The sequence below is a fragment of the Lathyrus oleraceus genome, chromosome 2, assembly GCF_024323335.1.
Source record: "Lathyrus oleraceus cultivar Zhongwan6 chromosome 2, CAAS_Psat_ZW6_1.0, whole genome shotgun sequence".
NCBI classification, from domain to species: domain Eukaryota; kingdom Viridiplantae; phylum Streptophyta; class Magnoliopsida; order Fabales; family Fabaceae; genus Lathyrus; species Lathyrus oleraceus.
The window spans coordinates 162,279,056-162,351,144 of NC_066580.1; the positions used below are offsets into that span (position 1 = coordinate 162,279,056).

Sequence of the window (72,089 nt, forward strand, 5' to 3'; positions counted from 1 at the left end):
ATTGAATTGTTTTCATGTTTTCTTTGCATGCTTGATATTTTTGTCTTTATCGCTTTGTAATAAATAAATTTCTTATTTTATAATATTCAATTTTGTTTGCTTATATGTTATATATAAATTCTATATGTTTTTTATATTTTCTTTTCCTCATTATTTTTACTATTTTTTTATAACGGCAAAGAGGGAGAAGTATACTTTCAAAGACGGTAAAATATAGTCTATTAATTTGCGATGGGGACTTAATCACCCAAAATATTTTATCTATCTTTTCATGTTTCACTACCTCTCTAAAAAATGCATTGTCATCGTCAAAAATAGGAATAATGTGGTTTTATTTGTTATGTAAGTAATATTGTCAAAGTTTTTTTATGATGAGAATTGTCAAATGGTGGTGTTGATGACAACTTTCAAATGGTGTTGACGAGGGCATTTGTCAAATGGTTGTGTTGATTATAACTGTCAAATGATGTTGATCATGACAATTCTTCCAAAGGATTATGATGATGACATCTCAACATGAATGAGATATCATAAGCCTCATCATTCAAATGTGTCAAGTTCTAGTTGAAGGTGTTAGAAAATGTTGAATCAAGTAAATGAACTTGACGTTAAAGATGTGAAAGTATGAAAGCTCGTCTGATCATGTGCTTATAGGTTTACCTAGTTTTGACTAATCAATCGTAAAAGAAACAAAATTAAGTTTTGAGGTACTAAGGCAAAACACACACACAATGTCATACCCCAAAATTTGCCCATTAATATTTTAAGACATTTTTCAGGGCACTCCGACTCATTTTTATGACACTGATCTTAAAGGAACAAAGGTCCAGCCCACGAATGGCCCAATCCAGAAAATGACCCAAACTGGCCTGTTCGCTACACGTTCGCTACACGCTCGCCTAGCGAACGTTCGCTACACGCTCGCCTAGCGAAGCTGACAGACAACAGAAAATTTTGGGCTTCATTCTGAGCCCATTAGGTCATCAAAGGAGTATTATAAATACCCCAACTCCAGAACGAAAAGGGGAGAACGAAAAACCGAGACGGAGACGGCCGGAAATCCTGGCATAGCAACCCCGGAGAGTAGCCCGGAGAAGTCGGAGTGAAGAAACCCTAACGGCCGCTCATCCGCACCGAAGTTACCGCCGCCCAACTCAACCCGATACCAAAAGTGACTTGCCAATTCAGCATTACCACTCCATTGCAAACAGGTTTGTGTATCATTATTGTTTTATGCTTCCAATTTGTAAATCTCTAAATACATAATGCATCATGATTGAATTTTTGGATATGTAATTAGACTTTGCATGTGAATTCCAGTACGCCTGAATATCCTGAGTGTTTGACCATATTATTTCTGTAATTGAATGCAATAAGGCATGCAGCATGCTGAGATCATACTGTTCTGAAATTCAAAACCCGCAGCCGCTCGCTAGCACATCGCTAAGCGAGCATGTAGCGAGCATTCGCTAGGACCTCGCTAGGCGAGGCAGAGGCGAACGGGACCGCCGTTGATATTTGTTATGTCCTATGCGTAACCTGATCTATTCTATGTTAATTATGCACTGTTTTGCCCGACATTCATGCTGTTGTGTTTTCTTTTGCGGTGTAATCCTCGATTGCACCCTGATTGGTATTCTAACCCGTTTGTTGAATTTTGTAAAGGTTCACATATCCCAGGAAAAGAGTGCTGTTTAGGCCTTCCACTTTATTTGTGGGATACCCTTATGAAGATCCACCCTAAATTGCTTAATTAATTTTAATGTATTAATTTTAATGTATTAATTTTAATGTATTGATTTTAATGTGGAGATTCATCCTAATCACCTAATTGACTTTAAAATATGACCTTTAAACATGTGATTTTGGACCTCTCTTTGCTGCCCTACGGTATTATGGTATAACGGTCATGTCCCGCGAATGTAGGGATACACTTAGCAAAGACCCTTCGGTTAAATCATCATAAAATAAATCATGGTCCCTCGGATGTTGCTTTTGAAATTACGATTTTGTCCCTCGATGACCCTTCGGTGTAGCCTACGGTTAAAGGATGATCGTCCCTTCGAATGCTAAGGTATCCTTACAACTGTTGCCTTCAATGACCTATCGATGACCCTACAATGACCCTTTTACATCCAAAGGATAAAATTACTTACTTCTCAATAGTAAGGACAGTTTTACCCTCATAAGGATAGGAAACGTTCATAACGACCTTAGTGTTAGATGCCCAAAAGTGCTTATTTGAGCTATCATATGTGGGCATCTTTCACTCTTTTGCCTTGCTCAAATTGCCAAAATCACATTTATTTTACATGGAATGCGTACATTGATAAACAAGCTTGGTGCCTTTGATGTGTTTGTTATTGTGCAGGAAAGGCATGAATTAATTGATAATAAAGACACAAGAGAATTGGCAAAGGAACCAAAGCAAAGGAGCATTTCATCTGCCAGCTCGCTAGGCGAGGATGTGGCGAAGCAAAACCTTTGCTAGGCGAGCTCCTGGCGAAAGGCTCCAGTAAATTGGTTAATTAATTCGCTAGGCGAACTGAAGGCGAAGTGGCAGCGAATTCAGTCTGTTTTGGTGAAATGAGCATCCAGCACTAGCTCGCTAGGCGAGGCTCTAGCGAGTCCCCAGCGAGCATTCCAGTAGCAAAACCTCTCAACCTCGCTGGGGCGAAGGTTGAAGCGAGTTCTTCGCTAGGCGAAGGTCTGTTCGCTAGGCGAACATGACAGTTCCACAGGCCCAGTTTTCTCTGGGCGCAGGGGCATTTTGTGCCCATTTTTGGCCTTCGCTAGGCGAGCCATTCTGCTCGCCTAGCGAACGTGACAGTTCTGCACTTGTCTATAAGTAGCAGGTGCCACTTTTTGTGAATATACCACTTTTTACCAACTTTTCCATTTTTTGTACTTTCTCTTAGATATTTTACAGCATTGTTTGGAGGGATTTTTGATGCCCTAATTTCATTTCTCTTCATCTAGCAACCATCTTCCACAAAAAGAAGGTGGATTCCCATCCAACTTCGATCATTCGACTTGGATGTTGATCAACCCTCTTTTCTTACTTGCCGACCAAGCTACCATGAAAATGAGTAGCTAAGTCTCCATTTGTCAAGGTTAGATGTAGGTGATTTCCAAGCTTTGTGTGTAAATGTAAGGATCCTCATTTGTAAACTCTTTAACGGTAAATATATGATGAAAACTTTGTTTCTATTTAAAACTCTTTGTGTTGGTATTTGATCGAGAGATGTTTATCGATTCTTGACCTAGGTTTTCATCCAAACTTGTTTGTTAGCTAGAGATAGTAACGAATGATTTTGTTCACCATAAGGTTGAACCAAAACGTTGTCTTTTTGATAGATTGTGTTCGAGAGAAACAATGGATCAAAATGACAAAACTCACAATGGGTGTTCGAGAGAAACGCATTGAGAGGACTTTGTGAAATTATTTATCATCTAAAGGAGTTTATAATATTGTTGACCGTGCAAAAACATGCAAAGCAAATGTAATCATTGAAACCTAACTCTGACAATATTTCTCATATTAATCAAAACGTAACTTTTACCGCAATTAATTACTTTGTATGCAAGATAACTTGATTAAAACCCAAAACCCTAGTGTTACTTTAAGTTAAGATTAATTCAACCATTGAACGGCAGCGATATCTTACAATCTCTGTGGATACGATAACAAAACCCGACACTTAAAAACTGTCTTCAACAAAATGGCGCCAAGAGCAAGGAGAAAGTTCTTCAACCACCAATCCACACACATTCGTACCAAACATGGAGCCACAACCACCACCACCGATTTCTACTCCATGTATCAACAGTCCAAGGAACACCGCTCAGTTTGCCAACCAAACTGGAAGGCAAGCTGAGATGAAGACGGGAACTCTGAATTTATTGTATGGGAGTCCATTCACCGGAATGGACCATGAAGACCCATTTGCTTTTCTCACAAAATTCTATGAGATAGCATTGGCTGCCGGAGTGGATCAGGCTCAGGAGCTTCCGTTGTTCAGACGTTTATTTCCTCACGCTTTGCTCGGTAAAGCAAAGGATTGGTATCTCGATCAAACACCTGCCGTAATGACAGATTGGAATGTGTTAGAGGAGAAATTCATTGAAAGATTTTTCTCTCATAACCGATTCATGGAATCAAAGACGGCCATCTCGGTGTTTTCTCAAGGAACCAGTGAATCGTTGAATGAAGCGTGGGAGAGATTCAAGTCCATGCTAAGGAAATGTAAAGGGCATGGATTTGATGAATTAACTCAAATCCATATCTTCCGAAATGGACTTCAACCAAACTGTAAGACGTTGTTGGATGCCACCTCGGGTGGCTCGTTGATGTCAAAGAGTGCCGAAGAAGCCACCAACATTATCAACCGTATGGCTTTGAATGATCTTCAAAGTCAAAGTCGTGGAAATTCTTTGAAGAAGGCGAGAGTGCTTGAGTTAGGGACGAATGATGCCATACTTGCCCAAAACAAGCTCATCTCACAACAAGTGGAACTTTTAACGCAACAAATCAAAGAGTTAAGAGAACCGTCAAAAGCTAAACAAATAGCTTGTTGTGAACTTTGTAAAGGTGAACATGACACCGGATTTTGTCCACCTCCCGGTTTTGACGAAGTAAATTACATGGCAAATCAACGGGACTATCAACCAAGACAACAACAACCTTATCAACCGCACCCTCAACAACAACAACAACAACAACAATTCCAAGGGAACCAAGGGTTCCAACCTAGAAGCAACTATTATCATAACCAAGGTTATGGAGGTGGTTCTTCTAGCCGTCAAAATCCTCCCCAAAATCCGTATCAATCTCAACAACCGCCGGTAGTCAATTCTAAATTGGAAGAGACATTGACGCAATTCATGCAAATGTCAATGGCCAATCAAAAGAGTAATGACGCGGCCATAAAAAATCTTGAAACTCAAGTGGGGCAACTTGCCAAGCAACTAGCTGAACAACAAACCGGTCCTTCTTTCTCGGCCAATACGCAAACAAATCCTAAGGAGCATTGTAAGGCGATTGTGACGAGAAGTGGAAGGGAGTTGGGTAGTGAAAACGAAAAAAGAATGGCGAGTGAAAAAAGAGAGAAAGAGAAGGAGATTGAGGAGGAAATAGTGGAAGAAAATGTTGATGGTGAAGTAGGAGTGTGGAGTGATGAGGAAGTAGTTGAAAAGAATAAAAATAATGGTGAAGTTGAAAATGAAAAAATGTGGAGATTGAGGAGAATAAAAATGATGAGGTAATAAGGGAGGTAGTGAAGAAGCCGAGATGGAAAAGCGCTAGAATAGCGAAAGGGAAGGAGGTAGTGAGCGCTACTCCTGTCCAAAACCTTCCTTACCCTCACGCCCCGTCAAAAAGGGAGAATGAACGGCATTACGCCCGGTTCATGGATATTTTTAAGCAATTACAAATAAACATTCCGTTTGCTGAAGCTTTGGAACAAATGCCAAAGTATGCCAAGTTCATGAAGGACATACTAACCAAAAAGCGGAGGTATACGGAACCGGAGACCATCGTCCTTGATGCGAGCTGTAGTGCCATCATTCAAAGGACGCTTCCTAAGAAAGAGGTTGATCCGGGAAGAGTTACATTGCCGATTAAAATTGGTGATGTGTATGTCGGAAAGGGACTTATTGACTTGGGGTCGAGCATAAATCTTATACCTTTGTCAATTATCAAGAGGCTTGGCAACATCGAGATTAAGTCTATCCGAATGACATTACAATTGGCGGATAAGTCGACGACCCATCCTCATGGCGTAGCCCAAGATGTGTTGGTAAAGGTCGACAAATTCTTCTTCCCGGTGGATTTCATTGTAATTGATATGGAGGAAGATGATGATGCTCCGCTCATATTGGGCCGACCATTCATGAAGACCGCAAGAATGATGATTGATGTTGATGACGGTTTAATGAAGGTGCGTGTTCAAAATGAGGAGGTCACCTTTGATCTATTCGAGGCGATGAAGCATTCCAAAGATAGACATGATGGCTTTCGAATCGATGTGATCGAAGACGCTATTATGGAAGTTTCAAAGCATATTCACGAGATATCTCCTATGGAGTTAGCTCTCGACGACTCATTGGAGGTTTTCACTGTTGAAGAGGAGCTAGCTCTTGAGGAATGCTTGAAGGAACTTGATAGCTTGGAAGACCTACAACCGTGGGAAATAGAGGAAGAAAATTTGAAGAAGGAGGTAATTGATGAGAAAGCGCCAATTGAATTAAAAGAGTTACCTTCGACTTTGAAATATGTGTTTTTAGATGAGACCGAGGCAAAGCCGGTCATCATAAGCAACCTCTTGACAAAAGAAGAAGAAGCCCGTCTAATCATTGTGCTCAAAACCAATCAAGAAGCTATGGGTTGGACTCTTTCCGATCTTAAAGGAATTAGTCCATCCTATTGTATGCACAAGATTTTGATGGAGGAGGATTTCAAGCCGGTGGCTCAACCACAACGCCGCTTAAATCCTACGATGAAAGAGGTTGTAAGAAAGGAAGTGGTGAAGCTTTTGGATGCGGGAATGATTTACCCGATCTCGGATAGTCCGTGGGTTAGTCCCGTGCACGTGGTTCCGAAGAAGGGTGGAATGACCGTAATCCGTAATGACAAAGACGAATTGATCCCGACTAAAGTTGCCACGGGATGGAGAATGTGTATAGATTATAGACGGTTGAATACCGCGACTCGTAAGGACCATTTTCCACTCCCATTTATGGATCAAATGCTTGAAAGACTATCGGGCCAACAATACTACTGTTTTTTAGACGGCTACTCCGGGTACAACCAAATTGCGGTTGACCCGGTTGATCATGAGAAGACGGCTTTCACGTGTCCGTTTGGAGTGTTCGCATACAGAAAAATGCCTTTTGGGCTTTGCAATGCGCCGGCGACATTTCAACGATGTGTCCAAGCTATTTTTGCCGATCTAATAGAGAAAACAATGGAAGTCTTCATGGATGACTTCTCGGTGTTTGGTGGGACGTTTAGTCTATGCTTGGCAAATTTGAAGACGGTGTTGGAAAGGTGTGTGAAGACTAATTTGGTGCTGAATTGGGAAAAGTGTCACTTTATGGTGACCGAGGGGATTGTGCTAGGCCACAAAGTCTCTAAAAGGGGGCTTGAAGTGGATAGAGCTAAAGTTGACGTAATTGAAAAATTACCCCCTTCGGTCAATGTGAAGGGCATCCGTAGTTTTTTGGGGCACGCGGGGTTCTACCGGCGCTTCATCAAGGACTTCTCAAAGGTGGCTAAACCTTTGAGCAATTTACTCGCCAAAGATCAGGTATTTCTCTTCACCGACGATTGTTTGCAAGCTTTCGAGGTTTTAAAAGAAAAATTGGTTACCGCTCCAATAATAGTCGCTCCCAATTGGAATGAAAATTTTGAACTAATGTGTGACGCGAGTGACTATGCCGTTGGAGCGGTACTTGGCCAAAGAAAGGACAAAACTTTTCATGCTATACATTATGCGAGTAAGGTTCTTAACGAGGCTCAAATAAATTATGCCACAACGGAAAAAGAACTACTCGCAATAGTGTATGCGCTAGAAAAGTTTAGGTCCTATCTTATAGGGTCTAAAGTCGTGGTGTACACCGACCACGCGGCGATTAAATATCTGCTGACCAAGCCGGATTCGAAGCAAAGGCTCATCCGTTGGATCCTCTTGTTACAAGAATTCGATGTCGAAATTAAAGACAAGAAGGGGTCGGAAAACTTGGTAGCGGATCATTTATCCCGCTTGGTGAATGTCGAGGTTACCGCATCTGAAAAGGAAATCCGGGAAGAATTTCCTGATGAAAAATTGTTTAAGGTTCAAGTTAGGCCGTGGTTTGCAGACTTTGCAAACCACAAGGCTAGTGGTTGTGTGCCGGCCGATCTAACTTCGAACCAAAAGAGGAAGTTCCTTTCGGATGCGAAGTATTATGTTTGGGATGACCCATACTTGTTTAAGTTGGGTAGCGATAACCTGTTAAGGAGATGCGTAACTGGTGATGAAGCCCAGAGCATCCTTTGGCATTGTCACAACTCGCCTTATGGCGGTCATTATAATGGGGTTAGAACGGCCACTAAAATTCTTCAATCGGGATTTTATTGGCCAACTATTTTTAAAGACGCACATACCCATGCGCAAAGTTGTGACAGTTGCCAAAGAAGTGGTGGGATAGGTAAGAGAGATGAGATGCCTCTCCAAAATATCCAAGAAGTGGAAGTGTTCGATTGTTGGGGCATAGATTTTGTTGGACCTTTCCCACCCTCTTACGGGAATGAGTACATGCTTGTAGCTGTTGATTATGTCTCTAAGTGGGTTGAGGCGATTGCCTCACCTCGGGCGGATGCCAAAACGGTGATAAAATTTTTAAAGAAAAACATCTTTTCTCGTTTTGGAACACCCCGAGTGTTGATAAGTGACGGAGGGTCACACTTTTGCAATGCACCTTTGGAAACAATTCTAAAACATTATGGTGTGTCGCATAGGGTGACAACTCCGTACCACCCTCAGGCTAACGGGCAAGCGGAGGTCTCTAATCGAGAGATTAAGAGAATCCTAGAAAAAACCGTGTCGAATTCTAAAAAAGAGTGGTCCCAAAAATTGGACGAAGCATTATGGGCCTACCGTACGGCCTTTAAAGCTCCAATTGGCCTAACTCCGTTTCAATTGGTATTTGGTAAAACTTGCCATTTGCCGGTTGAATTGGAGCACAAGGCCTTGTGGGCCCTCAAATTTTTAAATTTTGAGAATGAGTCGGCCGGTGAAAAAAGGAAAGTACAACTACTTGAGTTGGAGGAGATGCGCAATGCCGCATACCACTCAAGTTGGTTGTACAAGGAAAAAGCCAAGAAATATCATGACAAGAAGATCCGAACCAAAGAATTCGTGCCCGGACAATTGGTCTTATTGTTCAACTCCCGGTTGAAGTTGTTTCCCGGGAAGTTGAAATCAAAATGGTCCGGGCCATTTCGGGTGAAAGAAGTAAAAGAATACGGGGCCGTTATCATTGAAGACATGGACGAGAAAGACAGTTGGACCGTGAACGGCCAACGATTGAAAGTGTATCTCGGCGGTCATGTGGATCGCGAGAGTTGTGCTCAGCCGCTCGATGCTCCTCTGTGAGCATCGCACCGTCGAGCTTAGCCGACGTTAAACAAGCGCTAGTTGGGAGGCACCCCAACATTGTAAGTATTTCCTGTTTTATGTTTGATCTTGTATGAGTATTGTGTGCTTAATCAGGCTGGATGACTTGCAAGTGCTGCATTTGCAAATGCACTTGCTGTCATGCTCGCTTGCAGCTCGCTAGGCGAGGCTGCAGCGAGCGCGCTCGCTACCTGCTCGCTAGGCGAGGCAGCAGCGAGCGCTGCAGTACTGTTTTCTATTTAAACACTTCAGCAGAGCCAATTTGCCCTACCTTCAAAAATTGTCTGAACGGCTCTGCTGAGGATTTCGTGCGTGGCCTCTCAAATTCTCTACCGTGCATCCATATCAACAACATTTGTGTGTCGGTCAATTGCAAACACTTCCCACTTCTCCTTTCCAAATCCGTTTACCTCAAGGTTTGCCCTATTGCATGTTTCTTTTGTTGCATTATTTATTTCCAAATTTGAATGGTAAATAGGATAGGTGTGATAGGAACCTTGAGGTTGCATGAAATTTTGGGAGTTTGCAATGTTGTGCATTTAGGTTTTTAAATTGGGGATTTACTCTTACTTAGGTTTTCCATGAAATTAGGTATCCCCAATAGCATAGAACAATTCATAGTCATGAGAAATCATTGGGTTTTGCTGTGGAAACCTTGTATGTACAGGTTTTGGGGGAAACAATTTTGAAAATGCAGAAAACCCCAAAACCCGTAAGGTTCGCTAGCACTCGCTAGGCGAACCTGGGGCGAGCATTCGCTGCCACTTCGCTAGGCGAAGCAGCAGCGAGCAAACCAGTCCCTTATAAAAACTGTTTTGGTTCTAATCTGTTTGTTTCGTGTTTGTTGCTTTATCTCTTGTTTTGCAGAATGGAGTCAAGAGCTAGTGCTGGCAAGAAAAGAAAGGGAGCGGCAACTACTTCACGAACCGTGCCGATCCAATTCGACCACGACAAGTTTGTGGGCCCGAAACAAGCGGCACGGTACATCGCTTTGGAGAAGCGAAACATTTTGCCTGAGAAGCGGTTTCTGATCAACCCACAGGGCACGTATCGGAGTTTTGCCGGGTTGATCGATACAAAGAAATGGGATAGGTTGATAAATCCTTTGGAACACTATGACATCGCTACAGTGCGGGAGTTCTACGCTAACGCATTGCCTGATGATGATGAGCCCTTCACTTGGGTCTCTAGAGTGGCCGGTCGGCCAGTTCCTTTTGACAGGGATACAATCAACCAAATCCTCGGGGAGCCGCTTCAGCTGGGTGCTGATGAGAGAGACCAGTACCATATTGACCTCCGGCTGCACAAGGATATCCCAGCAATTACAGCCGCCCTGCTTTTACCAGGGAAATCAGTAGAGCCGAACCCATCTGGGGTTCCTATGAGATATCATCGGGAGGATATGACTCCCATGGCTCAGCTGATTCTTCTTCTGGTTTTGACCAACATACAACCCAAATCCCACACATCTACTGTGCCGATCCCAGTGGCACATTTAGTACATTCCATCCTCGCCAATGTTGAGATTGATGTGGCGAGGATCATTGCCAATGAGCTGAAGACGGTAATAGAGAGCGGACTGAAGTCGGGGGCTCGGGTGAATTGCCCCCTTGCATTCCCTTGTTTGATTATGAGTCTGTGCATTAAGGCACGAGTGCGACTTCCGTCTCGGGGTCAGGTTAGGATCCCGGCTCCTATTGATGACCGGTATGTGGCAAAATACTGCAAAGCTAAGGCCACCGGCAGCAGTGCAGCCTCAGGTAGCACTAGGGTTTCTGATGGTCCTAGTGCTTCTACTCCCAGGGTCGATCCATACCTGCGGGCTGCGTGTGAATTCAATTTCGAGTGGATGGCAGCATCGCAGAGGGCTATGATTGACATGCACGACTCGATGCAGCGTTTGCAGCTGCAGGGTAGTGGTGCACATGCTTTGATGACACGGGAGCAGTTTCTGACTAATGCAAATTGGCCCGTGGACGTGCCAGTCTATTCTGAGGGGGTGGGAGCTGATGATGATGATGAGGATGATGATGAGGCGACCGGTTCTGAGGCCGGTAGTGAGGAGGAGTCTTGAGCCCTTTGTGGGTTAAGTTTTTGTTTTTTGTATTTCAGTTTTTTTTATTATGGCATTTTTATTTGTACTTTTGAATTTTGTATTTTGACCATGGGTTGTACTATTGGGGTGTTTTGTCCCCCACGAACAAAATTTTATTTTTCAGTTAATGATATTTATGTTTGTTGTTAATTTTGTGTGTTTAATAAATTTTTGGTTGAATGAGTGGCAAACCCTTCTAGATTGGTTGCTCCTCAAGAAGTACCCAATGAAGGTGCATCCGAGCTTGGATGGCAATGATAAGAATAACAAGTGAATGAAGCTAAGGTACATGGTTACCGTCGGCTAGAATTTTAGAATGCATTAGGAACTTTACTCTTTTTGGTAAATTGAATATTGTCTTTGTGCAACATAATTGAATGAATGTTTCATCTAGAACCTAAACCACAAAGTGTGAGGAAACCTCCATTGTTCACTTAAATGCTGGATTCTAATAAGTTTTGTTGATTCATGTGATTCATTATTTGTCTGTTATTATTGTGAAATTGTGGAAGCAATTAGAAATGATCAAGGCACTTGTTTTCTTTCGAGCACAACTACATCCAAAAACAACTTACCTGTGAGTAGAGAGAGTATTTGTTAACCCCTTTGAGCCTAAACAGTTGAATCTCGGCTTGAAATAAAGCGAGATCTCAAAAATCTTTTTTTTACAACCCGGAAAATATTGATTATTGTTCTTTTGCCGTAAGAAGTTAAGAGCATTCACTTAGGTTGTGGAAGAAATAAGTTGGGGAGAACGAAAAAGAATCGGTAAATTCCATAACTCTTGAAAAAGAAAAGAAAAACCGAGCAAGCATAGAAAAATATATGTATAGAAAATGTAGAAAATAAACATCTATTTTGTACATTTGATGTGAAAGAAAAGAACAAAAATATAAAGAATGAAAATGAATGCTTGCTTGGAAGAAAAATAGTGAAAAATAAGAGTTGAGTTGTGGAATATGTGTTGTGAAGGTTACAAATAAGAAACAGATGAAACAAGTCGAGTAGTGTGAATAATACTGTGAATGTCTCTTTTGCATCGGCACTTTCGTTTCAATGGCCTTAGAAATGACCCTTGTTTGTTAACCTGACCAAGCTTCAACCGAAAAGCCCTTAGTGATCTTTATGCTTCCACAGTACCATTTATGATTGATTAGGCATTGTATGAATCTGTTTGATTTCTTCATTATTTGTTAGAGAGTGAGATTAGTCCCGCGGTTGCAAACGCGCAAAATCTTCATTCCTTATTCGAAGAGGAGAGATAGGATGATGCATTCAGAATAGCATTGTTGTAGATAGATAAATATGTTGCATTGCTATTTAAGTTTAAGTTCCTAGGTATTATTTTATTCGAACCGTTGGGAACTTGTATATGCGAATTTCGCTTGTGTTTGAGCCGTTTATCCAACTTCGGAGAAACTGTTTCTTTATGCAAATCCTCTTGTCTTTCAAGAGGCATACTTTGCTTGAGGACAAGCAAGAATCTAGTTGGGGAGAGTTGTTAGATGCCCAAAAGTGCTTATTTGAGCTATCATATGTGGGCATCTTTCACTCTTTTGCCTTGCTCAAATTGCCAAAATCACATTTATTTTACATGGAATGCGTACATTGATAAACAAGCTTGGTGCCTTTGATGTGTTTGTTATTGTGCAGGAAAGGCATGAATTAATTGATAATAAAGACACAAGAGAATTGGCAAAGGAACCAAAGCAAAGGAGCATTTCATCTGCCAGCTCGCTAGGCGAGGATGTGGCGAAGCAAAACCTTCGCTAGGCGAGCTCCTGGCGAAAGGCTCCAGTAAATTGGTTAATTAATTCGCTAGGCGAACTGAAGGCGAAGTGGCAGCGAATTCAGTCTGTTTTGGTGAAATGAGCAGCCAGCACTAGCTCGCTAGGCGAGGCTCTAGCGAGTCCCCAGCGAGCATTCCAGTAGCAAAACCTCTCAACCTCGCTGGGGCGAAGGTTGAAGCGAGTTCTTCGCTAGGCGAAGGTCTGTTCGCTAGGCGAACATGACAGTTCCACAGGCCCAGTTTTCTCTGGGCGCAGGGGCATTTTGTGCCCATTTTTGGCCTTCGCTAGGCGAGCCATTCTGCTCGCCTAGCGAACGTGACAGTTCTGCACTTGTCTATAAGTAGCAGGTGCCACTTTTTGTGAATATACCACTTTTTACCAACTTTTCCATTTTTTGTACTTTCTCTTAGATATTTTACAGCATTGTTTGGAGGGATTTTTGATGCCCTAATTTCATTTCTCTTCATCTAGCAACCATCTTCCACAAAAAGAAGGTGGATTCCCATCCAACTTCGATCATTCGACTTGGATGTTGATCAACCCTCTTTTCTTACTTGCCGACCAAGCTACCATGAAAATGAGTAGCTAAGTCTCCATTTGTCAAGGTTAGATGTAGGTGATTTCCAAGCTTTGTGTGTAAATGTAAGGATCCTCATTTGTAAACTCTTTAACGGTAAATATATGATGAAAACTTTGTTTCTATTTAAAACTCTTTGTGTTGGTATTTGATCGAGAGATGTTTATCGATTCTTGACCTAGGTTTTCATCCAAACTTGTTTGTTAGCTAGAGATAGTAACGAATGATTTTGTTCACCATAAGGTTGAACCAAAACGTTGTCTTTTTGATAGATTGTGTTCGAGAGAAACAATGGATCAAAATGACAAAACTCACAATGGGTGTTCGAGAGAAACGCATTGAGAGGACTTTGTGAAATTATTTATCATCTAAAGGAGTTTATAATATTGTTGACCGTGCAAAAACATGCAAAGCAAATGTAATCATTGAAACCTAACTCTGACAATATTTCTCATATTAATCAAAACGTAACTTTTACCGCAATTAATTACTTTGTATGCAAGATAACTTGATTAAAACCCAAAACCCTAGTGTTACTTTAAGTTAAGATTAATTCAACCATTGAACGGCAGCGATATCTTACAATCTCTGTGGATACGATAACAAAACCCGACACTTAAAAACTGTCTTCAACACTTAGGAAGGTATAACTCTCAATTGCTGGATCATAACCTAAAACATTTCCCACCCCTCACACTTTGCAAATCCTAGAACATCACCACTTGGTATACATTCATACTAGAATCATTACCAAGTTACATTCTTCTAAACCGTTTTCAAAATCAAACGAGATAAATACTTTGTATACATTCATACGAGAATCATTACAAAGTTAAACTCTCTTTTCGAAACATTTTTTTAAACAATTCACGAACACTTTTCAGACAAAAATATAAGTGATCCAGCAATTAAGAGCCCATGGATAACCATGGATACAAAGGGTGCTAACACCTTCCCTTTGTATAATGTACCTCCCGAACCCAAAATCTATTGAGGTCTTTCCTGTTCTTTTCCACCTTTCCTTATTGGATAAAAGAAAAGTCGGTGGCGACTCTTGCTATCCGCGACATTGCGATAAAAAGCAAAATACCCCAAGTCAGTTCACCGTATGACAGAACTGGCGACTCTGCTGGGGACGATTACAAGAGAGGTTACCTTAAAAAACAAGATCACTTATTTAAAATTGTCTGATTTACTTTTAAGGGATTGCTTGGGTATTCTTGAGTGAAAGATCCTACACCCGGATCTAGTGTACCTTAGGTAAGTAGCAATAGATCATCGCGACTATCCGGCGTATACTGGAATGGTTAAAATGATGGCTACGGTTAATGTGACACTTTGGATGTCCTGATGTTCCTCATGTTTACTTGAGGAAAAATTTGGCATCTGCGTGGTGTCATTAAAGCATTAACCAGACCTTTAGAACCCTAATTGACTCATCCTGGCCATTAGAAAGTAGTGAGATAACTGACTTCGGTTCCGACTGGGGTTGGTTGAGACTCGATACTACACTCTTTGAGATTGGACTTTAGGGAAGCTTCGGTCAACCACTTGGTGTTGCACTGAAGTGGACTTAAAGGAAGGTCGGTGATTTGAGATCCTTCTAGAACCCGGTTACTATTCTAGGACAGGTTGAACCAACTAAACTTCAGTGGGGAGGGTACTTACCTATGGAACTCATGCAAGCCTTAAAACCTAGGAATGATGGTTGTGTGACTTGCTTGTGCTTGTTATTTATTTAACCTCATAACATCATAACATCTTAACATCATAACATCATAACATCATGACATCATAACATTGTACTAACCATTTCAAGGACTTAGGGATTTAACTTTGCTCTGTTTTGTAAGGCTATGGCTCCCAGGAAGACCATCTGGATCAATTTTGTAGCAATCTCTCCTCAACTGAAGAATTTAGTGTCAGAGCTCCCCGATCATGCCCAGTTCATCAAGAAACACGGTTCTCTCCTCAATTTGATTACCACTGGTTTCAAAGAAGATATGATGAGAGTTTTATTCCAGTTCTTCGACCCTAAACATCATTGCTTCACATTCCCAGATTATCAGTTGGTACCTACACTGGAAGAATTCTCCAGACTGCTTGGGATACCTATCCTTGATCAAATACCTTTCAGTGGTTTAGAAAAGGTTCCGAAGTCTGAAGAAGTTGTCGTAGCTTTACACATGACGAAGTCCGACATTGAAGCTAATTGGGTAACAAGGAGTGGAGTTAAGGGTTTACTTGCCAAATTCCTGACAAATAAGGCCCGAGAATTCTTAAAAGTTATGAATGTCCGTGCTTTCGAAGACATCCTGGCATTGCTAATCTATGGCTTGGTGTTATTCCCTAATCCAGACCAATTCATAGACATGAATGCTATTAAGATATTTCTCACTCATAACCCTGTACCTACCTTGATGGGAGACATTTTGCATTCCCTTCACACTCGTACCATGAAGAAGCAAGGGACTCTCATGTGTTGCATACCTTTGTTGTCTAGGTGGTTTATTTCGCACCTTCCTCAATCAGTCTTGAAGAACGAGCAGAATTTAACATGGTCTCAAAGGATAACGTCGCTCTCCCACCCAGACATCTGTTGGTGTCCTCAGTTCAAGGAAAATGTTACCATCATTGACCGTTGTGGCGAGTTCTCTAATGTACCACTCCTAGGAATAAGAGGAGGTATTACTTATAATCATGCTTTAGCTCTGCGACAGTTTGGTTGTGCTCGAAGAGATGGTCCACATGAAATGATCATTGAAGGCATTGTGTTCGACTATGACAACGATTCCCAAGGCCTCCGTCAAAGATTTGTACGAGCTTGGGGCATGGTGAAGAGAGGTACGTTAGGACAGAAAAATTCTATTCCTATGGAACCTTATCTCAGATGGGTACGCGCCAGAGCTCGTGAACTTGTCATGCCATATCTTGCAATCGGACCTCAGATTGTCGAACCTGAAGCTGAAGGAGGTGCTCCTCAGATCATTCCTTATCCAGATATGCCTACCAATGTTGAGGAACTAAAGAGATCCTGGATCCAGTTGAGAGAAGAAAGGGATACTTTCGAGACTCAGTTCGTCGCAGAAAGGAAGAAAGTGTTAGAACTTACCAGTCAGCTTAATGAGGAACGAAGACTCAATGCGTATCTTCGCCCAAAAAGAAGCCGCCCCTGGGAGACTTGAGCTTTCATTGTATTTTTATTATTATTCCTTTTGTAATGAACATTGGTCAAAGAAATTAGCAATAAACATTTCTCTCTTGTTGGTGATTTACGCAAAGTTAAATTCCAAAAGTCCTTGAAAACATTTCATACATTGCATAGCATAACATAACACTGCATAACAGGTATTCTACAAGTTCAATGTTCTCACGGTCTTCCTTCTAAACAGAAAAATGGATCTCGAACAAACTGTCAAAGATCTCCAGACTCAGAATGCTCAATTCAAGGAGATGATGCTAAGCTTATCCAAGGGGCAGGAGGAACTGAAGGCTCTTTTGCTCGAAAAGAAGAAAGACAAGAAAGCTGTGAGTTTCATTAACCCGGGAAGAAGGCGTAAAGGACAGGCCGCAGGAGTCAAGTTTGGGATCCCGAATGGTCCAGAAGAGGAGACAGAGAATGATTCAGAAGAGGAGAATGTCGATCTCTTCAACCCTGAGGACGACGATGAAGATTATGAAAATGAACAGTACTCTCCAAGAGATGATAAGTACAAGTTGCTGGAAGAACGTATGCTAGCTATGGAGGGTCAGAAGGCGCCCGGTCTGGATTTCGAAAGTTTGGGTTTGGTCTCCGATGTGACCATTCCTCGCAAATTCAAAATCCCCACTTTCACTAAGTACGATGGTGCGTCCTGTCCTCAGATGCATCTGAGAGCTTATGTGAGAAAGATTCAGCCGCATACCACTGACAGGAAGCTATGGATCCATTTCTTCCAAGAGAGCTTGTCTGGCACACAGTTGGAATGGTATTATCAGCTCGAGAGCTCTGACATCCGCACCTGGACTGATTTAGCAACAACTTTCTATAAACAGTACCAGTATAACTCTGAACTAGCGCCTACCCGGCTACAGCTGCAGAATATGACTATGGGATCTAAAGAAAGCTTTAAAGAATATGCTCAAAAGTGGAGAGATTTGGCTGGCAGAGTCAAACCCCCTATGACTGACAGAGAATTGGTGGACATGTTCATGGGCACACTGACCGGCCCATTCTACAGCCATCTACTGGGAAGTTCTTCATCAGGTTTCACTGAACTTATATTGACAGGTGAACGTGTTGAAAGCGACATCCGAAGTGGAAAGATACAGGCGGCTGCCTCTGCAAGCACCAAAAGGTCCTATCAGGGGAGGAATGAATCAAATGCTGTGTACGGTCAAAAGGGTCGTAACAAGAAAAACCGTGACCATGACATCGGAGCAGTTACGATTGCAGCACCACCATCTCAAAACTTCCAGCCCAAACAAGACAGGCCAAGAAGGCAGTTCACCAGGATCAATATGACCTTGGCACAGGCACTGCAAGGAATGCTAAAGGCAAATTTGATCACCCTTAGAGATCCTCCTACAAATCCCAACACTACCTCTTCTCGTTATAATCCCAATGCCAGGTGTGCATATCACTCCGATAGCCCCGGGCATGATACAAACGATTGCTGGTCATTGAAGAATAAGATTCAGGATATGATCGAAGCTGGAGAAATTGAGTTTGAGCCTCCGGAGACTCCTAATGTCATCACTGCTCCTATGCCTAACCATGACAAGACTGTTAATGCTATGGATGACGATTCTCACATTTCCAATGTGGCGGACTTAACATCTCCTCTCCCGATCATAAAGAGGAATTTATTGCAAGCTGGTTTATTTCCAGGTTGTGCTGAAGATTGCAATCTCTGCATACTCCGGCCCGAGGACTGTTTGAAATTGAAGAATGGTATTCAACGGCTGATGGACGATCGTACAGTTCTCTTCGAAAGGATTCCTAAGGCGGAAAACCCTGTTGAAGAAATATCTGTGATTGCTAGGTCCAAAGTTCCAGTGAAGATTACCGCTACTAGAGTGCCTGTGAAGATTACTGCTGAGCCCAGGGTTGCTCCCCTAATCATCACTGCACCTGGCCCGATCCCGTATTCCTCAAGCAAAGCTATTCCGTGGAATTATGGCGGTGATGTTTACGTCCATGGCGTGAAGCAAGTGGATAATGCTGCTGATACTAGTGGCATTGTTGGGACTAGTAAAATTACTCGAAGCGGAAGGATCTTCTCTCCAGAAATCTCACCTCCTGTCCTTGAAACTCGAGGAAAGGAACCAGTCAATCCTTCTCAGTCAGAGACACCGGTCGAAGTTACTCCCGAAGATGTTGCCAAACAAGAAATGGAAGAAGTGCTGAAAATCATTCGCAAGAGTGATTTTGATGTTGTAGAACAGTTGGGGCATACCCCGTCTAAGATCTCAATGTTATCCTTGCTGTTATCTTCTGAACCTCATGCCAATGCATTGATAAAATTCTTGAAGACCGCTCATGTACCTCAGGAGACATTTGTCGATCAGTTCGAACATTATGTTGCTCACTTGGTTGTTGACAATGGCCTAGGCTTTTCCGACGCTGATCTGACACCAGCAGGAAAGAATCACAATAAAGCCCTGCATATCTCCATTGAGTGTAGGGGAATCACTTTGTCTCATGTGTTGATCGATAATGGCTCTTCCTTGAATGTGCTGCCGACAGCTGTGCTGGATAAGCTGGATTGTAAAAGCATTGAACTGAAACCTAGTGACATTGTGGTACGTGCTTACGATGGTGCGAAGAGTGTTGTCCATGGCGAAGTAGTCCTGCCTATCAAGATAGGACCTCAAGTCTTCAACACTACCTTCCATGTAATGAACATTCGTCCTGCCTATTCCTGCTTACTGGGACGCCCTTGGATTCATGGGGCAGGCGCTGTAGCCTCGTCTCTCCATCAAAAGTTGAGGTATCCCACAAAGGGCAAAATTGTCACCGTGTGTGGAGAAGAAGAGTACATTGTCAGTAGTGTGCATACCTTCAGATACGTCGAGATGGATGGTGAATTCATTGAGACTCCTTGTCAGTCATTTGAAGTAGTTCCTCCGACCAATCCTGTCCTTAAGCCAACTTCCTGTGTACCCAAGGTTATTCGTGCTCCTCCTGCTATGATTTCTCTGAAGGACGCTCAAGTCGTGGTTGAAGATGGTGGTCGTACTGGCTGGGGTCAATTGATCGACGTACCGTACAAGTCTGACAAATTTGGCCTGGGGTTCAGCTCTGACAAGAGTCAAATTAATGCTGTAGAAGATGCTGACAGCGATTGCAACCTGGATAGCTGGATTTTCCCAACAATTGGTGACGGACTCAATAATTGGAAGGCTGAAGACACTATCCCGATTTCCTTTAGTCAGGAATCCATACCCACTCTGGATCCTGTTGACAATAGTTCTACTACTGTTCATTATGACTTTGAAAATCCGATCTACCAAGCCGAGGATGGAAGTGTGGAAGATTGTGAAGTACCTGGAGAACTTGCCAGACTGTTACTGCAGGAAGAGAGGACTATACAGCCGCACGAGGAGTCAGTTGAGATTGTAAATCTGGGTACCGAAGTAGACAAGAAAGAAGTCAAAATAGGAGCAGGCTTGGAAAACAGTGTCAAAAGAAGGTTGACTCAGATGTTACATGACTATGTAGAGATTTTTGCTTGGTCTTATGACGACATGCCAGGATTGGATACTGATATAGTAGTACATCGGCTGCCAACGAGGGAAGATTGTCGTCCTGTTAAGCAAAAGGTTCGTCGCATGCGTCCTGAAATATCTGAGAAAATCAAAGTCGAGGTTATGAAACAATTTGATGCAGGTTTTCTGGCTGTTACTTCTTATCCTCAATGGGTTGCTAATGTGGTACCAGTGCCGAAGAAGGATGGCAAGGTGCGAATGTGTGTAGACTACAGAGATTTGAATAAAGTGAGTCCCAAAGACGACTTTCCACTTCCGCACATTGATGTTCTGGTAGATAACACCGCTCAACACAAGGTGTTCTCATTCATGGATGGATTCTCAGGTTACAACCAGATTAAGATGGCGCCTGAGGACATGGAGAAAACTACGTTTGTGACGCAATGGGGCACGTTCTGTTATAAAGTAATGCCATTTGGTTTAAAGAATGCAGGGGCAACGTACCAGCGTGCTATGGTGGTTTTGTTCCATGATATGATCCATCATGAAATAGAAGTGTATGTGGATGACATGATAGCCATATCTCATACTGAGGGAGAGCATCTCGATCATTTACACAAACTGTTCGAGAGGTTGAAGAAATACAAGTTGAGGTTGAACCCGAACAAATGCACCTTTGGGGTAAGGTCCGGCAAACTCCTGGGCTTTATTGTCAGTGGTAAAGGGATTGAGGTTGACCCGGCCAAAGTGAGAGCTATTCAAGAAATGCCAGTTCCCAGTACAGATAAAGAAGTCAGAGGTTTCTTGGGACGCTTGAATTACATTGCCCGATTTATCTCCCACTTGACTGCTACCTGCAAACCCCTCTTCAAACTACTGAGGAAAAATCAAGAGATGAGATGGAATGATGAATGTCAAGAAGCTTTCGACAAAATCAAGGAGTATCTTCAAAAACCTCCCATTCTGATGCCACCAGTTGAAGGAAGACCTTTAATCATGTACTTGACCGTGTTAGAAAATTCAATGGGGTGTGTGTTGGGACAACATGACGAGTCTGGCCGAAAAGAGCATGCCATATACTACCTTAGCAAAAAGTTTACCGACTGTGAAACAAGATACTCACTGCTCGAGAAAACTTGTTGTGCTTTGGCCTGGGCTGCTCGCCGACTGAGACAGTATATGTTGAATCACACCACTTTATTGATTTCTAAGATGGATCCTATCAAATACATATTTGAGAAACCCGCTCTCTCCGGAAGAATAGTAAGATGGCAGATGATCTTAACAGAGTACGACATCCAGTATACTACCCAGAAAGCAATCAAAGGAAGCGTACTAGCCGATCATTTGGCTCATCAAGCAGTGGATGATTACCAATCTATGAATTTTGAGTTCCCAGATGAGGATGTCATGCTTGTTACTGATTATGAAGAACCTGGACCGGATGAAGGACCCGAACTAGGATCCCGATGGACTATGGTTTTCGATGGGTCTTCTAATGCATTGGGCAATGGTGTTGGTGTGGTAATCATTTCTCCCGAGGGTTACCATACGCCTTTCACTGCTAGACTATGTTTTCATTGTACCAATAATATGGCTGAGTATGAAGCATGTATTTTGGGACTCAAGGCTGCTATAGACCGGCGGGTCAAGTTTTTGAGTGTGTACGGAGACTCAGCATTAGTAATCAGTCAGATCAAAGGAGAATGGGACACTAAACATCCGAATCTCATCCCTTATCGAGAGCGGGTGTTGACATTAATCCCATACTTTGAAAAGATTACATTCGAACACATTCCACGAGAAGAGAATCAGTTGGCAGACGCATTGGCTACCATGTCATCTATGTTCAGAGTCAGATGGGGCAGCGAAGCTCCCATGATCACCATTGAACAGTTAGATGAACCAGCGTATTGTTATGAACTTAACGCTGATGGAGTAGAGGAGAAACCTTGGTTCCACGAAGTAAAAAGATATTTGGAAACTCAGGAATACCCTGAAGAGGCATCTATCAATGACAGAAAATTTCTGAGGAAGTTCTCCGCTAAATTCTTTTTGAGTAATGGATTATTATACAAACGTAATCATGATTCGACTTTGCTTCGCTGTGTGGATAAAAAGGAAGCAGAAAAGATTATGGGAGATATGCACGACGGTATTTTTGGGACTCATTCTAGTGGACATACGATGGCCAAGAAGATTCTGAGATCAGGGTATTATTGGTCTACCATGGAAGCTGATTGCCACCATCACTCCAGAACCTGTCACAAGTGCCAGATATATGCGGATAAAGTACATGTGCCTCCTGCTCCATTGAACGTGTTGACAGCACCTTGGCCCTTTGCAATGTGGGGCATTGATATGATTGGAGAGATTAAACCTACTACTTCTAACGGGCATCGTTTCATCCTTGTTGCTATTGATTACTTTACAAAGTGGGTAGAGGCCGCCTCATTCGCTTCTGTCACCAAGAATGTGGTGGCACGATTCATCAAGAATAATCTCATTTGTCGATATGGCATCCCTGAAAGAATTATTACTGACAATGGTACTAATTTGAACAACAAGGTGATTACTGAACTCTGCACGCAGTTCAACGTAAAACACCATAACTCTTCTCCGTACCGACCAAAGATGAATGGCGTTGTAGAAGCCGCTAATAAGAATATCAAGAAGATCATACAAAAGATGACGGTGACGTACAAAGACTGGCATGAGATGTTACTGTTTGCTCTTCACGGTTATCGCACTTCAGTACGCACTTCGACAGGAGCAACTCCTTTCTCTTTAGTCTACGGAATGGAAGTCGTTTTACCAGTGGAAGTTCAGATTCCCTCTCTAAGAATCATGAAAGAGGCGGGCTTAGATGAAGATGAATGGATTCAGACTCGACTCGATCAGATAAACTTGATTGATGAGAAGAGACTTGCGGCTGTTTGTCATGGACAGATATATCAGAAACGCATGACCCAGGCATTTAACAAAAGAGTCAGGAGACAGGTGTACCATATTGGCGATTTGGTGGTAAAGCGCATCACTCTACCACAAGGTGATCCCAGAGGCAAATGGACTCCCACATACGAAGGGCCATTTGTAGTTAAGAAAGCATTCTCTAGTGGAGCCATGATGCTTACTACAATGGACGGCGAAGACTTCCCGCATCCCGTGAACGCAGACATAGTCAAAAAAATACTACGCATAAAAGAGACCTGCTAGGTCGACGTACCTAGGCAAAAGTAAGGGCATCCCGGCGAACCAAAAAGGTTCAGGCAAAAATTAGGGATAAACATAAAAAAATGGGCACCCGGCAAGTCGAAAACCTGAAAAGGCGGCTTGGGCAAAAAGGGGTATCCTGGTGGATTGAAAACCTGAAAAGGCGGTCCAGGCAAAAATTAGGGATTAAAGCGTATGACTATGTCCCGTTCTCAGACAGCTTCATCCAAGTTCAAAGGACTGAACAAACTAATCACTTCTATCCGACAGCAGGAGATGAGAGGCTTGAAGACATAATGGCAGTAGTGGAATTAAAGTCAATAGGACGTTTTCGGCATAGCTTTCTCTTTGTTTTCTTGACAATTTCCTCTTACTAGGATTTTTGTCTCCTTGTACACAAATTGCCTGTTTATAGGCCCTCTTTCGAAATCAATATAATTTTAGTTTCAAAAAAAAATGCTCTTGTTTTACTTTCTCTGTTTTGTTTGCATAAACGTCCATTGATTTAATTCGAATTAATATATGCATTTGGATATGATCGATGTTTACCAAAAATGCGTGCATAAAATAGAAATAGCGATTACTACTAGGCTTCAGGATCGAGGAGAAGGTCTAATCATGCTTTCCAATGAATCCGTTGCTAATCCTATTCCCCAGCAAAAAGCCAGTCATTCCCAGAAGAGAGTGGCATTACTAGACAAATGGGTCATCTCTTCCACACCCAGCCAGGCTTCTGTTGAACATTTCTACCATCAGACAGAAATCAAGCATCCCCGGCTAAGAAAGGGTCATCGATACCAGTATCTCCCAACCAGAAGATTGAGATTTGTTTTCCCCATTAGAGTCCTCAGGAAGAACTTTTCAGATGCATAATTCATTCATTACATCATTTCACAGCATACGCATGCATACATCGTTTGCAGTTATTTTTGAAAGCATAAAACATCTCATGCATCATGACATGGCATGAAGCTAACTTTATTTTTCAGGTTAATTATCTTCCTGATACAGTCAAAATAGAGAGCCATTCAGACGGACATCTTCATCGATTACGTTCAGGTTCAAATACATCTTTCAGATACACTCCATGTCAACATTCATTCTGACATCCTCCTAACGATGGCATCTATAAGCTCATCCCAGACATTTATTGCAAATACAACATATACAAATACTATCAGATATAGCCTAGCGTACGGTTCATTCTGATTCAGCTCAACATATGATTCCTTCAACTCAGATACGATCTAGCGTACGATCCATTCTGACCTTCAATAACTCAAATACGGTTTAATGTACGATCCAGTTAGACCTTCATATCCTCAGATGCTACCTAGTGTGCGGTACATTTCTGAAGTGTAGTCTAGCATATGACTACCCCCTTTTATGATCAGATTCAGCCTAATGGACGGCTCATTCTGCTCAGATGCGGTTTAATGTACGACCCAATTAGACCTTCATCTCCTCAGATGCTACCTAGTGTACGGTATATTTCTGAAGTGTAGTCTGGCGTATGACTACCCCCTTCATCATCAGGTACAGCCTAACGGACGGCTCGTTCCGCAACTCAGATACGATCTAGCGTACGATCCATTCTGATCCTTTATCCCCAGCAGTGTATGACTCATTCGGATTCTTATCTCATTTTGATTCGGCACAACATATTACTCCTCCAACAATACGGTCTAGCGTACGACCCATTCGGATCTTCATTCCTCAGATACTACCTAGCGTACGGTACATCCCGAGGTGTAGTCTAGCGTACGACTACTTTTCGTCAGATACAGCCTAACAGGCGGCCCATTCTGCAACTCAGATACGATCTAGCGTATGATCCATTCTGATCTGTTATCCCCAGCGGCGTATGACCCATTCTAAATCCCCAGTGAAGTCGACGGCTTAATGAATGACTCACTATACGGGCTGGCGTATGACCCAGTGACACCCATGACTTCAGATATCTTCTAACGTACGACGCACTCTGAAGCTCTCATCATCAAACTTCCTAGATGGCATCTTTAAGCCCATCTCCATCCAGACTAACTAATTGACAAGTGCAAATTTTTTGGGCGTTCTAAGTGTTCAATAATCTCCCACCTCCAGACCACGAATGGCGTACATACCATTCTGACTCTCTCGGTTCAAGAATATTGAACAGGGGCAGCTGTCATACCCCAAAATTTGCCCATTAATATTTTAAGACATTTTTCAGGGCACTCCGACTCATTTTTATGACACTGATCTTAAAGGAACAAAGGTCCAGCCCACGAATGGCCCAATCTAGAAAATGGCCCAAACTGGCCTGTTCGCTACACGTTCGCTACACGCTCGCCTAGCGAACGTTCGCTACACGTTCGCTACACGCTTGCCTAGCGAAGCTGACAGACAACAGAAAATTTCGGGCTTCATTCTGAGCCCATTAGGTCATCAAAGGAGTATTATAAATACCCCAACTCCAGAACGAAAAGGGGAGAACGAAAAACCGAGACGGAGACGGCCGGAAACCTTGGCATAGCAACCCCGGAGAGTAGCTCGGAGAAGTCGGAGTGAAGAAACCCTGACGGCCGCTCATCCGCACCGAAGTTACCGCCGCCCAACTCAACCCGATACCAAAAGTGACTTGCCAATTCAGCATTACCACTCCATTGCAAACAGGTTTGTGTATCATTATTGTTTTATGCTTCCAATTTGTAAATCTCTAAATACATAATGCATCATGATTGAATTTTTGGATATGTAATTAGACTTTGCATGTGAATTCCAGTACGCCTGAATATCTTGAGTGTTTGACCATATTATTTCTGTAATTGAATGCAATAAGGCATGCAGCATGTTGAGATCATACTGTTCTGAAATTCAAAACCCGCAGCCGCTCGCTAGCACATCGCTAAGCGAGCATGTAGCGAGCATTCGCTAGGACCTCGCTAGGCGAGGCAGAGGCGAACGGGACCGCCGTTGATATTTGTTATGTCCTATGCGTAACCTGATCTATTCTATGTTAATTATGCACTGTTTTGCCTGACATTCATGCTGCTGTGTTTTCTTTTGCGGTGTAATCCTCGATTGCACCCTGATTGGTATTCTAACCCGTTTGTTGAATTTTGTAAAGGTTCACATATCCCAGGAAAAGAGTGTTGTTTAGGCCTTCCACTTTATTTGTGGGATACCCTTATGAAGATCCACCCTAAATTGCTTAATTAATTTTAATGTATTAATTTTAATGTATTGATTTTAATGTGGAGATTCATCCTAATCACCTAATTGACTTTAAAATATGACCTTTAAACATGTGATTTTGGACCTCTCTTTGCTGCCCTACGGTATTATGGTATAACGGTCATGTCCCGCGAATGTAGGGATACACTTAGCAAAGACCCTTCGGTTAAATCATCATAAAATAAATCATGGTCCCTCGGATGTTGCTTTCGAAATTACGATTTTGTCCCTCGATGACCCTTCGGTGTAGCCTACGGTTAAATGATGATCGTCCCTTCGAATGCTAAGGTATCCTTACAACTGTTGCCTTCAATGACCTATCGATGACCCTTTTACATCCAAAGGATAAAATTACTTACTTCTCAATAGTAAGGACAGTTTTACCCTCATAAGGATAGGAAACGTTCATAACGACCTTAGGAAGGTATAACTCTCAATTGCTGGATCATAACCTAAAACATTTCCCACCCCTCACACTTTGCAAATCCTAGAACATCACCACTTGGTATACATTCATACTAGAATCATTACCAAGTTACATTCTTCTAAACCGTTTTCAAAATCAAACGAGATAAATACTTTGTATACATTCATACGAGAATCATTACAAAGTTAAACTCTCTTTTCGAAACATTTTTTTAAACAATTCACGAACACTTTTCAGACAAAAATATAAGTGATCCAGCAATTAAGAGCCCATGGATAACCATGGATACAAAGGGTGCTAACACCTTCCCTTTGTATAATGTACCTCCCGAACCCAAAATCTATTGAGGTCTTTCCTGTTCTTTTCCACCTTTCCTTATTGGATAAAAGAAAAGTCGGTGGCGACTCTTGCTATCCGCGACATTGCGATAAAAAGAAAAATACCCCAAGTCAGTTCACCGTATGACACACACGAACATTTTTTTTAAAACTTCTCTTTTCTTTTGTTAAAATCTTTTTAAAACCAATACAAAAAAGTGCTTGATTGGTTAGAAGTTTGTTTAATCAATTATGAGGATAAAATACATTGGCTAATCGATTATGAGGTCCTTCTAATTAATTAAATCAGAGTGAAATGCCTCATAATCGATCAAGGAAGTTGGTAATCACTTAAGTTACTTAGAAAGTCAAACTTTCCCATTTTTATTGATTAATTGATTAATACACATTGATGATTGATTAAAACATTAAAAATGTTGATGTATTATTTTCTTTTTAAGCCATGTTATTTTCCTATATAAGAAAGGTTTATTCTCATTTCAAAATACATCAGTTTTTTCAATAAAGACTTTCTTATAGCTTTATTTCTCCAATTCTTTTGTAAAAGTTTTTTTTCACTAGACCTATCTTAATGACAAAAGAGTGAAAAGCTTCATATGAGAGTTGTGTTGAAAGTGTTTATTCGATAACGTAGTCCTCTTATGATATTTTGAAAAAATATTGGGTGAAGTTTTTTGAGTTGAGTTTATGTAAAATCGCTTGTTAAGAGGTTTTTAGGTTTATCATGTGCAAAATCTCAAGTTTTTTTGAAAGGTTATTTGGGTTGATCTTTTGAAAAGTTCAAGATTATTTTTGTGCAAATTTCAAGGAGAAACTATTAGGGGTTGGAGTAGGCAATTTGGTTTAGGTTGAACCTAGATAAATTCTCTAGTGTGATCTTTATATTACTTATCTCTTTTAATTTCTGATATTTATTTTAATTCCGCTACTTATTTCTTTGTCTCTTCTCTTATCTATTATTCATTTTCTCCTTATGCATTTTGAACAAGGTCCTTGAAAAACACACATTGAGAAGTTTGATGACCTAGGAAGTTATGAAATTTACAAAAACTATTTTTCATTCTCTGTTATAATGGTGGTGTCTTAAGCCCTTTAGGGATTACTATTTGACCATCAGAGACTAAGATATCGACAATTTCATCACATTTAGTTACATTAAACATATAAGTTTTGTGATAAATTTCTCGTTTTTTGGTTCAATGGGATTTTCCCATTTGAAGGTTTAATTTACATGCATAGGGAGGTTCTTTCTTTAATTCAGCCACATTGACCTCGTTTTCCTCAACAAAGTCATTGTCTAGGTCGGATAAGTTTTCTATTTTGTCTATCTCGGTGTAGCCTACTTTTTCCTTTTTACAATACTTACTCAACCTGATCTTTTCATCTTTCAAACATTCGACATGTCGAACCCTATCTGCTATTTGGACCATATCACTTAAATACTGGTGTATAACTTTTTTCTAATGGAATAATCAAGACCCTCTACAACCAACTTGACTTATTCATGGCCAGGCACCTGGGTGAAGCACCTTGATTTCATTATCCTGAACCTATTTAGGTAATCATCTATGATTTCAACAACCTTTCGCCTCACACTAGCTAATTCCTTTAGGTTAATCTTAGATTGGCCCATACATAATTGTTCATGAAACACCCCTACTTGTTGATTCCAATTAAATATGGAACGCGGAGGCAGTATGGTAAACCGCATAAAAGCGTTCTTTTCCAAATAATTAGGAAAATATTTCATTTTCAAATTCTCACTATTGGCTAGATCGTTGGCCTCAATTTGATACCTAGCAACATGCTCGATCGTGGACTCATTAGTGTCATCAGCAAACTTGGTGAATTTGGGGACTTTCCATCCCCTTGGAAGTTTGGTCTGTCGGACATATTCCGACATAAGTGACACATAATTAGGCTTATGAAGGCCAACGTTAAATCCATTGAGGGCCAAGATTTGTTCGACTATGTTAGTTATATTATTTTGCCCCCTAAAGTTGTTTTGTTGGACATTTCTAAGTACTTGATCGACGCCCTGGTCTCTTGGCACCATAACTATTTCATGGCCATTTTTGGCTTGGTTTCCTTAGACTATCCTTAATGGAGGTTGTTCGATAGAATTTAGTTATTATGTGTGCCACAACTGGTGCTGGAGGTGCCCCAAAAAATCAACAATTTTACCCATCTAATGGGTTAACTGCTGGTAACTTTGGGTGGTGTTATATTAGAGGATGTAACATAACACCTACTTGTTATGTTAATATATTCACCATATTATGGTTACTAACATCAATTTGTTGGCTCATGGATGCTAAAGAATAAGTAGTTAGTGTTAGCATTCCTGGAGGAACATAGAGAATTCCTCGTATTGGTTATGTCATCCGACCAGGGTTTCTTATGGCAAATCTTGACGCCAAATATGGATTGAGGGGTGACGCTATTGTTGCAGCATTATTTGCAAACGTCGAAGTGTCACTCTGTAACTCTGCCATCATGGCAGTTGGCATGCCATATGGATAATCCCTATTAACTAAGGATATGGTAAACGTTTGGACATAAGGGGGATTAGGGTCCCCTATAACTATAGAAGTAGAACTAGGTGTAGTTTGAATGTTTATTACTTGGAGTAAGAAAATATTACTATTGGCGTTGATGTTGAAGTCGCTAATGGAGTTAAGATTGGGCATGTGACTCCTACATGGTTCGATGTCCCTGTTATACCAACTATCAAAGTGACTGTTAATTCAGGGTTTGGAGTACCATTTCGGGTACGAGAAGTATTTTTTGGGTTAACCATCTATGCTAAAGAAAGGAAACAAAATGTTTTGAAAAGATTTATGAGATAAAAGAAAAGGAAAAAGTTGATTGAATTGAATAAAAATTAAGGAAACTTGTTGGTAGTGTAGAAGAAATGCTTGAATTGCAACAAAGTTGCTTGAATAGAGAAAGTGGTGTTGAAGTATGGTGAACATATTTTTTTGAACTAAGATTGTGTTGTTTGAATCCATAGGTTAAGTGTGCCTAAACCAAAGAGTGGCCAATGCAAGCTTGTAGGATTTTGCCTAGATCCAAGGATCAAAACCTACAAAATAGGGCGTTTGCCTAAGCATCGGGTCTAACAAGGAAAACATACATGAGAAAGGGGTTTGCCTAAGCACGAGGTCTGATAAGGCAAACATGCATGAAAGAATGGTTTGCCTAAGCATAAGGTTTGACAAGGCAAACAAGAAAGATAAGGGTTTGTCTCAACATCGGGTTTGACAAGACAAACATGCAGGAGAAATGACGTTTACCTAAGCACGAGGTCTGACAAGGAAAACAAGAAAGAGAAGGGTTTGTCTACGCACGAGGTTTGATAAGACAAACATGCATGAGAAAAAGGTTTGCGTAAGCACGGGATCTGACAAGACAAACCAAAAAGAGAAGGGTTTGTCTAAGCACGGAGTCTGATAACACAAACATGCATGAGAAAAAGGTTTGCCTAAGCACGAGACCTGACAAGGCAAACAAGAAAGATATGGGTTTGCCTAAGTCTTAGGTCTGATAAAATAAACATGCAGGATAAATGGGGTTTGCCTAAGCACGGGGTCTGACAAGGCAAACAAGAAAGGGATGGATTTATCTAAGCATCAGGTCTGACAAGACAACACATGCATGGAAAAGGTATTGGTTCAGAGATGGGTGTTTCACCATGAGGTGCTCAACCCAAAGAAGGTATGGACGCCAAAGAATATTGTGTTTAACCCAAAGAAACAAGTATTGTTAGTGGAGATGGTTGCATTATGATCTGTGAGGAAGAAGACTTGACAATTGTTTGATTTGAATCGTACTAAAGTCTATGAGTATAAGTGAATACTTTGAACAACTAGGTTAGGCATCCAGTATCCAAAGATATTCATAATGAGGATAAGAGTGTTCTTTCTCATCCCTTCTCCATTACTTAAGGCTCATGGCGCACAATTCGAATCGTAACTGACAAGTGTTGTAAGAATAATCTTTTTATTGTACTTGATGATGAAGAGTCTTCAACCTTGAGGTCTTGCATGATGATGTCTTGAGCTTGTGAGATCCAGTACAGTGTGAAGATATAATTCAATCAAGTGATCAAAGGACTTATGATCACCTAATTTAATAAACCCTAAAGCAGCAAGGAATTTTTATATAATTAATTAACCAAGGAGATTAACCAATTAAACCTAAAGTTATGAATTCAAGTCATTAATCAAATGAACTTGATCCATTAATTAAATTAAGATAGAGGGAAATCATGTCATGGAATAAGGTTAATAATTGATCATCATGGTTTTTTTTTAGATTACTATATAATCAATTAAAAATCAATTAATTAAACTAATCGCCAATGGTTATAACATCATTTGAAAAGATTTAATGTGGTCAAATAACAAAATTAGTCAAATTAGTTCAATCCAATGTAAAAAATTTATTGAATTTAATTAGTAAAAGCAATTAACTAAAATTAGTTAACTTAAAACAATTAGTTAATTAATATTAATTAACTAAAATGATTTTATTAATGGTTTTTATCTATAACTATATATAAAGGGGATACAAGTTTTTGGAGTGGCCTATTTTTATTCCAAAATTACCCTTTATCTTTTTTATAAATAACTTGAGTGGTTTATATCTTTTGTTGGTTACCAATTGATAAACTAACTTCCATCTCTCACAAAAAAAAAATATCTATAACTTTCATTAACGGTTGAATGATGACATAAGTTAAAAATCCTCTTCTATTTTTTTTTTAATTTTATCTCTTTCTTAATCAACATAGTATTTTTTTTTTAATTTTTTTTATTCTATTATATTTCTATCTTACTTTTGATTTTCTATTGTAACTTTCTAATATGCAGTTTTTTTACTTCCAATATAGTTTATTTTAATAACCTCTTACCATATTTTTTAAATTGACAATAGTTTCTTTTAGTAACGGTAATGACCGATTTTTTAATAACGTAAACACCTCATTGTTGCAAGATATGATCATATATATTTGCTCTTAAAAATGTTTTTTTTAAACTTCACATAAAAAATTTAAAATAATTGAAAAACACAAACATAAAGATAAGTTTATTTTGCTTTTCTCCATTATCACAAAAATATAAGTTTATATCTCTACATATATAAATGGGATACAATGTTTTGGAGTGACTTTTATTTTTTTCAAAATTACCCTTATTTAATCTTTTAATTTTTTAATAAATAATAAAACAAAATTGTGTGATAATAACTTCTTGGTAGTTACCTCTTGAATTTACAACAATATAACCTCCATGTTCTTCCATTTAGCAGTTACAAATAATGCATCATTATAACTTCTTGGTAGTTACCACTTGAATCTACAAAATTACTATTTATTAACAAAATTTGTTCAGTTTATGTTTTTGTATTGTATTCAGATTTTAACTGATTTGGTAAAATCTAAAATGGTTTGCCTATATCCCAATTCACTCTCCTTTTGATTTTTATCTCCCCCTGAGTTCTTCATATTATTTAAACCATCGTACTTGCTTTAAAGTTGATTTTAAGAAGGAAAGTTGAGAAATTTGGGAAATGATTTATCTATAATTGATAAGTGATTTAGCACTGAACTTTTACTTTCACCATTTAAGTTTTTTTTCTTTCTGTCTTTCTAATTATTATATTTCATTTTACTTTACCGTAGTTGTTATTAAAATATATGGAATTATTAGTTAATTTTTATGTTTTATACTAAAATTGTGTTGTTATATGAGAAACTAATTTTTCCCTTTATGTGTTGTTTTATTGGACATGAACTTATAAATAACTTTTTGAGATAAAAAGGGAAGGAGATGGAAAAAAGAGAAGGAAAAGAGGGAAGATTTTGGATTTTCAGTGATATCAATATGGAAGCCATTATCAAGAGAAATGGAGAATATGGTTGTCAACCCCCAACACATTGATATTATCAGGAGAGATCTTTCATGTTTGTGACATTAATGGTTGTACGACATATATTTTTCTCAATTTCTCACAATGTTACCACAAAGATGACAATGTTTTCACATTGATCAAATTTAACATTAGTACGATGATCAACAAGAAAATAACTCATTATGATGATAGCGACAGATATGCCCATGTTTTCTTTTTTGTTTTTATTTGAGATTCAGTGTAATGATCAACTATTACATATTCTCATTGATGATTTATTTATTTTTATTATATGATATTTTTAAATCTATGTTCACAATTTTCTTCTTTAAGTTCTACCATTAATTGTTTTAAAGAACAAATATAACATGTCTATAATTATCAAATTTGCTAAAATATATAGTTTATTATTTCATTAAGTTTGTTGGTTCAATTTATTTTACATTATTATATTTCTGATTTTTAAAGTATATAGTATTACATAATAGATGATTAATGATTACTATTTGTCATTTTAATGACATTTATCTTGAGATATTTTTTCTACTACAAATCTTTCTATCTATATTTGACTCTGATTCATACAATTTCCCGCCTTTCTTTTCTATTTAGTTAAAAATCGAAATAGATTTATGGACAAAAAATCGTTTTGCGTGTGTGCATACTAAAAAGGCGGAGAGAGATTATAAATTAAGAAGAGATATTATAAATTAAGATAAATAATATGAGAGATATGATGCTAAGAAAAAGAATAGGAAATGATTTAAAATAATTTAGAATTTAACGACTTAGAAGTACAATATGATTTTTAATTATTATAATATGTCATTTGCATTATTAAATTGGTTCCTAGAATTTAACACTGAAGTATTTCAGAGAACCTATGACATCTTACTTTAAATTCTAATAAATTCTAATTATTGTATCTATAACTATCTATAATGGGGATATGATATTTTGAAGTGACCTATTTTCATTCCAATTATATCTTTATTCCAACCAACCCATTATTCATGGATTACTGTTACTAATCAAAATATTCAACTTCCTCATATCATGAGTACCACCCACAACACACTCATCGAAAACAAAATTAAAACTTAAAAATTTAGAGAGAAACTGAAAGGGAAAAAGAAGAAAAAATGCATGTTCTTAGTATTGGATTTAGTGATTTAGAAGTTTATTACCGTCTTTCAAAAACTTAATGCAGATTTCCCAATTGAGACAAGTAGGATCGAGCAAGACGTGGACGTAGAAGTTTGTAGAAGTTTATTTGATCATTTCTTATTTTGACATGCTTTTCGAGATATGGTGGTGTATAAGATGTGTTTTTCGAGATATGGTGGTGCAGAAGATGATAGATTATGGATTTGTTGACTATCAGCTGTTTTTCTTATAGCGTTGATTATGTACTATTTATTATTTTCATGATTATCAAAACATTATATGCAAATACTTTCTTTCTTAATGATGTTTCATAGATTTATTGGCCATCTTAGCATCCGACACTCTATTGTAAGTGAATTAAATACCGATTATATTTGCAACATTTTTGCTGTTATTCTTTATAATGTTGGTCAATAGTGTGAAATGAAAGGAAAATAATAGATTTAGAAAAAAAATTAGAAAATAAAAATAGATATTCAAATGAAAATAGGGAGAAATTTAATAATACAAAAGATAAAATTGGTTGAAAAAGATAGGAATATTTATTTATTTATTTATATATAATTAAGATGATATATATTCACTTTCAATATGTTGCAGTAAATTATTACTTAAATATGAGAGAGAGAGAGAGGTGTTCCACCTTTTTTAATGTTGATTTATCAAATTTAAATCATAATTTACTAAAACATGTTAAAAGTGAATATATATATCATCTTAATTTTATTTTTATGAAATGTGTCCAAGTAATATTTTTTTTAAGAGGACATATGTGAAAAACATCATAAAAGATATACACACGTAAGCACAATAAAAAAGTGGACAAACGGGCACGGGAGTAAAAACAAAAACTCGGTGTAGCGCAATAAGGAGACTTGGAAATGACCACAGACTCAAATTAGATTTTCTTGATCCCACATTACTTAGCTGAGATATATTTTGAATGTATTCTTTGATGATATGACATTTCTTCATGTATTTGTAGTTTTTTAAATCTTAAGAATGTATTAATAAAATAGTGTATGAAGAATTGATTTGAATCTTTATAAGGTAAAAAAACTATATTACACTATTTACTATTAATTTTACTATCTTTTTTTCTAAAAAAAATTATTTTGAGAGTCTTACATTTTTTGTTTACTATGAAAAATAATTGCAATGAAAAGGAAAATACTTCGAATAAAGATTTCATGTTCGACATTCCTTTTAAAGAACGTCATTGATTACACAATATCAATAGTACTTTGCATGCTTCAATATAATTTTGAATATCTTTGTCTATCATTTTCAAAGTGTAGTAATATTATTTTTAATATGACGTACAATACAAACCTCATAAAAAAAAAAATATTTATTTTTCTCTGCTGTGCGCATTAAAAAGAGCGGACAGACGGGCACGGGAGTGCCCGTCTGAACGCTAGTATTAATAATGATAATAATAATAATAAAGGTATAATAAAATAAAAGAAAAATAACAAGTAGCAAAGAAGTTCACGTCATCTTCTTCTTCTGTCACCGGACGGAAACTTCACTACCACCAAAACTCAACCAATATGTAAATTGGAGGTACTGTTCCATTCGGATTTCCATCCTCAACCTAGCTCTAATCCTTGAACTCTCATAATCTTCGCCAATCCTATTTAATTTCATATTTTGTTCAAGAACCCTAAATGCTTCAACTTAAATTAAACACTAATGGATTATTGAATTTAGCAATAGTCATTGGGGAATGAATCATATTAACATGAAGAACAAGATTGTATGAAGAACTTGGTGGAAAGAGAGATGGAGACCCTACCAATAGGGACGTGATTTTCCCCGGTAATTGTTGTAATTGAAGTTGATGAAGAATGGTGGTGCAAGAAACCCAAGTACAAGCTTCGAATTCCTCAAGTATAAATCATTCCCTTTGACTTTGATTCTTATTACTGTGTATGTAACTTCTTCCTCCTCTTTTTCTTTGAATATAGTATGTAGGATTGGGGATTACATGTCGTTGTTGTTGATTCAAAATTGGAGGATGTAGTATATTCAAATTTGTGGAGTGTGAATTGTAGAGTGAATTTTGCAGAATAGTTAAAGGTTGAAGATGAATGAATGTATGTACTATTTATATAAAAGAAATGTTGTGACCGAATCGGGCTATCAAATGGGGATGGTTTGTTAGAGTTTGGGCATTGTTACAGTTGGTTAATCTCAATGAAGAAGTTAGTTAGGATTTTTAACACCGTTAAATTGAACTGTTAATTGACAGTTAATTAGTTTTAGAAAACAGTTAGTGAATGTTAGTATTTATTAGGTCAGGATGTTAGTGAGTTGAGACTTTTAAGTTAGTGTTTAGTTTAATGTCAGACAGTCAATTAATTCTTAGATGGTGAAGTAATATTAATAATGTTGAGTTGGTTGTTGGTACCTTACTTTCACTTTTACAATCTACAATCTCAAACCTTCTGAACAAAGGCACAAAAAGTTCTCTGGTTGTGGAAGAATCGGTTATCAAAGCTAGACACCTGATTGGATCCTTTAATGAATGCGTGTTTTGGGAAGTGAACTGATAAATAATTCAGATAAGATATGAAGTGGGTGATTTGAATGTGATTCTAAGGCATTTATATCTATGGTAACAACTTTTGTTGAATAAGCATGTCGCATGTTGATCTCTAATAAAGAATCATGTATTTTTCAGGTAGTAAGATAGTTATAGATGTAAGACAGACAGTAAGCCATTCAACTTTTAGTATTGAGGCACCAACAACACGACCATAAAAGAATTTGGGTGGTTTGCATCTTTTTGGCTAGAGATTGTCGATGAGTTTATATACTACCTTTGCCAGACTTGTGACTATGTCCATAAGTCATTGGAAATGATAGTATTAATTGACAAATATTGCTTAGGGGATGATGTGGATAATACTTGAACAATTTCAACATCCTTGTGCGGTGTTCATGAAGGCTGAGCAGAAGAAACTATAGTTGGTCCAGACTGCAGTAATTGACTCGGGGTTACCAGAGTAGGGACTGGTGCAACTTTTTTGGATCAACAATTAGTGTTTGGATTAATGATCATTTTGGAAAAAAGGCAACCACCATTGCAGATGTTATTTTTTCTATTGCAACAATTGTCATGATTGTTGTACTAGATCCTTACACTCTCATGCCCGACCATGTTCTCGTTGGAAGTTGCTTCGGTTACTACTCCATACGCAAGTGAACCACGCTCCTTGTATGTTTCCTACACCTCATCTTTGTCACCTTTAATACCAATGATTGCAAAACCGTTGTGCATACAGACTGCCAAAACAAGGCCTTGAATGTCGGGATGGTGCTTCACTCTCCAAACACCTCCACCTAAACTGATTGAAGTTTCATCAACAGGTTTTGAGATTGATCTTAAATCCCAAACCCTAAAGAATTCAACATAGCTGCCATTTAATAATCTATTTGGGTAATGAGGACTCTTTTCAATGCTAGTAATACCTATTTTGTTGACTTCGGAGTTCTTTAATAATGGTTTTTCTGCTTTGGACATAACATGCTTGCAAGCGTAATTGATTATCTCAACACCCTTTGATTTACATCATGAACATTAGTTCCATTTTCTGTCACAAGAATGCAAAATTGTGTCATCTGAACTCTCTCATCATCACTATCAGGGATAACGACGGTGTCGCGTTTCATAGTCGCGGACAAAACAGTGAAGCTCCTGTGGCTGCCGCTAATGTTGTCTGATGAAAAATTCTTCTCCTAACAAATGCCACATTGAGATGATTTTCTATCAAGGGTCTAATGTGCATTACATTGTCTCTTTTAGATATGTGACACCGTCTTCGTGTTTGAGAATTGTTATGTCCCTTCTTTGATATACATGTGGTCTTGGGCTACCGAGGTATTCGAATGGATCGATAGGAGTATCATTGATTCTTATACTGATAGAAGCTTTTGAATTCAAAAAATTATTAGGCCCTAAGCTCATGTTTGCAGAAGATTTATGTGGAAGCATATAAGGCATTCCCTCACCAGCTACGACAGAGTGCTTCGAAGATCCTCGAGTATTTTTACTATGAATATTGAACTGCTGCACTGCCATGTCAATGGAGTTTCCAACAAGTGAGTCAATTTATCCAGTTGGACAAAAAACTTGACATTTATGTCCTCCTCTATCAGAGATTGAATCGCAGTACTAGAATGACGGTAAGTCTGAGCTAAGAAGCAGAGACTTATAATTGTCGTTGGAGAATGACATCAAGAGGCATGCAAAGAAACATGCAAGTCCTTCCCATCTGTATTTACCAGTGATTGCTTCAAAAGATCAGACAATTACGATGATGTAGGTAATATCAAATTCAATGTTTGAATCATAATTGATGTAAAATCCAAATCTGATTCTTCTTCTAATGTCGTAGAAAGTTCACGGTAAACTCTCTCAACATTCAAAAGAACACAAAGGCGGCGAATTATCAAAGCATTATGCTTCTCTAGCTTGAAACTGTGCACAAGGAACACGACGAGATGTTGGAAGTGCTGAAGGTCGCGCTGCATGCATGAACATCAAGAACTAACCAAATGGCCTCATCAGATGGATATGAAAGTACTTTGAGTAGGGTGTCACTTAATTGTTGTTGTCCTATAAGGTGTATCTGATTTTAAAAGTTGTTGGTGGTGGTGTCGTTGAAACCGGAAAAGCATATGATGGTTCAAAAGACTTATTTGAGCAGTAGCAGCCTGAGAAAATTGTCTCGACATGTGTAGGAATTGTTGTTCCCTGGGACACGTTTTCTTGACCAAAAAAATTATGGACCCGATATACTGCTTCGTTTCCAAGTATAGATAATCCGTCCCACAAACTTTAAGCATGCAACTATTTAAAAGAATGCTTGACCAAGAAACAAAGTTTTTAACAACTTACATAAAAGGAAGATGTCAAAGAACACAACTATGAGCAACTACAATTAAAACTTTGAAATTATTAAAATATCTAGTGATAATGAATAGACTCCATTGAAGAAAAAAAGTTGATCCTCAAAGCGCGTTGAGAATCCACGTGTTTTGTTAGGGTTTGAAGGTGAGCTTGAACTTGATATAAGTTGTTGTTTGAAGGTGAGCTTGAACTTGATATAAGTTGTTGTGATGTTTTGAAATTAGCAGGTTTGTTTGACATTGGAATGTTAGTGCACTGTTATGAATGTTGTTATGTAAGTGATATGTTGATTACGTGTTTGTTTGTGTGTTCATTGCAAGACTAGTAGTACATGTTTGAAGTGAAGATATGTCCATGAAGATCTCGACCAAGGCATGAAATGAAATTTTTGGGTTAGGCAAGGATCAAGGCTACTTATTGAAGGCACCTTGGAGACTTAAAGGTTTTGGAGGGGGTGTCTTTGTAACCGAAGGAAAGTTGAATAAGGTCTATGTTTAGGTAGTTGAATTTGGTCAAATGTCTGACCAAAAAGTTAACAGTTGACCAAAAGTCATCTTTAGGCAAAAACATGTAATTATGTAGATTTTTATTTTGGTTGGTGTAATGAATGTTTTGATGACTTGTAATGAGAAACACAACCCTTCTTTGAATGAATTATGTCTTGCATAGATATGCAAGATAGTTCCTCCAAGATTTAAATTTGAACCTTTCTTGAATCTTGATTGACTTTGATCATAAATCTTGAATCTTGAATAATCCTTAAGTTGCAATACCTTGAAACAAAACCAGATAGACAAACCATTTAGGGCATTCAACAAATAATAGTCAATAAAAAGGGAAAACTCCCCTAATGATCCACAAATATCATAGAACATAAATAGGATTCCAAAAGGGCTTGATCTAAGAGATGAGTCTCTCAAGCTAATGTAACATAATGTCATAGGTTTTGTTTCCCAAATATGCCATAGAAGAAACCCTAGTTCATCAATCTTGAAAATGAATTTGTCATGATAAAACCTTTGAGTCAATAATGCTTATAAAAATTAAATGTAAGAAGGACCTAGATACCTAGGAAGATGAAGATGAACCAAAGACAAAAAGTCAGATGAAAAGCGAAAAGAAGTTGGGCAAATATTGGGATCTGACAGTTGCCCCTATTTAATTATCTTGGATTTGAATGTACGAATGGTTACAAATTTTTAGGCATTCAAGGTAGAAGAGGATTAAATACAAAAATATCCTAAAATTTGTCATTTGGAAAATGAGTGGATGTAATGTAAGGAAGGTAAGTGTATTATTGGGGAGTTTGTTTGTTGGGGATATAGAATGACAGACAAACTTTTATGGGGTTATTTGTTGGGGATTGACTGAAATGCCTTGCCAGGGAAATAGACCAGTCACAACAAATATGTTTGTTATGCATGATATACGCAATGTGATATGTATGTAGTGTATATGCTTGATTCATATGAAGATTGTACATGTTATATAACAATGTGGGTTATTAGGTGGAAGGAGTGACTGGTATTGGTAGAGGTGGACCCTGGTTCTAATTTTTGGTATGGTGGTGATCTTTGATTCTCTAGCACATGATAATTGAATCGAGGAACTTGCAAGTTGATTAAGAGAGTTTCATAATGCCCTTGCTGTTAGAGGTTTCAATTTGATCCTTTCCGAGAGGGATGTAAAAAGAAGATCGTCATCAATTTGTTGGTTGGAAATGACATGGTTGTTGGAAATAAATCATCAATGCGTAAGTTGGGAAAATACCATTAGCATGAACGTTGGGAAAAGATCAATAACCCGAAGGTTGGAAAAAGATCAACAATCCAAAGGTTGGAAAAATGTCAACAACCCGGAGGTTGGAAAAATGTCAACAACCCGGAGGTCGGAAAAAGATCAATAAACTATGGTTGGGAAAAGATCAACGACCTAAAGGTTATAAAAAGGTCAACAACCTAGAGGTTGGAAAAAGATCAATCAACTATAAAAGGCTGGAAAAAGATCATCAACCATAAAGGTTGGAAAAAGATCATCAACCATAAAGGCTGGAAAATGTCATCAACCATGGAGGTTGGAAACAAATTATCAATACAGAGGTTGGAAACAAATCATCAACCATAGAGGTTGGAAACATATCATCAACCATGGAGGTTAGAAACATATCATCAATCATGGAGGTTAGAAACAAGTCAATAACACAAATGTTGAAAAAATATCATCAACCATGTAGGTTGGAAAGAAATAAACCATAAAGGTTAGAAAAAAGATCATCAACCATGGAGGTTGGAGAAATGGTCATCAATCATGGAGGTTGAAAAAAGGTTGTCAACCATGAAGGTTAGAAAAAAGTCAACAGCCCGGAGGTTTGAAAAGGGATCATCAAACACGGGGGTTGGAAAAAGCTCATCAACCATGGAGGTTGGAAAAATATCAACAACCCAAAGGTTGTAAAAATATCAATAACCCGAAGATTGGAAAAAGGTCAACAACCATGGAGGTTGGAAAAAGATCTACAATCTGAAGGTTGGAAAAAGGTCAACAACCATGGAGGTTGGAAAAAGATCGACAACCCGAAGGTTGGAAAAAGATTAACAACCATGGAAGTTGGAAAAAGATCATCAACCATGGAGGTTGGAAACGACATCATCAACCATGTAGGTTGGAAAAAGATCATCAACACAGATGTTGAAAAAACATCATCAACCATAGAGGTTGGAAAAAGGTCATTAACCATGGAGGTTGGAAAGAGATCATCAACCACGGAGGTTAGAAAAAGGTCATCAATTATGGAGATTGGAAACGGATCATCAAACATGGAGGTTAGAAAAGGTCATCAACCATGTAGGTTGGAAAAAGATCGCTAACCATGGAGGTCGGGAAAAGGTCAATAACCTATGTTAGAACAAGATTTGGTTATGCATATATACCTTGTGTTTTGATGATAAAAATACTGTATTTGTGTTAGAACAATTTTGGTACCCTAATGGTTTGTTATTGTGTAACTTTAACAACCAATTCTGATTTTGAATATATGATGTGCAACATCATCAATTTTTGAATAATGTGCTCCAAATCCGCTTCTGCGCCAGCTATTTGAAGTTCTGAAAGATGTTCAATATTACAGCTGCAATGATCTTTTTGCTTCTATGTTGATTCACTCCTGAGAAGCTTTTGAGAAGACAATATGTTGCTGCTGCAATATTCTCTCAGTTCATGCTTCTGGACGCGACTCTGATCACCAAACTTCTGAAGAATGACAAGCTTCCGAAGTTGCATTATGTAGCTAAAGATTATGAAGATCTCAAGTCAGCCGATCGAAGTTATCAAGGATCTGACTGAATATTCTGAAGATACTTAAGATCTTAAGCCAGATTACTGACGTTGTCAAGGTTCTGACCAAAGATTCTGAAGTTTCTGAATCCAGCTTTATGTTTCTTCATTTCATGCTTCGTCAACTTTAATCAAAAGTCAATGAACTTGAAGATAAGACCAAATGGGAAAGAGATCAAATAGTACATAGTACAAATCTAACATCCTTTCCACTACCTGATTTCGTGGGCAAGGACAGTATTATACATTATACATGTCACTGATTTTGTGGGCGTAGGATGTTATGTAGTATCACTCCTCTCTCATCCAATAGTGGATAGTCGCTCTATGAGCTTTTCCCTTTTTTCCCTCTAACAATCTTCTTCTTATTCTATATAAGTGAGACTTGGAGACTTGAAGACTTGAAGAAAACGTCGGTGATACAATATTTTGACAAGTTTATTTCTTTGTGAAAAGCTATCATTTCTTTGTACACAATTTTTCTTTAAGTGTTTCTTTATCCATCTGTGTAAAATCTTCTTATATAGAAGCATCTTATAACACACAAAATATTATTCAAATTATTTGTTTGATTCCTTAAGAAGGTTATCCTTAAAAAGATAAAGAAGGTTGTTCTTTGTGAGTCCTTAAGGAGACTAGGGTATAGTTGGATCCTTGAGAAGACAAAGAAGGTTATTCTTTGTGATTATTATAATCTATTGATTATAACGGATTAAGTCCTTATGTATAAGGCAAAATCACCTTGGCGGGTGTACTAGAGTAGCTTTGAGTTTCAAGTGAACCAGGATAAAAATACTTGTGTTTTTATCTCTTTGTTATTAACTTGTTAATGGTGTTCTTGTTTTGGAAAAAGCCTTTGCTTATAAAACCTATTCAAACCCCCATTTATTGTGTTTTTAACACCTTCAATGGGTATCAGAGCTCTGGTTCTGATTGTGATAAAGGTTTTATCAACACTTCACTGTGTTCAGTACCGATCTAGTTTGTGTGAGAAATAATGGTCGCTACTAACAATGCTAAAGTTGTTAACAATAATGAAAGAGATCATTACAGTGCAAAATCACCAATCTTTAATGGTGAGAAATTTGATTATTGGAAAGATAGAATAAAAATTTTCTTTCTTGGTAACAATGTTAATCTTTGGGATCTTGTAGTCGATGGCTACATTCACCCCGTGAATGATGAAGGAAATAATATAGCAAGAAGTGATATGACTGATCAACAGAAGAAAGATTTCAAAAATTATCATATGACCAGAATCATAATGCTAAATGTTATCTCTTATACGAAGTATGAGAATATAACAAATAAAGATCCTGTCAAATCCATTTTTGACTCTCTGAGGATGACTCATGAGGGAAATGCTCAAGTAAAGGAGACAAATGCATTGGCCTTAATCCATAAGTACAGGGCATTCAAAATGGAAGATGATGAAACAATTAAGACTATGTTCTGAAGGTTTTAGATGCTTGTTGCATAACTGAAATTTCTGGAAAAGGATACTCTACAGCTGACCATGTCAAGAAGATTATCAGAAGTCTTCCTAAAAAATAGAGACATATGGTAACTGCTTTGAAGCTGACAAAGGATCTCAACAGTATCAGTCTTGAAGAACTTGTCAATTCTTTAAGAAGCCACGTGATTGAGCTCGAAGAAGATAAGCCTCAGAAGAGAGGTAAATCTGTTGCCCTAAAATTTAAGCATGAGAAGACAAGAGCATATAAAGCTAAGGAAGAATTAGAAGGATCTGATGAAGACTCAGAAGATGATGATGAGCTTTCTCTAATTTCAAAGAGAGTCAACAAACTCTAGAAGCACGAGGAAAAATGGTCAAGGAAAGTTCAGAGGAGTTAGAAGGATTATTGGTCGTTTTGATTCTTCGTCTGGACAAAAGAAGCAAGGTTATGGAAAAGAAGTTATCTGCTTTAAGTGCAAGGAGTCAGGCCACTATAAAAATGATTGTCCTAAGCTGAAAAAGGAAAGAAGGCCTAAGAAGAATTTTTCTAAAGGCAAGAAGGGGCTGATGGATATATGGGATGACTCAAAATCCTAAGAAGAAGATTCTAACAAAGAAAAAGTCAATGTTGCATTGATGGCAACTACAAGTGATCCTGAAGAATCTAAAGAACCAGAAGATAAGGTATTATTAGAATCAGAATCCGACTCTGATTCTGAAGAGGTATTTTTTAACCTATCTCGTTTTGATATTGAATCATGTCTCTCTGAAATACTGGAAAAGTACCAGAGTCCTCAAAGTAAATACAAGGACCTTAAACAAGTCCAAGTAGTTGCCTCTGAAACTCGTAGTGAGCTTGAGAAAGATATTTCCTCTCTAAATGAAAAAAGTATTTTATTTATAAAGTAACAACTTTGCTTTGAAAAGCAAAATTCCAAAACTAGAGGAGGAAATAGTCTCATAAGCTTTTGGTATTGATTGCATCATTAGATATGACAAAGCATTCTAGTACTTTCTAGCTAAAAGCATAGGTAGGAGCAAAATGGCTTCCTTGATCTATGGAGTTAGCAGAAATAGCAAGAAAGGTTTAGGTTATACATAAACTATAAAACCTGACGAAAGTCAGAAGATAAAACCAAAACCTCTCTGTATGCATTTCGTGTCTGCTGGCACTGAGCTTGATATTTCTGCACAAACACATAAACATACAAAGGATAAGAACTCAATTATGAAACCTAAGTATCATGCATAAATTCCCCATGATTATCCTTCTGCTAAAAGACCCAAAGTTATAAGAAACTCTGGGAAAACTAACAAGAGATGACCCAGAAAGTGGGTACTTAAGGATAAAATAATTTATGTTGTAGACATCCTTAACAGCTCATTTGAAACACTAGTCATGGTACCTGGACAGTGGATGCTCGTGACACATCACAAGTGTAACACCCCGATAATAATATAATAATTATTTAAATTAAGTTAATAATATGTTTATTAATTTAATTAGATGATTGAAATTATTATTATTATTATTTTGGAATAATAATTATTGGGATAATTATTTATTGGAATAAAATAAGTTGGAATAATAAAAAGTCCCATTTTTGGTAAAAAGGGTTTTGCACGTGAAAAGGAAAACACAGAGAAGCGGTTGAAAGTGGAAAAAAGGGCAAAAAGGCAGAGCAGGAGAAGAGGAAAAGCTTGAAGCTAACGGAAGTGCCGGATTAACTCAGGTAAGGGGGGTTTATCATCGGTTAAAGGGCATTATGTGATAATATGTACTGGGTAGTGATAACCATTGTTTTACCTCTGATTAGATTGATGCATGATGGATTTGTGAACTTTTTGGATAAACGAAATTGGGGTATAATTGAGAAAGAATTCGTAGGAATTAGATGTAAAAGTGTCAGATTTTGTGTAATCGAATAAGATATGAATTGTGTTGAAAATATGAACGATTTCTGTGTAGAAATTGGACTGTGGAAGGTTGGATTGGGTAGATCTCGTAGCAGAGAAAGCCATTGCAGATCTGGAAATCTGGTTTCTGGTCATACGCGTATGGCACTAGGCAATACGCGTATGAGATGGCTGGTACGCGTATGGCACTAGGCAATACGCGTATGGATGAGGAAGATGATGTTTTGAACGTGTTTTGGTCTCTGTTGGTACGCGTATGGGAATGTGATACGCGTAGCATACGCGTATGGGCGTGGGCATTACGCGTATGGATTTGGTCAGGCGTGGGCAATACGCGTATGGGCATAGGCGATACGCGTATGGGCAGAATTGTGATTTTCTGTGCTGTTGTTGTGCAGTTTTTTGGTTGTTTAGGCTGAGTGATGTACTTAGTTGATGTATGATGTAGCAGGGATCATTTCCCGTTGTTTTGAGTAGTATAGGTATTAGTAGAATGTGCTAATACTGTATTTGATTATGTGGCATGATGTGATATGCTTTTGGTGATAAAATGTATTAATGATGTGTGATGATAAGCATGATGCTGTGAATGTATCAGTTATGTATGCATTTGTGAACAGACTGTTTTATGGCTCAGAGTGTGAGCTTATGTCTATTCTTGAATGGTTGCTGTTGTTGTTGTATTGCTAGGTGATTAGCATGCTTATTCTAGCCTTTGGGGCTGTAGCTAATTCCCATGGTGAGGAATTAGTGAGTGAACCATGGTGGGTTTGTTGTTGATGTTTGCATGCTAGATGATTAGTGTGCATAGTCTAGCCTTCGGGGCTGTAGCTAATTCCCATGGTGAGGAATTGGTGAGTGAGTCATTAGATCTCAAATGAGTGGGACTAGTGAGCTTAGTAGCCGTATCTGGATTTGATCGGTGAGCTTGAACTGTATGTTCAAGAATAGTCGGTACCGCATGTGTGGAGTCTCATTTCATAATGAATGTATGGCATATAATATGAATGGATGTATTCCAGTATTATATGTGTGTTATGTGTTGTGTTGTTGATGTTGAGTATGGTTGAGATTATACATATGCTATATGTTACTGTTGAATATGATGTTTGAACGGATATTGCCGTTGCTGAGTGCGTAGTCTGATTAGGGTGAATTGATGTGTTATTTACTTAGCATTACATGTTGTTCTATAATGCTTATTATATTGATTGAGGAACTCACCCTTACATCTATTTTTCAGGTAACGAGCAGTGAGTTGAGTAGAAGCTAGTGCTATGGAGTCTAGTGTCGTCCTTAGTGGGTCATGCTCTGGTAGATGTAACATCGGGAGGGAATGTTTGACTATGTTTTAATTTAGTTGTTGATTCAACTTTACATGTAATGTAGTACATGATTTGAATGTCGATGTTTTGTACCTGCTGCGAATTATGCAAAAGAGTCTTATTTTGATTTAATAAATGAGCATGACAGGATATTTTGATATTTGTTGTGAAATGATTGTGTGACACCCTTCGGGGCATAATTACTCTGATTGATATGTTATTATTTTAATTAAATATTTTGGGGTATTTAGAAGGGTGTTACATTAGTGGTATCAGAGCATAGTCGGTCGAGTCGAGTCGTAGTTATTCTGTTTCCCCTGTACGGGATAGGCGTTGTGTAACCCTATCAGTACTAATTGTTTTAGTTTGTTTGGGTTTTCAGAATAGAGATGGCTGGGAGAGGTAGAGATGATGCTGCAATTGCTGAGGCTCTGGGTATGCTAGCTGGAGTACTTGGAGGAAATCCGAATGTTATGGGAATGGGAGCTGCTCGTCAACTGAGTGAGTTCCAGAAGAACAATCCTCCAATGTTCAAGGGAGCATACGATCCAGATGGTGCTCAGAAGTGGTTGAAGGAGATTGAGAGAATCTTCCGAGTGACTGAGTGTGCCGATAACCAGAAGGTCAGGTTCGGTACGCATATGCTGTCAGAGGAAGCGGATGATTGGTGGGTTGCTACCCGCACTGAGTTGGAATCTGCTGGGAATGCTGAGATCTCTTGGGCTGTGTTCAGAGAGAGATTCCTGAGGAAGTATTTTCCAGAGGATGTTAGAGGGAAGAAAGAGATAGAGTTCTTGGAATTGAAGCAGGGTAACCGGTCTGTTACTGAGTATGCTGCTAAGTTCACAGAACTGTCAAAGTATTATACTCCCTATAGTGAGACTGCTGGAGAATTTTCGAAATGTGTGAAGTTTGAGAACGGGTTGCGTCCCGAGATCAAACAGGCTATTGGGTATCAGCGGATCAGGGTGTTTTCTGATTTGGTTGACTGTTGCAGGATTTTCGAGCAGGATTCCAAGGCTAGAGCAGAGAGCTATCAGCAAAGGGTTGATAGGAAAGGTAAGAGTCAGAATGATCGTGGAAAACCGTATGCAGCTGGCAAAGGTTTTCAGAGTCAGAGTGGGATGAAGAGGCCTAGTGGGGGAGACTCTAGTGCTCCTGTTAAGTGTTACAGATGTGGTCGGGCTGGACATCGTGTTCATGAGTGTACCAGTGCTGCTATGAAGTGTTTCAAGTGTGGAAAAGGTGGTCATTTGGCTGCAGAGTGTCGGTTGAAGACTGTGACTTGTTTCAACTGTGGAGAAGTGGGTCATATCAGTCCACAGTGTCCTAAGCCGAAGAAAGAGAATCAGTCAGGAGGCAAGGTCTTTGCTTTATCGGGTTCTGAGACTTCTGCAGATGATCGTTTGATCCGAGGTACGTGTTATATTAATGGCTTTCCTCTTGTAGCTATTATTGACACAGGTGCTACTCATTCCTTTATATCTTTGGATTGTGCTGTGAAACTTAAGTTAGAGATATCTAAGATGCTTGGAAGTATGGTGATTGATACTCCTGCGAAGGGTTCAGTGACTACTACTTCAGTTTGTTTGAGTTGTCCTTTGAGTATGTTTGGTAGAGACTTTGGGATAGACCTTGTGTGTCTTCCACTAGTGCAGATTGATGTTATCTTGGGAATGAACTGGTTGGTGTTTAACCGAGTTTCTATTAACTGCTTTGATAAGACTGTGATCTTTCCTGAGATTGAAGAAGGAAAGGATTTGTTTCTATCTGCAAGGCAGGTGAATGAGGCAGTAGTAGATGGGGCAGAGTTGTTTATGCTGTTAGCGACTTTGGAAGCTAAAGATAAACTGGTGATTTGTGATCTGGCTGTGGTGTGTGATTTTCCTGATGTGTTTCCTGAAGAAGTGAATGAATTGCCGCCAGAGCGTGAAGTTGAGTTCTCGATTGATTTGGTACCTGGTACTAGACCAATATCGATGGCTCCGTACCGTATGTCTGCTGTTGAGTTAGCTGAATTGAAGAGTCAGCTGGAAGATCTGTTGGATAAGAAATTTATTCGTCCGAGTGTGTCACCGTGGGGTGCACCAGTGTTGTTGGTTAAGAAGAAAGAAGGTACTATGAGGTTGTGTGTGGACTATAGGCAACTGAATAAAGTGACAATCAAGAATCGGTATCCTTTGCCGAGGATTGATGATTTGATGGATCAGTTGGTTGGTGCGAGTGTGTTCAGCAAGATAGATTTGAGATCTGGGTATCATCAGATACGTGTGAAAACTGAGGATATTCAGAAGACTGCTTTCAGAACAAGGTATGGACATTATGAGTATTCTGTAATGCCTTTTGGTGTGACTAATGCGCCTGGAGTATTTATGGAGTATATGAATAGGATTTTCCATCCGTACCTAGACAAGTTTGTGGTAGTGTTTATTGATGACATTTTGGTGTATTCGAAATCTGAAGAAGAGCATGCTGAGCATTTGAGAGTGGTTTTGGGAATTCTACGAGAAAAGAAGTTATTTGCTAAACTGTCTAAGTGTGAATTTTGGTTAGAAGAAGTTAGTTTTCTTGGTCATGTAATTTCAAGAGGTGGTGTTGCTGTTGATCCTTCTAAGATAGAAGCGGTATCTAAGTGGGAAGCTCCGAAGTCTGTTGCTGAGATTCGAAGTTTTCTTGGTTTGGCTGGTTATTATAGGAAATTCATTGAGGGATTTTCTAAGTTGGCGTTACCGTTGACGATGTTGACTAGAAAGGGGCAAGCGTTTGTTTGGGACTCAAAATGTGAAGAAGGTTTCCAAGAGTTAAAGAGAAGGTTGACTACTGCTCCTATCCTGATATTACCGAGTTCGTCGGAACTATTCGAGGTTTATTGTGATGCTTCATTGTTGGGTTTAGGTGGTGTGTTGATGCAGAATAAGCAGGTTATAGCTTATGCTTCGAGACAGCTAAGGGTTCATGAGAGGAACTATCCGACGCACGATTTAGAGTTGGCAGCTGTGGTGTTTGTTCTGAAGTTGTGGAGGCACTATTTGTATGGGTCAAGATTTGAGGTTTTCAGTGACCATAAGAGTTTAAAGTATTTGTTTGATCAGAAAGAGCTGAATATGAGACAGAGGAGATGGTTAGAATTTCTGAAGGATTATGATTTTGGTTTGAATTACCATCCGGGTAAAGCAAATGTAGTGGCTGATGCATTGAGTAGGAAATCATTGCATATGTCTATGTTAATGGTTAAAGAATTGGATTTAATTGAGCAGTTTAGAGATTTGAGTTTGGTGTGTGAGAGTACTCACAATAGTGTTAAATTGGGAATGTTGAAGTTAACGAGTAATATTTTGGAAGAGATCAGAGAGGGTCAGAAATCCGATATGCTTTTGGTTGATAAGTTGACTCTAGTGAATCAAGGTCAAGGTGGTGAATTCAGAGTTGATGAGAATGATGTTTTGAGATTTGGTAATCGGGTGTGTATTCCGGATGTTACTGAGCTTAAGAAGAGCATTCTTGAAGAAGGACATCGTAGTGGTTTGAGTATTCATCCTGGAGCTACGAAGATGTATCATGATTTGAAAAAGCTATTTTGGTGGCCGGGAATGAAAAGAGAAATTGCGAGTTTTGTTTATTCCTGTTTGACTTGTCAGAAGTCAAAGATTGAGCATCAGAAGCCGTCTGGGCTAATGCAACCGTTGGCTATTCCAGAGTGGAAGTGGGATAGTATCAGTATGGATTTTGTTTCTGGTTTGCCGAGGACAAGTAAGAATTTTGAGGCTATATGGGTAATTGTTGATAGATTGACGAAGTCGGCTCATTTCATTCCGATCAGAATGGATTATCCGTTAGAAAGATTAGCCGAGTTGTATATTGAGAAGATTGTAAGTTTGCATGGTATTCCGTCGAGTATTGTTTCGGACAGAGATCCTAGATTTACATCGAAATTTTGGGAAGGTTTGCAGAAGGCTTTGGGAACTAAGCTGAGATTGAGTTCTGCATATCATCCGCAGACTGATGGTCAGACTGAGAGGACGATTCAGTCATTAGAGGATCTTTTGAGAGCTTGTGTTTTGGAAAAGGGAGGTGCTTGGGATTGTTATTTACCTTTGATTGAGTTTACCTACAACAATAGTTTTCATTCGAGCATCGGTATGGCACCGTTTGAAGCTTTGTATGGTAGGAGATGTCGGACACCGTTATGTTGGTATGAGTCCGGTGAGAGTGCTGTGGTTGGACCGGAGATTGTTCAACAAACTACGGAAAAGATTAAGATGATTCAGGAGAAGATGAGAATTGCTCAGAGTCGTCAGAAGAGTTATCATGATAAGAGGAGGAAGTCACTTGAGTTCCAAGAGGGAGATCATGTGTTTCTTCGTGTTACTCCGATAACTGGTGTTGGTCGAGCTTTGAAGTCGAAGAAGTTGACACCTCGTTTTATTGGTCCTTATCAGATTTTGGAGAGGATAGGAGAGGTAGCCTATCGTATCGCTTTACCGCCGTCGCTTGCGAATTTGCATGAGGTTTTTCATGTGTCTCAATTGAGGAGGTACATTCATGATCCGTCGCATGTAGTCCAAGTAGATGATGTACAGGTGAGAGATAACCTGACTGTTGAAACATCACCTATGAGGATCGAGGATCGAGAGTTGAAGCAGTTGCGGGGTAAAGAGATCGCCTTGGTGAAGGTAGCTTGGGGAGGACCAGCAGGTGGCAATGTGACTTGGGAACTGGAGAGTAAGATGAAGGAGTCTTACCCAGAGTTGTTCGCTTGAGGTATGTTTTCGAGGACGAAAACTCTTTTAGTGGGGGAGAGTTGTAACACCCCGATAATAATATAATAATTATTTAAATTAAGTTAATAATATGTTTATTAATTTAATTAGATGATTGAAATTATTATTATTATTATTTTGGAATAATAATTATTGGGATAATTATTTATTGGAATAAAATAAGTTGGAATAATAAAAAGTCCCATTTTTGGTAAAAAGGGTTTTGCACGTGAAAAGGAAAACACAGAGAAGCGGTTGAAAGTGGAAAAAAGGGCAAAAAGGCAGAGCAGGAGAAGAGGAAAAGCTTGAAGCTAACGGAAGTGCCGGATTAACTCAGGTAAGGGGGGTTTATCATCGGTTAAAGGGCATTATGTGATAATATGTACTGGGTAGTGATAACCATTGTTTTACCTCTGATTAGATTGATGCATGATGGATTTGTGAACTTTTTGGATAAACGAAATTGGGGTATAATTGAGAAAGAATTCGTAGGAATTAGATGTAAAAGTGTCAGATTTTGTGTAATCGAATAAGATATGAATTGTGTTGAAAATATGAACGATTTCTGTGTAGAAATTGGACTGTGGAAGGTTGGATTGGGTAGATCTCGTAGCAGAGAAAGCCATTGCAGATCTGGAAATCTGGTTTCTGGTCATACGCGTATGGCACTAGGCAATACGCGTATGAGATGGCTGGTACGCGTATGGCACTAGGCAATACGCGTATGGATGAGGAAGATGATGTTTTGAACGTGTTTTGGTCTCTGTTGGTACGCGTATGGGAATGTGATACGCGTAGCATACGCGTATGGGCGTGGGCATTACGCGTATGGATTTGGTCAGGCGTGGGCAATACGCGTATGGGCATAGGCGATACGCGTATGGGCAGAATTGTGATTTTCTGTGCTGTTGTTGTGCAGTTTTTTGGTTGTTTAGGCTGAGTGATGTACTTAGCTGATGTATGATGTAGCAGGGATCATTTCCCGTTGTTTTGAGTAGTATAGGTATTAGTAGAATGTGCTAATACTGTATTTGATTATGTGGCATGATGTGATATGCTTTTGGTGATAAAATGTATTAATGATGTGTGATGATAAGCATGATGCTGTGAATGTATCAGTTATGTATGCATTTGTGAACAGACTGTTTTATGGCTCAGAGTGTGAGCTTATGTCTATTCTTGAATGGTTGCTGTTGTTGTTGTATTGCTAGGTGATTAGCATGCTTATTCTAGCCTTTGGGGCTGTAGCTAATTCCCATGGTGAGGAATTAGTGAGTGAACCATGGTGGGTTTGTTGTTGATGTTTGCATGCTAGATGATTAGTGTGCATAGTCTAGCCTTCGGGGCTGTAGCTAATTCCCATGGTGAGGAATTGGTGAGTGAGTCATTAGATCTCAAATGAGTGGGACTAGTGAGCTTAGTAGCCGTATCTGGATTTGATCGGTGAGCTTGAACTGTATGTTCAAGAATAGTCGGTACCGCATGTGTGGAGTCTCATTTCATAATGAATGTATGGCATATAATATGAATGGATGTATTCCAGTATTATATGTGTGTTATGTGTTGTGTTGTTGATGTTGAGTATGGTTGAGATTATACATATGCTATATGTTACTGTTGAATATGATGTTTGAACGGATATTGTCGTTGCTGAGTGCGTAGTCTGATTAGGGTGAATTGATGTGTTATTTACTTAGCATTACATGTTGTTCTATAATGCTTATTATATTGATTGAGGAACTCACCCTTACATCTATTTTTCAGGTAACGAGCAGTGAGTTGAGTAGAAGCTAGTGCTATGGAGTCTAGTGTCGTCCTTAGTGGGTCATGCTCTGGTAGATGTAACATCGGGAGGGAATGTTTGACTATGTTTTAATTTAGTTGTTGATTCAACTTTACATGTAATGTAGTACATGATTTGAATGTCGATGTTTTGTACCTGCTGCGAATTATGCAAAAGAGTCTTATTTTGATTTAATAAATGAGCATGACAGGATATTTTGATATTTGTTGTGAAATGATTGTGTGACACCCTTCGGGGCATAATTACTCTGATTGATATGTTATTATTTTAATTAAATATTTTGGGGTATTTAGAAGGGTGTTACAACAAGCATAAGGTCTATGTTCCGATATTTGGAACTAAAGCTTGGAGGCTTGGTTGGTTTCAGAGGAAACCATAAAGGAAAGATCATTGGCTCTGGAACTATTGGTAACGATAAACTTCCTTCTATTACGAATATTCTTTTAGTTAATGGTCTGGTGCATAAACTTTTGTCTATTATTCAACTTAGTGACAATGGTTATGATATCATTTTTAATCAAAAGTCTTGTAAGGTTGTCAATCAAAAAGATGGTACAATCTTTTTTACGGAAGAGAAAGAATAACATTTATAAAATTATACTTTCTGATCTTAAAGATCAAAATGTAAAATGGCTAATGTCTGTTAATGAAGAGCAATGTGTATGGCATAGACGTTTGGGCCATGTTAGCATGAGAAGGATTTCTCAGCTAAATAACCTTGGATTAGTTAGAGGTCTACTCAACTTGAAGTTTGCTTCAGATGCTCTTTGTGAAGCATGTCAGAAAGGAAAGTTTTCTAAAACATACTTCAAAGCGAAAATTGTTGTTTCTACCTTTAGATCGTTAGAACTTTTGCATATTGATTTGTTTGGACCAATGAAAATTGCCTCCATCAATGGTAAGAAGTATGGATTAGTCATCGTTGATGAATATAGTCGTTGGACATGGGTAAAGTTCTTGAAACACAAGGATGAGTCAAATTCTGTATTCTCTACCTTCTGCTCACTGGTGCAAACAAAAATGAATTGCAAAATAGTCAGAGTCAGAAGTGATCATGGTGGAGAATTTGAAAATAAAAATTTTAAAAATACTTTTGATTCAAACGGTATTTCCCATGATTTCTCCTATCCCAGAACTCCGTAGCAAAATGGAATTGTAGAAATGAAGAATGTGACTTTGCAAGAAATGACTCGCACCATGATTCAAGAAACTAATATGGCTAAGTATTTATGGGCAGAAGCAGTTAATACATATTGTTATATTCAGAACGGGATTTCTATTAGACCTATTCTGGGTAAGACTCCTTATGAATTGTGGAAGAATAGAAAGCCCAATATTTCTTACTTTCACCATTTTGGATGTGAATGTTTTATGTTAAATACTAAAGAGAATCTTGGCAAGTTTGATTCTAAAGCCCAAAAATGTTTATTGTTAGGATATTTTGAACACTCTAAAGACTACAAAATCTTTAATACAGAAACACGAATTATTCAGGAATCAATTCATTTAGATTCAATGATAAGCTTGACCCTGAAAAGTCAAAGCTAATTGAGAAATTTGCAGATCTGAAGATCAATCTTTCAGAATCCAAGGATACTAATTCTGGAGAAAAAAACTCAGAAGGAAAAGCTAAAGAATCTGAATAAACAAATCAACCAGAAGCTATCATTGATCTGACTCATCAGAAAAATAGTAGATCAAGAACCTCTCATTCTGAAGAACCGACTCTAGGAGATGAAACGCTCCAGTCATAACAAGATATTCATTCAAACCTTCCGAAGAGACTCTTCTAAGTTTGGTATCTCTGATAGAACCTGCATCTACTGATCAAGCTATTCTGGATAATGAATGGATTCTGGCTATGCAAGAAGAACTGAATCAATACACCAGAAACTGTAAGTTGAGTATGCACCTAAGAGGGGGAGGGGGGGGGGGGGTGAATTAGGTGTTATGAAACTTTTTCCGGTTTTGACTTGTTTTAAGAATCTTTCCTTAGAGATTACTATATGATGAATATGGTAAATGTTGAAAGATAAAGAGAACAGAGAGATATACCGGTTCCCCTAACATATCGAGAGTACTCCAGTCCCCTTTTAACATGAAAGAGATTTTACAATTGTTAGGACTTTTACAAGACTTTTTCTAGTTTTTCTATATAGACACTAACAATCACCACAAGAACAATCCTCTTGGATTTTTCACTAAGTTCAAAGAGAGAACAATCCTCCCTTTTAATAAACCTCTTGTTTGCAACAATCCTGGACAACAAGGATACACAAAGTAATCTGAATTTTTGATAAGTATGTAAAATCGAATTGAATATGTAACAATCTATGGATTGATCTTCTCCTTATAACAAACAAATATCTCAATGTTACACAAGTGTTCACTTGAATGGAATGAAACTTATAAAATGATTTTCTATGAAGGTTAAGTTCATAAAGCTTCACTCTAAAAATTCTGGTTTTGAACACTTAGAAAATATTTTGAAAGATGAAGAGAATATTTGAATGTTAGAAAGTTTTGCAAAAGGAGGTTAGATTGAAATCTGAACAAATAATGTTTATATAGTCCCTAAAGACCTCTACAAAATAGTGCAATTCATGAAAGGACGTCATGGTTCAAGAACTCTTTTTGGAAAACATTTGAATGAAAAATGCAAATTTTTCTGGCACTGATATAGTGCTAATCGATTAACATATATAGGTAAATCGGTTAACACACTTTGCAACATACAAAAAATTCAAAAAGTCCACATGTTAATCGATTAACACCTTGCAACGTTCCAAAAATATTCAATTTTAACAAGTGTTAATTGATTAACATCCTAGTGTTAACCGATTAACATCAGCCCATAATGCAAAATTTGATTTGTAATGAAATGAAAAACTATGCTTTAATGCATCAAATCATTTTAATGTATCATGGCGTGAATTAATAATATTTTGAACATTTGTATACACAAGGAGAGATTGAGTGCTATATACCTTAAAATTTGAAGATCAATTCCTAACCAATTCTTCAAGACTTTGATCAAACTTGAAAATGTTGTCTTTTTGCAAAGAGTCTTGATCCATTCCTTTTTGCTAGTCTTGACTTACTTGTAGAATGTCTTAATCAAAACACAGTGAGAAGTATACCTTCACATTCTCCCCCTTTTTGAAGATGACAAACTTTTCTTGAAAATTAGCTCTAATCTTGTTTTCTTTAACACATAGACTCCCCCTTGATCCATGATTGAGAGTTTTTAAAGTACTTTTTACTAGCTGCATTTTTGTGTTAGAGAAAGCATGCATACAATACACAAATAATTATTATCCCCCATTGTCATTAACAAAAAGGATGGGAAAAGATGATAAAGTGAAAATTATATCCATACAACATAAATAGTATGCACAAAAAACATATAGTGCACAAATAAGTGACATAAAACGCAAACACATATAAATATAACAACACAACAACCAAAGTGTTCTAACAAAACATAAAAACACAAACTTAGTCCGAAAAGGAAATTTAAAGACATAACGGAAATATAAAGACATAAGCAATACAAAATACAATCCTAATCACTTTCCGCCATCTCCACATTGTCACCTTCCTCACCACTTTCTTCCTCACAATCCCCTTACCTTTGGTTCTTTAAAATGTTTCTCATGATGCGTGTCATACCCCAAAATTTGCCCGTTAAGTGTTCAGGACATTTTTCAAGACATTCTAATCCATTTTCAAGACATTAATGTTAAAGGAACAAGGGTCCAGCGCACAGGTTACCAAATCCAGAAGATGACCTAAACTAGCATGCTCGCTAGGCGAGCAAACCCTTCGCTACCTCACTCGCCTAGCGAGCTCACGAAATACCAGAAAATTTTGGGCTTAATTCTGAGCCCACCAAGACACAATTATTATAAATACCAGAACTTCACACAGAGAAGGGGACATAGACAGACGGTGGATAGAGAGGGAACAAGCAAACCCTAACAGAGGCAACCGGAAAAACCCTGGAGGCTAACGAAGAGAATTCAGAGTAATCCCTGGATACCCCGAAGGAAACTCATCTGCACAAAGGTTACCTCCGCCCAACTCAATTGCAAACAGGTTTGCCACACCCCCACTAATTTTATGCTCCTAATTTGATATCTGCAAATACATAAGGCATTATGATTGAATTTCTCATTCGGTTTTGCATATGGGTTTAAGTATGCATGAATGTGTAACACAATATCTGGAATGTTTAGCCATGTAATTTCTGTAATGGATGCCATAGGGTGTGGGGTTCCTGAAATCGCACTGTTATCAAAGAGGAACCCAGAACCCGCAGCCGTTCGCCAGCACTTCGCTGAGCGAACATGTAGCGAGGGTTCGCCAAGCCTTCGCTAGGCGAGGTAGTAGCGAACATGACAGTATTTGTTTTTTTCATTTGCATTCTAATCTGTTCTGTACTTGATTGACATATTTTCTATTGCATCTACACGCTGTTTGCCTGACACCATTATTGCTGTGATTCTGTTTGGTGCAACTCTTGGTTGCACCCCAGCTTGGTATTCTAACCCGTTTGTTGAATTTTTGTGAGGGTTCACATACTCCTGAAGAGACAATTTGCTAGGTATTCCGCTTTCTTTGTGGGATACCCTTGTGAAGATTCATTTTGATTACTTGACTGATTACATTGCCTTCAAACATATGACCTGGGCCCTCTCTTTGTTGCCTTACGATATTACGGCCATGTCCCACGAATGTAAGGATACCCTTAGCAAAGACCCTTCGGTTAAATCATCATAGTCCCTCGAATGTTGCCTTCGAATACATGACTTTGTCCCTCGATGACCCTTCGTGGTAGCCTACGGTTAAATGATGATCGTCCCTTTGAATGCTAAGGTATCCTTACAAATGTTGCCTTCAATGACCAATCGATGACCCTACGATGTCCCTTTACATCCAAAGGACAAAACTACCTACTTCTCAATAGTGAGGACAGTTTTACCCTCCTAAGGATAGGAAACACCCACAAAGACCTTGGCTAGGTATAACTCTTAAACGCTTGCTCACGGCTTAAAATACTTTTCACACCTCATATATTTCAAAAACATCTCTTGTAGAAAATCACCACTTGGTATACATTCGCACCGGAATCATTGCCGAGTTATATTTTTCTAAACATCTTTCAAAATCAAACGAGATAAACACTTTGTATACATTCATACAAGAATCATTACAAAGTTAAATTCTCCTTTCAAAACAGTTTCCCAAACACTTTCTCAAACAAGGAAAACATAAGTGAGTTAAGCAATTAAGAGCCCATGGATAACCATGGATACAAAGGGTGCTAACACCTTCCCTTTGTATAATGTACCTCCCGAACCCAAAATGTAATCAAGGTCTTTCCTGTTCTTTTCCGCCTTTCCTTATTGGATAAAAGAAAAGTCGGTGGCGACTCTTGTTATCCGCGACATTTGCTTTCCAAAGCAAAAACACAAAAGTCAGTTCACCGTATAACTGAACTGGCGACTCTGCTGGGGATCCTTAAAAAGAGAGGTTACGTTAAAAATAAAAAAAATAAAAAATAAATAAATATAATAAGGTCATTTATGTTTTCGAACTGTTCCTTTGTCTGATTTACTTTTAAGGGATTGTTTGGGTATTTTATGCTTGAGTGAAAGATCCTACACCCGGATCTAGTGTACCTTAGGTAAGTAGCAAGAGATCATCGCGACTGTCCGGCGTATACTAGAATGGTTAAAATGATGGCTATGGTTAATGTGACACTTTAGATGTCCTGATGTTCCTCATGTTTACTTGAGGAAAAATTTGGCGTTTGCGTAGTGTCATCAAAGCATTAACCAGACCTTTAGAACCCTAATTGACTCATCCTAGCCATTAGAAAGTAGTGAGATAACTGACTTCGGTTCCAACTGGGGTTGGTTGATACTCGATACTACACTCTTTGAGATTGGACTTTAGGGAAATTTTGGTCAACCGCTTGGTGTTGCACTAAAGTGGACTTAAGGAAAGGTCGATGATTTGAGATCCTTCTAGAACCCGGTTACTATTCTAGGACAGGTGGAACCAACCAAACTTCAGTGGGGAGGGTACTTACCTATGGAACTCATGCAAGCCTTAAAACCTAGAAATGATTGCAGTGTGACTTGTTGGTGTTTGTTACTTACATAACATCATAACATCATAACATGATGATATTGTACTAACCATTTCAAGGACTTAGGGGTTTAACTTTGCTCTGTTAAACAGGCTATGGCTTCCAGAAAGACCATCCGGATCAATTTTGTAGCGACCTCTCCTCAACTCAAGGATTTAGTGTCAGAACTACCCGATCATGCTCAGTTCATCAAGAAACATGGTTCTCTCCTCAATTTAGTTACTACCGGTTTCAAAGAAGATATGATGAGAGTTCTATTCCAGTTCTTCGATCCTAAACATCATTGCTTCACCTTCCCAGATTATCAGTTGGTACCCACATTAGAAGAATTCTCCAGGCTGCTTGGGATACCTATCCTTGATCAAACACCTTTCAGTGGTTTAGAAAAGATTCTGAAGTCTGAAGAAGTTGCCGCGACTTTACACATGACAAAGTCCGACATTGAAACTAATTGGGTAACAAGAAGTGGAGTTAAGGGTTTACTTGCCAAATTTCTGATAAATAAGGCCCGGGAATTCCTAAAAATTATGAATGTCCATGCTTTCGAAGATGTTCTAGCCCTAATAATCTATGGTTTGGTGCTATTTCCTAATCCGGATCAATTCATAGAAATGAATGCTGTTAGGATATTTCTCACTCATAACCCTGTGCCTACCTTGCTTGGAGACATTTTGCATTCCCTTCACACTCGTACTATGAAAAGGCAAGGGACTCTCATGTGCTGCGTACCTTTATTATCCAGGTGGTTTATTTCGCACCTTCCTCAATCAGTCTTGAAGAATGAGCAAGATTTGAAATGGTCTCAAAGGATAATGTCGCTCTCACATTCAGACATCCATTGGTGTCCTCAACCCAAAGAAAATGTTATCATCATTGACCGTTACGGAGAATTCTCTAACGTACCACTCCTGGGGATAAGAGGAGGTATTACTTATAACCCAGCTTTAGCCCTACGTCAGTTTGGTTATGCTAGAAGAGACGGTCCACATGAAATAATTATTCAAGGCACTGTGTTTGACTATGACAACGACTCTCAAGGTCTCCGTCAAAGGTTTGTACGAGCTTGGGGCATGGTGAAAAGAGGTACTTTAGGACAGAAAAACTCTATTCCTATGGAACCTTATCTCAGATGGGTACGCGCCAGAGCTCGTGAGCTTACCATGCCATATCTTGCAATCGGACCTCTGACTGTCGAGCCAAAAGTTGAAGGAGGTGCCCCTCAGATCATTCCTTATCCAGATATGCCTACCAATATTGAAGAATTGAAGAAATCCTGGATCCAGTTGAGAGGGGAAAGGGATACTTTTGAAACTCAGTTCGGTGCAGAAAGGAAGAAAGTATTAGAGCTCACCATCCAGCTTAATGAGGAACGAAGACTCAATGCATATCTCCGCCCCAAAAGAAGCCGTCCCTGGGAGACTTGAGCTTTCATTGTATTTTTGTTATTTTTTGTAATGAACATTGATTAAAGAAATTATTAATAAAAGTTTCCCTCTTTTGGTAGTTTACGCAAAGTTAAATTCCAAAAGTCCTTGAAAACATTTCATACATTGCATAGCATAACATAACATTGCATAACAGGTATTCTAAAGGATCAATGTTCTCACGGTCTTCCTTCTAAACAGAAAGATGGCTCTCGAACAAACTGTCAAAGATCTCCAGGCTCAGAATGTTCAATTCCAGGAGATGATCTTGAACTTATCCAAGGGGCAGGAGGAGCTGAAGGCTCTTTTGCTCGAGAAGAAGAAAGACAAGAAAGCTGTGAGTTACATTAACCCGGGAAGAAGGCTTAAAGGACAGGCCGCGGGAGTCAAGATTAGAATTCCGAAGGATCAAGAAGAGGAGACGGAAAATGATTCGGAAGAGGAAAATGTTGATCCCTTCAACCCTTAGGACGACGATGAAGATTATGAAAATGAACAGTACTCTCCAAAAGATGATAAGTATAAGTTGCTGGAAGAACGTATGCTAGCTATGGAGGGTCAGAAGGCGCCCGGTCTGGATTTCAAAGGCTTAGGTCTGGTCTCTGACGTGGTCATCCCCCGCAAATTCAAGGTCCCCGCTTTCACTAAGTATGATGGTGCATCTTGTCCTCAGATGCATCTGAGAGCTTATGTGAGAAAGGTTCAGCCATATACCACTGATAGGAAGCTATGAATCCATTTCTTCCAAGAGAGTCTGTCTGGCACACAATTAGAGTGGTATTATCAGCTCGATAGCTCTAACATCCGCACCTGGACTGATTTAGCGACAACTTTCTACAAGCACTACCAGTATAATTCTGAATTGGCGCCTACTCGACTACAGTTGCAGAATATGACTATGGGATCTAAAGAAAGCTTAAAAGAATATGCTCAAAAATGGAGAGATTTGGCTGGCAGAGTCAAACCCCCTATGACTGATCGAGAATTAGTGGACATGTTCATGGGTACGCTGACTGGCCCATTCTACAGCCATCTATTGGGAAGTTCCTCATCGGGTTTCACTGAACTTATATTAACAGGTGAACGTGTCAAAAGTGGCATTCGAAGTGGGAAGATACAAGTGGCTACCTCTGCAAGCACCAAAAAGTCCTATCAGGGGAGGAATGAATCAAATGCTGTGTACGGTCAAAGGGGTCATAACAAGAAAAATCGTGACCATGTTGTTGGAGCAGTTACGATTACAACACCGCCATCTCAAAACTTCCAACACAGACAAGGCAGGCCGAGAAGACAGTTTACGAAGATCAATATGACTTTAGCACAAGCACTGCAGGGTATGCTAAAAGCAAATTTAATTACCCTCAGAGATCCTCCTGCAAATCCCAACACTACTTCTCCTTGTTATAATCCCAATGCCAGGTGCGCATATCACTCCGATAGCCCCGAGCATGATACAAACGATTGTTGGTTGTTGAAGAATAAGATTCAGGATATGATCGACGCTGGAGAAATTGAATTTGATCCTCCGGAGACTCCTAATGTCATCACTGCTCCTATGCCTAATCATGACAAGACTGTTAATGCTGTGGATGACAATTATCACATTTCTAATATAGCTGACTTAGCATCTCCTCTCCTGATCATCAAGAAGAATTTATTGCAAGCTGGCTTATTTCCAGGTTGTGCTGAAAATTGCGATCTCTGTATACTCCGACCCAATGATTGCTTAAAGTTGAGGAATGGTATTCAACGGCTGATGGATGATCGTACAATTCTCTTTGAAAAGATTCCTAAGGGGGAAAACCCTGTTGAAGAAATATCTGTGATTGCCATATCCAAAGTTCCAATGAAGATTACCGCTACTAGAGTGTCTGTGAAGATTACTGCTGAGCCCAAGGTAGCTCCCCTAATTATTACTGCACCTGGCCCAGTACCGTATTCCTCAAGCAAAGCCATTCCGTGGAATTATGGAGGTGATATTTACATCCACGGCATAAAGCAAGATGATAATTCTGCTAATCCTAATGACGTTGACATTGTTGGGACTAGTAAAATTACTCGAAGCGGAAGGATCTTTTCTCCAGAAATCTCACCTCCCGTCCCTGAAACTCGAGAAAAGGAACCGGTAATAAATCCTTCTCAGTCAAGGACACCAGTCGAAGTTACTACCGAAGATGTTGCCAAACAGGAAATGGAAGAAATGCTGAAAATCATCCACAAGAGTGATTTTGATGTGGTAGAACAGTTGTGGCATACTCCGTCTAAGATTTCGATGTTATCCTTGTTGTTATCTTCTGAATCTCATGCCAATGCATTGATAAAATTCTTGAAGACCGCTCATGTACCTCAGGAGACATCTGTCGATCAGTTCGAAAATTATGTTGCTAACTTGGCGGTTGACAATGACCTAGGCTTTTCCGATGCTGACGTGACACCAGCAGGAAAGAATCATAATAAAGCTCTGCATATCTCCATTGAGTGTAAGGGGATCAGCTTATCTCATGTGTTGATCGATAATGGCTCTTCTTTGAATGTGCTACCGAAAGCCGTGCTCCATAAACTTGACTGTAAAAGTATTGAACTGAAACCTAGTGACATTGTGGTGCGTGCTTACGATGGTGCAAAGAGCGTTGTCCATAGCGAGGTGGTTCTCCCTATCAAGATAGGACCTCAAGTCTTCAACACTACCTTTCACGTAATAAACATTCGTCATGCCTATTCCTGCTTGCTGGGACGCCCTTGGATTCATGGGGCAAGTGCTGTAGCTTCGTCTCTCCATCAAAAGCTGAGGTATCCAATAGAGGGTAGGATTGTCACTGTGTGTGGAGAAGAAGAGTATATTGTCAGTAGTGTGCATACCTTCAGATACGTTGAGATGGATGGTGAATTCTTTGAGACTCCTTCTCAGTCATTTGAAGTAGTTCCTCCGACCAGTCCTGTCCTTAAGCCAACTTCCCGTGTGCCCAAGGTTATTCGTGCTCCTCCTGCCATGACTTCTCTGAAAGACGCTCAAGCCGTGGTCGAAGATGGTGGTCGTACTGGCTGGGGTCACCTGATCGATGTACCGTACAAGTCTGATAGATTTGGCCTGGGATTTCGCTCTGAAAAGGTAGTCAAAGATCAGATTAATGCTGTAGAAGATGCTGATAGAGATTGCGACTTGGATAACTGGATCTTCCCAACAATTGGTGACGGACTCAAAAATTGGAAGGCTGAAGACACTATCTCGATTTCCTTTAGTCAGGAGTAATTGTTATTGCCTATTTTAGTGCTGCAAATTTTTAATTTTTACAATTGAACTTCTTAAAGCATTGTGTCTATGCCCGGGGCACGAATAGCTAATTTGTTAAGGGTTTTGTCATTTTCATAAGCATATCCACATTCAATAAATCAATGGACTTTTTGCATTCAAATATTGTGCTCTTTATCTTTCCTGTCATCTTTTAAACAAGCTATGCTTTCTTACACACACTCACGTAACAAATTGCAGATCCATATCCACTCTGGATCCTGTTGATAATAATTCTGCTACTGTTCATTATGACTTTGAAAATCCGATCTACCAAGCCGAGGATGGAAGTGAGGAAGATTGTGAAGTACCTGGAGAGCTTGCCAGGCTGTTACTGCAAGAGGAAAAGACTATACAGCCGCATGAGGAATTAATTGAAACTGTAAATCTGGGTACTGAAGTAGATAAGAAAGAAGTCAAAATAGGAGCAGGCTTGGGAAACAGTGTCAAAGAAAGATTGATTCAGATGTTACATGACTATATAGAGATTTTTGCTTGGTCTTATGAAGACATGCCAGGACTGGATACTGATATAGTAGTGCATCGTTTGCCAATGAAGGAAGATTGTCGTCCTGTTAAGCAAAAGGTTCGTCGCATGCGTCCTGAAATGTCTGAGAAAATCAAAGCCGAGGTTATGAAACAATTCGATGCAGGTTTTCTGGCTGTTACTTCTTATCCTCAATGGGTTGGTAATGTGGTACCAGTGCCAAAGAAGGATGGTAAGGTGCGAATGTGTGTAGATTACAGAGATTTGAATAAAGTGAGTCCCAAAGATGACTTTCCACTTTCGCACATTGATGTTCTGGTAGATAACACCGCTCAACACAAGGTATTCTCATTCATGGATGGATTCTAAGGTTATAACCAGATTAAGATGGCGCCTGAAGACATGGAGAAAACTACGTTTGTGACGCAATGGGGCATTTTCTGTTACAAAGTAATTCCATTCGGTTTAAAGAATGCAGGGGCAACATACCAGCGTGCTATGGTGGTTTTGTTCCATGATATGATCCATCATGAAATAGAGGTATATGTGGATGACATGATAGCCAGGTCTCATACTGAAGAAGAACATCTCGATCATTTATACAAACTGTTTGAGAGGTTGAAGAAATACAAGTTGAGATTGAACCCGAACAAATGCACCTTTGGAGTAAGATCCGGTAAACTCTTGGGCTTTATTGTCAGTGGTAAAGGAATTGAGGTTGACCCGGCTAAGGTGAGAGCTATTCAAGAAATGCCAGTTCCCCGTACAGATAAGGAAGTTAGAGGTTTCTTGGGACGCTTGAATTACATTGCCCGATTTATCTCCCATTTGACTGCTACCTGCAAACCCATCTTCAAATTACTGAGGAAAAATCAAGAGATGATCTGGAATGATGAATGTCAAGAAGCTTTTGACAAAATCAAGAAGTATCTCCAAGAACCTCCAATTCTGATGCCACCAGTTGAAGGAAGACCTCTAATCATGTATTTGACCGTGTTAGAAAATTCAATGGGGTGTGTGTGGGGCAACATGACGAGTCTGGTCGAAAAGAGCATGCCATATACTACCTTAGCAAAAAGTTTACCGACTGTGAAACAAGATACTCATTGCTCGAGAAAACTTGCTGTGCTTTGGCTTGGGCTGCTCGCCGACTAAGACAGTATATGTTGAATCATACCACTTTATTATTTCTAAGATGGATCCTATCAAATATGTATTTGAGAAACCTGCCCTCTCCGGAAGAATAGCAAGATGGCAGATGATTTTAACAGAGTATGATATCCAATATACTACTCGGAAAGCCATCAAAGGAAACGTGTTAGCTGATCATTTGGCTCATCAAGCAGTTGATGATTACCAATCTATGATTTTTAAGTTCCCAGATGAGGATGTCATGCTTGTTACTGATTATGAAGAACCTGGACCAGATGAAGGACCCGAACTGGGATCCCGATGGACTATGGTTTTTGACGGATCTTCTAATGCGTTGGGCAATGGTGTTGGTGTTGTAATTATTTCTCCCAGGGGTTGCCATACGCCTTTCACTGCTAGACTATGTTTTGACTGTACCAACAATATGGCTGAGTATGAGGCATGTATTTTGGGACTCAAGGCTGCTATAGACCTGAAAATCAAGTTTTTGAGTGTGTACGGAGACTCAGCCTTAGTAGTCAGTCAGATCAAAGGAGAATGAGACACTAAACATCCGAATCTCATCCCTTATCGAGAGCGGGTGTTGACATTAATCCCATACTTTGAAGAGATTACATTCGAACATATTCCACGAGAAGAGAATCAGTTGGCAGACGCGTTAGCTACCATGTCATCTATGTTAAGAGTCAGATGGGACAATGAAGCTCCCATGATCACCATTGCACGATTAGATGAACCAACATATTGTTATGAACTGAATACTGATGAAGTAGAAGAGAAACCTTGGTTCCACGAAGTAAAAAGATATCTAGAAACTCAAGAATACCCTGAAGGGGCATCCATCAATGACAGAAAGTTTCTGAGGAAGTTCTCCGCTAAATTCTTTTTGAGTAATGGAGTATTATACAAACGTAATCATGATTCGACTTTGCTTCGCTGTATGGATAAAAGGGAAGCAGAAAAGATTATGGAAGACATACACGACGGTACTTTTGGGACTCATTCTAGTGGACATACGATGGCCAAGAAGATTCTGAGATCAGGGTATTATTGGTCTACCATGGAAGCTGATTGCCACCATCACTCCAGAACTTGCCACAAGTGCCAGATCTATGCGGACAAAGTACATATACCTCCTACTCCATTGAACGTGTTGACAGCACCTTGGCCCTTTGCAATGTGGGGCATTGATATGATTGGAGAGATTAAACCTACTGCTTCTAATGGACATCGTTTCATTCTTGTTGCTATTGATTATTTTACGAAGTGGGTAGAGGCAGCCTCATTCGCTTCTGTCACCAAGAATGTGGTGGCACGGTTCATCAAGAATAGTCTTATTTGTCGGTATGGCATCCCCGAAAGAGTTATCACCGACAATGGTACTAATTTGAACAACAAGATGATTACTGAACTCTGCATGCAGTTCAAAATAAAACACCATAACTCTTCTCCGTACCGGCCAAAGATGAATGGCGCCGTAGAAGCTGCCAATAAGAATATTAAGAAGATCATGCAAAAGATGACAGTAACATACAAAGACTGGCATGAGATGTTACCCTTTGCTCTTCATGGTTATCGCACTTCAGTATGCACTTCGACAGGGGCAACGCCTTTCTCTTTAGTCTACGGAATGGAAGCCATTTTACCAGTGGAAGTTCAGATTCCCTCTCTAAGAATTATGAAAGATGCAGGCTTAGAGGAAGATGAATGGATTCAGACTCGACTCGATCAGATAAATTTGATTGATGAAAAGAGACTCGCGGCTATTTGTCATGGACAGATATATCAGAAGCGCATGACCTAGGCGTTTAATAAGAAAGTCAAGAGACAAGTATATCAAATTGGTGATTTGGTAATCAAGCGTATCATTCTACCACAAGGTGATTCTAGAGGCAAATGGACTCCCACATACGAAGGGCCGTTTGTAGTTAAGAAGGTATTCTCTGGTGGAGCCATGATGCTTTCTACAATGGATGGCGAAGACTTCCCACACCCCGTGAATGCAGACATAGTTAAAAAATACTACGCATAAAAGAGACCCGCTAGGTCGACGTATCTAGGCAAAAGTAAGGGCATCCCGGCGAACCAAAAGGGTTCGGGCAAAATTAGGGATAAACATATAAAAATATACACCCGGCAAGTCGAAAACCTGAAAAGGCGGCTTGGGCAAAAAAGGGTATCCTGGTGGACTGAAAACCTGAAAAGGCGGTCCAGGCAAAAATTAGGGATTAAAGCGTATGACTATGTCCCGTTCTCGGTCAGCTTCACCCAAGTCAAAAGGACTGAACAAGCCAATCACTTCTATCCTACAGCAGGAGATGAGAGGCTCGAAGACATAATGACAGTAGTGGAATTAAAATCAATAGGACTTTTCTGCATAGCTTTCTCTTTGTTTTCTTGACAATTTCCTCTTACTAGGATCTCTGTCTCCTTGTACTCAAATTGCCTATTTATAGGCCCTCTTTCAAAATCGATACAATTTTATTTCCAAAAAGATGCTTTTTCTGTTTTGTTTGCATAAATGTCCATTGATTTAATTCGAATTAATATATGCATTTGAACATGATTGATGTTTACCGAAAATACATGCATAAAATAGGAATAGCAATTACTAAAAGACTTTAGGGTCGAGGATAAAGTCTAACCATGCTTTCCGATGAATCCAGTTCCTATTCCCCAGCAAAACCAGTTATTTCCCAGAAGAAATTGGCATTACCAGACAGACTGGTTATCTCTTTTATCCCCCAGCCAGGTCCTGGTGAATATTTCTACCATCACACAAGAAATCAAACACCCCCAGCTAAGAAAGGGTCATCAATACAAATATCTCCAACCAGAATATGGGGATTTATTTTCCCCTGGAAAAGTTTTCAGACGCATAATTCATTCATGCATCATTTCGCATCATATACATGCATGCAATGTTCGCATTTATTTTCAAAAGCATAAAACATCTCATGCATCACGGCATGGCATGAGGCTAACCTTTTTTCAGGTTAATTATCCTCCCGATACAGTCAAAATAAAGGTTCATTCAGACGGACACCCTCATCGGTTACATTTGAGATTCAGATGCATCTTTCAGATATAATCCATATGAATGTTCATTCTGATGAGCATTCTGACATCCTCCTAATGATGGCATCTTTAAGCCCATCCCAGACATTTATTGCAAATACAACATACACAAATATTATCAGATATAGCCTAACGTACAACTCATTCTGATTCAGCCTAACGTATGGTTCCTTCAACTGTTCCAATACGGTCTAGCGTACGACCCATTTGGATGTTCATCCCTCAGATACTACCTAGCATACGGTACATTCTGACGTGTAGTCTAGCGTATGACTACCCATTTCATCATCAGATACAGCCTAACGGACGGCTCATTCTGCTACTAAGATACGATCTAGCGTACGATCCATTCTGATCTTTATTCCTCAGATACTACCTAGCGTACGGTACATTCTGAAGTGTAGTCTAACGTATGACTATCCCTTATCATCAGATACAGCCTAACGGACGGCTCATTCTGCTATTCGGATACGATCTAGCGTACGATCCATTCTGACCTTTATTTCTCCAGATACAGCCTAACGGACGGCTCATTCTGCTACCCAGATACTACCTAGCATACGGTACATTCTGAAATGTAGTCTAGCGTACGACTGCCTTTTATCTCAGATACAGCCTAATGGACAGCTCATTCTGCTACTCAGATACGATCTAGCGTATGATCCGGTCTGATCTTTCATCCCCAGTGAAGTCACCCGCCTAATGGACGACTCATTCTGCTACTCAGATACGATCTAGCGTACGATCCATTCTGATATTTACCTCTCCAGATGCAGCCTAACGGACGGTTCATTCTGCAATTCAGATACGATCTAGCGTATGATCCAATCTGATCCTTTATCCTCAGCAGTATATGACCCATTCGGATCCTTATCTCATGGATGACTCATTATACGGCCTAGCGTGCGACCCAATATAACACCCACGTCTTCAGATATGGTCTAATGTACGACGCGCTCTGAAGCCCCCATCATCATACTTTCTGGATGGCATCTCTAAGCCCATCTCCGTTAAGACTAACTTTTAATTAACAAGCGCAAATTTTGGGCATTCTAAGTGTTCAATAATCTTCTACCTCCAGATCACGAATGACATACATGCCATTCTAACTCTCTCGGTTTATGAATATTGAACAGGGGCAACTGTCATACCCCAAAATTTGCCCGTTAAGTGTTCAGGACATTTTTCAAGACATTCTAATCCATTTTCAAGACATTAATGTTAAAGGAACAAGGGTCCAACGCACAGGTTACCAAATCCAGAAGATGACCTAAACTGGCATGCTCGCTAGGCGAGCAAACCCTTCGCTAGGCGAATCCTTCGCTACCTCACTCGCCTAGCGAGCTCACGAAATACCAGAAAATTTTGGGCTTAATTCTGAGCCCACCAAGACACAATTATTATAAATACCAGAACTTCACACAGAGAAGGGGACATAGACAGACGGTGGACAGAGAGGGAACAAGCAAACCCTAACAGAGGCAACCGGAAAAACCCTGGAGGCTAACGAAGAGAATTCAGAGTAATCCCCGAATACCCCAAAGGAAACTCATCTGCACAAAGGTTACCTCCGCCCAACTCAATTGCAAACAGGTTTGCCACACCCCCACTAATTTTATGCTCCTAATTTGATATCTGCAAATACATGAGGCATTATGATTGAATTTCTCATTCGGTTTTGCATATGGGTTTAAGTATGCATGAATGTGTAGCACAATATCTGGAATATTTAGCCATGTAATTTTTGTAATGGATGCCATAGGGTGTGGGGTTCCTGAAATCGGACTGTTATCAAAGAGGAACCCAGAACCCGCAGCCGTTCGCCAGCACTTCGCTGAGCGAACATGTAGTGAGGGTTCGCCAAGCCTTCACTAGGCGAGGCAGTAGCGAACATGACAGTATTTGTTTTTTTCATTTGCATTCTAATCTGTTCTGTACTTGATTGACATGTTTTCTATTGCATCTACACGCTGTTTGCCTGACACCATTATTGCTGTGATTCTGTTTGGTGCAACTCTTGGTTGCACCCCAGCTTGGTATTCTAACCCGTTTGTTGAATTTTTGTGAGGGTTCACATACTCCTGAAGAGACAGTTTGCTAGGTATTCCGCTTTATTTGTGGGATACCCTTGTGAAGATTCATTTTAATTACTTGATTGATTACATTGCCTTCGAACATATGACCCGGGCCCTCTCTTTGTTGCCTTACGATATTACGGCCATGTCCCACGAATGTAAGGATACCCTTAGCAAAGACCCTTCGGTTAAATCATCATAGTCCCTCGAATGTTGCCTTCGAATACATGACTTTGTCCCTCGATGAACCCTCGTGGTAGCCTACGGTTAAATGATGATCGTCCCTTCGAATGCTAAGGTATCCTTACAAATGTTGCCTTCAATGAC

At 39.1% G+C, this 72,089-nt stretch overlaps 1 long non-coding RNA gene across 3 annotated transcripts; it reads left to right on the top strand.

Moving 5' to 3' along the window:
* The first annotated feature begins 36,059 nt into the window (after nt 1-36,059).
* Nucleotides 36,060-39,408, top strand: LOC127118682 (uncharacterized). Of its 3 annotated transcripts, none has more exons than XR_007802294.1 (3): nt 36,060-36,519; nt 37,274-38,918; nt 38,991-39,408. It is a non-coding gene; the product is annotated as an uncharacterized LOC127118682 (long non-coding RNA). The 3 variants fall into 3 exon arrangements; XR_007802293.1 differs by having other exon boundaries at nt 37,274-38,914; XR_007802295.1 differs by having other exon boundaries at nt 36,060-36,480; nt 37,274-38,914.
* Nucleotides 39,409-72,089: the final 32,681 nt, after the last annotated feature.